Source organism: Andrographis paniculata, unplaced genomic scaffold (genome assembly GCF_009805555.1).
Source record: "Andrographis paniculata isolate CXL003 unplaced genomic scaffold, ASM980555v1 Contig34END, whole genome shotgun sequence".
In the NCBI taxonomy this organism is placed as follows: domain Eukaryota; kingdom Viridiplantae; phylum Streptophyta; class Magnoliopsida; order Lamiales; family Acanthaceae; genus Andrographis; species Andrographis paniculata.
In genome coordinates this window covers 1,541,646-1,607,621 of record NW_026137567.1, presented here as the reverse complement: position 1 = coordinate 1,607,621, position 65,976 = coordinate 1,541,646, and the positions used below count along the sequence as shown (strand labels likewise).

The 65,976-nt window shown below is 30.9% G+C and overlaps 3 protein-coding genes across 5 annotated transcripts; 1 reads left to right on the top strand and 2 right to left on the bottom strand.

Annotated features, from left to right (window-relative positions):
- Positions 1-10,261: 10,261 nt before the first annotated feature.
- LOC127248836 (PWWP domain-containing protein 5-like) lies at positions 10,262-13,283 on the bottom strand. The gene is made up of 2 exons (XM_051271377.1): positions 13,044-13,283; positions 10,262-12,847 (listed from the first exon to the last, which is right to left on the bottom strand). The coding sequence occupies exon 2, from the start codon at positions 12,836-12,838 to the stop codon at positions 10,580-10,582; it is 2,259 nt and encodes a 752-aa protein (XP_051127334.1). The 5' UTR covers positions 12,839-12,847; positions 13,044-13,283; the 3' UTR covers positions 10,262-10,579.
- A 13,785-nt stretch (positions 13,284-27,068) lies between these two features.
- On the top strand, positions 27,069-28,926 carry LOC127248800 (uncharacterized). The gene is made up of 2 exons (XM_051271334.1): positions 27,069-27,337; positions 28,488-28,926. Exons 1-2 carry the CDS (start codon positions 27,193-27,195, stop codon positions 28,754-28,756), a joined length of 414 nt encoding a protein of 137 aa, XP_051127291.1. The 5' UTR covers positions 27,069-27,192; the 3' UTR covers positions 28,757-28,926.
- LOC127248799 (zinc finger CCCH domain-containing protein 11-like) lies at positions 27,196-33,462 on the bottom strand. 3 transcript variants are annotated; one of them, XR_007838147.1, is made up of 10 exons: positions 33,087-33,462; positions 32,864-32,948; positions 32,584-32,724; positions 32,320-32,408; positions 31,142-31,330; positions 30,867-30,997; positions 30,676-30,775; positions 30,445-30,519; positions 29,621-29,944; positions 27,196-27,313 (listed from the first exon to the last, which is right to left on the bottom strand). XR_007838147.1 is itself a non-coding variant. In XM_051271332.1 (9 exons), exons 1-9 carry the CDS (start codon positions 33,255-33,257, stop codon positions 29,729-29,731), a joined length of 1,197 nt encoding a protein of 398 aa, XP_051127289.1. In that variant the 5' UTR covers positions 33,258-33,462; the 3' UTR covers positions 29,356-29,728. The 3 variants fall into 3 exon arrangements, 2 of the variants coding, with proteins under 2 accessions (XP_051127289.1, XP_051127290.1); XM_051271332.1 differs by lacking the exon at positions 27,196-27,313 and having other exon boundaries at positions 29,356-29,944; XM_051271333.1 differs by lacking the exons at positions 27,196-27,313; positions 30,445-30,519 and having other exon boundaries at positions 29,356-29,944.
- Positions 33,463-65,976: the final 32,514 nt, after the last annotated feature.

The following is a 65,976-nucleotide window of genomic DNA, read 5'->3' as shown; positions in this document are numbered from 1 at the left end:
TTTAACTTTAACCTGACCTTTTATTAATCGGATCAACCCGAATTTAATCTACATAACCGGTTTAAATTTAAAGATTCTAAATTTCATACTAAAGTCACAATTTTCACTAACAAAAATTTTGAAATGAATAATATATGATTAAATATATACTAAAAAAAATATTCATATTATGAAAACCGATTTCCGAAAATCTAATTAACAAATACCGTACAAAATACTAACCCAGAAATATTTGTCTCATATTATAAAGTTATAAGGTAATAACAAACCAACAATACAATTTTTTTTTTCTACTATCATCCTTAATTAACAAACACAATTCAGGATCACCACTATCCACCTCAAATTTCAGCATTGGAACTCATTAATTTTCCACATTAATCATCCAATTGATGATCTATTTTTCCTATTAAACACATATAGATACAAATGCAAATAATTAGACTTATATTGATAGAACAAAAAATATTTAATTAATTAGTAATATATAAATTTATTACCTTCTCAAAATGTCCAATCTCGCAGGCAAATAATTGCCTCAACAATAGACGGTTCCAACGAACTTCTAAAACAATCAAGGACTCTTTCGCTAATACTAAATGCCGATTCCGAAGCCACAGTTGATATTGGAATTGCTAATACATCCTTAGCCATTTAAGAAATGATATGATAACGAATTGCAGTAGAATTCCAATATTTCAAAATATTTATATCATTTGTGCGAGATACTAGTGGCTCTTCATAATAAAGTTTCAAATCAGATTTTCCATTTCACCAATATCAGAATTTGAGAAGCTGTTAAAATCCTGAAAATATAATATTAAAATAAAATAATAATTAAAAATATTTCTCATATAAAATATAAAAGAATATAATACAATAAAAAATTATTATATAATTTTATTGTCATAAACTCATCACAGGATGCGTCAGAAGTACTTTTGTCTTAATTGTCCTCATTTTTTAATTGTTCTCATTTTTTAATTGTTCTCATTTTTTAACGGTTCTTGTAATGCAGATGAAAATTGTAATGCACGAGAATCATACAACCACTTCATTTTCTCTTTAAGATTAAAAGCTCAAAGTCATAGTCTTCACCAATCCCATAAATTTTTCTCAAACTGCATTTAACAAATTGCAACTTGAAACGATGATCCAAAATCATAGCAATAGCCATTATTGTGCTAAATTGAGACCAATATTTGTCAAATTTCTTGAACATTCTACTTGACATTGTCTTTATAAAAATGTCCAAGCTGTCCATTTCATGTTTCAAGAGTAATCGAATCTTCAAAATATTAGGAAAATACAAATTGACAGTAGGATATTTGCTTCCAGAAAAAGAAAGGGTGACTTCATAATTTTTTTTTTAAATATTTGAATATTATCTCTACTTTTACCCACTCTTCTGTTGTTGGGCAATGCACATAATTAGTATCAACCTTCTGAAAATGAATTAGAGTTTTTTTTGTAGTACAAGACACTTTCTAATATTAAATATGTCGAATTCCACCTAGTTGGAACATCTTGTTTTAATCCCCTAGAAGATTCAAGTCCAATATGTTCAGCACAACTTAAAAGTCGTTGTTTTCGACTTTGAGAACCTTTACAATACTTCACACTTTCCCTAACCTTACAACACCATCAATCTCTTTCAAACCATCTTGAATTATCAAATTCAATATATGGGCACAACATCGCACATGAAGAAATTCATGATGACTCCAAATATGAGCATATTCTTAGGTTGACAAAAATGTGTATTACTTGAATTTCTGCATAAGAACCATCAAAATAATTCGTAATCGGCATACAATATTGATTTATATCACTAGGCATGATCCAGAATTCGTTGTTGAGACTGTTAACGATCTTTTGCCCTCTTAAGCGGTATTCTGGAGCCAGAAAAGCTAAGGCAGACGCCGCAAGCGACAGCCGCCTTCGCTCGCAAGCGCCCAAGACACACTTTGAAAACACTAAGGCATGAGAGGCAAGCGGCCACCTTCATAGCCGCAAGCGATAGCCTCTCCCGCTTGCAAGCTCCAGTCCAGATGCCCGCCGCTGCAGACTATCACCAAATTTCAACTAAGTACTTCAAATGCAGCGGTACAGCCATTCCAATTCCATCTAGCACAAGCGAGCCGAGCTACGCTGATGCCCTCCTGCTCTCCAGCAAGCGAGGAAGATCTGTGCCCTCAAAGCAAGCGAAGCGGGCACCCTGGGAGTTATGGCCAACAACTGCTTTAACAGAATAACCACCAGCAACCGCCTAACTGCCCAACGGTTGGAACTGCCTAACAACTTCTTGCAACTGTCTCTTTACACCTGCTATAAATGGGGCCAGATATCTTTATGTAGATGGATCGAATTCTTGGACAATTTCAGAATATACACAGCGTTCGTCGTCTTCCTGTTTTCCGAGAGCTCCAACCCTGTAAGGGAGTTCTCCACAGGAAAGGCCAAGGGAGTGGGCGTCTTCCCTCTCCCTTGGCCACATCTTTAATGCTTTCTTAGATTAGATTACTGCTTTCATTTTACAGCTTTGTAGTCTAATCCCTTTAGCGTTTTCGTAGTATATAAGGAAATATCATTCACTTCTTCAAATTAAATTCTTCCACAATTTTCCATACTTATATAAATCAATTTTAGAGAATTTCATATCACTGGTATAGAGCGAGAGACGAGTTGATTAATTAAGCCTTGTGATGCGCCAAAAGCGGTCTCAAGGTAGTTCAACGTAGTTAGGTACGCGGGAGCCTTGTCGACCTACTTAACTACTGTGCTAAATTTGACTCTGATAAAATAGTACCAACATCAGGGGGTAAAGCCACTAATGAGGCAGAAATTGGGAAAATTAACGGGACATAGACGGGGGTCTATTAGGTCGCAGAAATTCCTAGTGACAGTAGGGTTTCTTTCTTATAATGTCTTAATTCTGGGTGTCATTGAAGTCTTGTTGTAAATCCCCCCCAGGCCAAAATACCAGTGTGATGAGTTCTTTATAATCGAGTTTATGTAATTACAACATCTTTCTATCATCATTTTCGTAATATACATATATGCTTCCGATAACACATTTACGTCATTCGCTCGCTGCATCCAGGGAAATCTACCCATTTCGTAACGCACAGTTCAGACACAATGCCCCTCATTCACCCTAATTCGCTCATATACATATACATATAATATGTCGCTCACTCACGCCCCGATCCTCTGGTAACCGCGATTCATCCATACCCTGATCATTTGTTTACCATTGGAACTCTACCTCTCGCTTTCGCTTCGCTCGTCTCCATTCATTTTTACTGCTTTATTTACCGCTTTCAGTAGTAGAAGATTCAAGCCCGCTCAAAGCGGACCTTTTTCGTTTCTTCGTCGCTTCTCCAAGATTTTTACCATTGAATTTCATGACTTTAAATCCTTGTGTTCGACCTGGAAACTCACCAGTAAAAAGAGTATAAATAATTGTGATAACTATCCAGGGTCTACAACCACAAAATTGCTATATCTGATCGTTCTTCTATAAAAACTCTACTCATTGATTTTCGAATAAAATTCCCTGCGAATTGATATACAACCTACAATAACTAACTATCAAATTTTGTTATCAATTCACCATCACAAACCAAGTCAAGTTCACCTCTAAGAACATCAACGAAAACATCATTTGACGATGCATTATCCAAGGTAATAGAAAATTTTTTCTTTGAAATACCCCAATCCTTCAACATAGCACACGCTTGATCACTCAAATGAACTCCTATATGAGGTGGAGGCATAAAACAGAAGTTCAATTTTTTTTTTCTACAAACACCAATCTTTATCAACAAAGTGAGCGGTTAGAGAGATATAGTCATCTGTAGATATAGAAGTCCAACAATATAATGTGAGTGATACCCCCTACCATTAATCAAATTCAATTCCTCATTTAGTCTCTGTTTCTCCATCATAAACATTTTAAGCACATCAAATTTAATTTTATTCTTTGAAATTGACTTTGATTCAGGATTCAAATAATCAAAAAATTATCTAATTCCTTCATATTCAACAAATTGAAATGGAAGATCGTGCTTAACAAGGGTTAATAGTTCACGAAAAACGTCAATACTGAATTTTGGCAACCTGTTTTCTAAACTTGAAGAAGATGTTGACAAAATCATTTGTCCAAGATCTTTATAGGTACTCTTCGGACAAATTTTAAGATGTTGACTAAAGTTTCCTGTGCCCATTATACTTGACCCATTAAAAAGTTTGCCACGTTTCTTTCATTTACATACCAACTTTTCATTTTCATCAGGTTCACCAAGAAAATTGAAATGCACCCAAACTTCAGAAGTAAGTTTACGAACCCGTTTTTTATTTCCAGGAATAACAAGTATATAATTTTTTTTTTTATACTTGTGATTGTACGTAACTTTATTTTTTTTGTTATCACCTTCCTCTTCAGAAGAATCTAAGTGAACATAATCAACACTTTCTTGATGCGTCATTATTGTTTATATACAATTTGAATAAAAATAAATTTGTTGCAAAAAAAATTATAATAAATAAATCTGAAAAAATAATAATAATAATAAAACAAAAATCAACTCATTCACAATAATGAAACAATAGTGCACAGACTTAGCACGCAAACATGCGATCAATTTTTTTTTTTTTTTTTCAATCTATTGAAAGGAAAACAAAAATAAATAAATAGATTCAAAGACTTAATATTACTTTTTTTAGGGATGACAAGATAAAACGATAGTGGCGGAGAAAACAACTTGAGTAGTGGAGAGGAGATGTTTGAAATTAAAATGACCTAATTTTCGCTGGGCTTAAATATTATTATTTTTCTATAAAATGACCCATTAATAATTGAGTTGGAGTGGTAAAATTTTAAAAATATATTTAAATTTAAAGGAATATTCATTAACGGGTTAAACGGGTTATTTTTTAGTTGAAAATTTTAACCCAAACCTAACCAACTTAATTAAATGGGTTTGAACGAATTATTAATTGGGTCAAAAAATTTAACCCGAACCCAACTATTTCAGGTCAGATTCATGTTAGGTTATCAGGTCGGGTCAAATTCTGTCAGCCCTAGGAAATACTATGATGAGACGAATTATAAAAAATATCCATGACCATAACTTGAAAAATGAAAGGATATTAAATACAAACGATTTTAAATGTGTTGCTTGCTCAAAAGAGAAGTTAATGACTAAACCATCACCAGAAAAAATGGGAAATGAATCCCTGCATTTTCAGAACGAATTCAGGGTGATATATGTGGGCCAGTAGATCCATAATGCGGACCACTTAGATATTTTATGGTACTTATCGACGCATCTATTAGATGATCACATGTATGTTTATTATCCACCCGCAATTTGACATTTGTGAGGTTGCTTGCTCAAATAATTAGATTACGAGTACAATTTCCAGATCACCAATAAAGAAAATTCGCGTTGATAATGCTGGTAAATATTCATCCAAAACATATTATAATTATTGCATGTCTATTGGGATTAGGTTGCAATTAGCAAGACCTATGTTAATAAAATTTAAACTTCTCGTATCTTTCTTGGGGACATCCAATTATGCATGCAGCAACAATGATAAAATTAAAACCTACAAGCTATCATAGCTACTCCTAATTACCATTGGTGTACAATGAAAAACTCAATATATCATATTTGTGAACATTTGGGTGCTCAATTTATGTGTCAGTAGCACCGCCCCAACACACAAAAATGGGCCCCCAACGGAGATTGGAGATATATTCGGGTATGAATCACCATCTAATATTAAATATCTTGAACAATTAACCGGTGATTTATTTACAACTTGATTTTTTGACTGTCATTTTGATGAGTCTCATTTCCCGACATTAGGGAGTGAAACTGATCAATTGAAAAAGTAAACTACTTGAAAAGTATCTTTCAATTTTCTTAATCATCGTAATAGCCAAAGTGAAGTAGAAGCACAACGAATTTTACATTTGCAGCGAGATGAAAATCGATTGACTGATGTTTTTTGTGATGCCAGCAGAGTCACCAAATCATATATAGCTGCAAAAAAAATAATGCATCGGCTAAAATCATTGCCTTTAAGGGAAACTACAAAGTGCTAGTGAATCGAATGCAGATCTAAAGCATGGCGGACCTTTAGGTTCCAAAGATAAAAATCCTCGAAAAAAAAATGAACAAATGAAAGAATTATGGATTTGAATATATATTAAATCCTCATGGAACAAGTAGTAACATGAATCAAATTCCTGAAGAAATTCATTCTAATAAACTTCCTGAAGTAGTTGATCGTAATGAACTTTCCAAAGAAGTTGAACCAAATATAATTTCTCCCGAAGAGAATGATGTTATTGAAAATTCGATAAATTATGTTACTATTGGGAAGTATTGGAACCGAAAGGACATAATTATTGATAATGCTTTTGCATATAATGTAGCATATGATTTAATGGAAAATGACGAAGATCCTAAATCTAGATCAGTTAATAAATGCCGGAAAAAAAATATGACCATAATGGAAAGATGTGATCCAGTCTGAATTGAATTCACTAGCAAAACAAAAAGTTTTCGGACTCGTTGTACAAATACCTGAAGATATTAAGTCCGTTGGCTATAAATGAGTATTTATTTAAAAACGAAACGAGAACAATGAAATTGCCAGATATAAAGCAAGACTTGTAGCCCAAGGTATTTCACAAAGACTTGGAATTGATTTTAATTAAACATATTCTCCAGTAATTGATGGAATAACATTTCGATATCTTGTCAGTTTGATAGTACATGAAAATTTGAATATGCGTCTGATGAACGTTGTAATTGTCTATTTATATGGTCATTATATACTGATATCTATATAAAAATCTCTGAAGAATTTAGTATGCTTGAAGCATACAAAATAAATCCAAAATAATGTTATTTTATTAAATTACAAAAAAATTTGTATGAGCTCAAACAATCTGGGCGTACGTTGTATAATTGTCTCAGTGAATCATTATTGAAAGAAGAATATGCCAATGATTTTATTTGCCCACGTGTTTTTATAAAGAAAAATGAGAGAAATTATGTGATAATAGCTATTTATGTGGATGATTTGAATTTAATTGGAACCCCTGAAAAGGTCCAAAAAGCTATTGAATATTTGAAAAGGGAGTTTAAAATTAAAGATTTCGAGAAAATAAAATTTTGTCTTGGTCCACAAATTGAATATTTGAAAAATAGAATTTTGATCTATCAATCTGCATATACCCAAAAGGTACTGAAACGATCTGCAATTGATAAAACACATTCATTAAGTACTCTAATGGTCATTAGAACTTCCGATCCTATTAAGGATCATTTTAGACAAAAAGAGAAGAGCAAAGAAGCACTTGGTTCTAAAGTACCATATTTAAGTATTATTGGCGCACTATCCCAGACATAACATTTTTGTTGTAAATTTATTAGCAAAATTTAGTGCAACGCCAACACAACGATATTGGAAATACATTAAACATATTTTTCGTTATCTCCAAGAAACAATTGATCTCGATTAATTATATTCAAAGAATTCTCGACATGAATTGATTAGATATGCAGATGTTGAGTATTTTCTGACTCGCATAGAGCCAAATCTCATATTAGCTATATATTTACCTGCGGCGGTGCAATGGTATCTTGGAGATTCACTAAAGAAACATTAACCGCAACATCTTCAAATTATACTGAATTAATAGAAATTCATAAGGGTAGTTGAGAATGTGTTTGGTTGAGATCAATGACTCACCATATTTTAAAGAATTTTGGTTTAAGGTCTGAAAATAACAATTCTCGTACTATTTTATATGAAGATAATAATGCAGTTTATATAGTAATTGAAATGAACATATATCAAAGGAGATAAAAAGAAACATGTTTCACCGAAATTTTTCTTTACTCACGATCTTTCAAAAAATAGTGAAATGGATGTGTTGCAAATTCGATCCAGTAATAATTTAGAAGACTTATTGACCAAAATTTTATCGATTGCAATGTTCGAGAAATTAATAAGAACATTAGGATGCGCCGTTTATGAGATTTCAAGTGATATCTACATCAGGGAAAACAAAATTTCAAATGAAATCTACATGGGAGGGAGTATTTTGTTAAATGCATAAATGACGTACTATTTTTCTTTCACTAGAATTTTTATCCCATTAAATTTCTTTTTAGTGAAATACGTGTGAATGTAGGTGTCATTTTGTAGTATTGCTTAGTCATCTATTTTAATGACTAATCTAATTACAAAAGTCTATAAATAGGCATTTCATGTATTAAGTGGTGGAGATTTTTAAGGAATAAGAATACAGGTCTCTCACTCTCTCTATAATATATACTAGATTTATTTGTTTGTTTCGTCTATTGTAAACATAGATTGGCCATAATAGATATATATTTAATATGTATTATTATTATATTTTATAACAATATTCCATTAAAAAAAAAACCTAAAATAAAAAATTTTCAATACTAAAAAAAAAAAGAAAAAGAAGCTAATATATACTTTGAGGTCTTGTCTCTTCAACTCAGACAAAGTATACTTTGTGGTCTTGTCCAATATAAAAAAAAAAGAAAAATTCATTTGAAAATACAAAATGAACACACCATAGGAATACAAAAAATGGCCATTTAACTCAAAACGTATGTAAGTTGATTTTCAAAAGACACTAACAAACAAATTCAATAGAGTAGGAACTATATTATAAGAGAGAGAGTATACAGTTTAAAAAATTATATAAAATTCAAATAATAATAATAATAATAATATTATTATTATTTTTATAAAAGAAAGAAATAGAGAGAAACATAATCAATCTCTATACAAAATATTTCATTAAATTAAAATAAAGCTAAATAAATATACTTTGAGGTGTGGAGGAGAGTGTGTCTTCAACACAAGGAAAATTTTTTTTACTTCGAGATCAAGAGTGTACTAAAAAGCAACAATTTAATTCCAAACCTATTCAGATTCTATTTTCAAAAGGCACTAATTAACAAATTTAAAATACCGAAAACTATATCTTATGAGAAAATATACAGTTTCCGAGAATATGAAATTTAAATAATAATAACTATTATTATTATAAAAGAAAGAGAGAGAAACACACCCAATCTCTATAGAAAATCTCATCAAATAAGCAAAAGTTAAATATACTCTGAGATCTTAGTCTAATATGTCTTCAATAGAAGGCCAAAGAAATGTACTTGGAGATCAAGAGTACTAAGTCGGGACAATTTAACTCAAAACCTATTCAAGTTTATATTCAAAAGGCACTAACTAACAAATTCAATATACCAAAAACTATATTTTATGAGAAAAATTACACACCCTTTTCTGGAAAACATGAAATTTAAATAATAATAATAATAATAATAATCATATGTTTTCTGGAAAACATGAAATTTAAATAATAATAATAATAATAATAATCATATGAGAGAGGGAGAAACACACCCAATCTCTATACAAAATATCCCATCGGATTTAAGAAAATGCTAAATAAATATACTTTGAGGTCTAGTAGAGAGTGTGTATTCAAGGGAAGGTCGAAGAAGAGTACCCAAAAGCAGCAATTTAACTCAAAACCTATGCTGTTGATTTTCAAAAGATACAAACTATCAAATAACTAAAAAATTCAATATACAAGAACTAAATGCTATTCATGGATTCATAACAATGCCAATGACAAAACAAAATCCCACAAACAAGTAGCACATAAAAAGAATATGTCTCCATAAATTATCTAGTACAAAAGAATTCAGTGGCCCTGTCTGTGTTTTGACTTTTGAAAATATAATACGATGTATCATATTACTACAGAGATTCATTCTGGCCCGACAAGATATAACAATTTTGCAAAATGCATGTCAATGGAAAAAGAAAATGGTTTCAGCTCTTCTGGTCATAAAATATGCAAGGGAAACACATGAACGGTAAATAATATTCAACAGCCATTGATACAGTTATCAAGCTGCCTCAAATCATGAAAGGAAGCAATGCAGCAATAAGTGAACCATACCTTAGCTAGGAATAGGATTTCTCAATAACGGAGCAAACACCAGCCAAGAAAAGCAGAACCTGTAACAATTAAACAATCCAACATACACATAAAACTTAAAACAGAAACATTTGAAGAATGCACAGCATGACCTACCATTTTCTTCTCATGCTTAGCTTCTTTTGCAGCATCAAAACAAGCATCCAAGTCTCGCAAACATAGAATGTCTACTAAAGTCAATAATCAACACATTTAAAATGAAATGACAAAACATATCAAGCAGTAGCAAACACGTTGTGTGTCTAGCTTCAAAACAACTATCAGACAAGATGTCTATAGTTACATCCACCACAACTGTAAATCCATATGCAGTTTATATTTAGATAAAACTTATTGAGACTACTCGGTAAACCACACTTAAATTAAACAATAAGTCAGCTGCTAGCCATCTAATCTCTGTAGTCTGTATGCATGCCTTCCAACAATGTTAGAAATAAAAGCTAGATTTTACGAGAAGATAAAGGGTAGATTGTACATCTAGTCCTCTTCAATTCAAGCATCAACTTTCAAGGATTTTCCTTTTTTCCTCAGTTGCTTTGCCTTTGCACGAGACTTTCGAGATGATGGGGTATAATTGAGGCGGTAACTTACAAGCGAAGGCCCAAAAATGCTATATTTTCCAGTACTGCTAAAAGCAGTTTCAGCATCCTCCCTCCTCTTGAATGTCAATTTTGCACGCTTGCTTTTCGTCAATACCTCAGTATCTTCTTCTTGCAGAGGCCCATATCGACGAAATATCTCATTCAGATTTTCTATTGGTGGAATAGACTCCAAAGAAGTAAAGTTAAGGATCAAACCCGTTGGAAAATATTCCTCAGATGCTTCTTTCATTGGGAGGGAAGAGCCTTCTCCATCCAAACCAGTAGAACCAATGTCCCTTTCCTTGATATTATCCACCAAATTCAAAACTGGGTCAGTATTGGCTTCTAATTCAGCAGCCCTCAGATTGTCAGTTAACGGAATCTCCTGATGTTCAGGGTAGCTCTGAATGATTCTGTCAGGCCAGTACGAATCCTCTGAACCATCTACTCCAAAGTTATCTGCAGCTCCCAGATTGGATGGTATTTCCCCCTTGTGTTCTACAGCATCTTGTGTGGTGCATCCTGGGCTAGATTTTTCTAGACAATTTGTATTCCGAAATTCACTAAGAAAGCCCGGTAATGAAAGCCCAGACTTAGAAGCCTCCTTGGGATTTTTAGCAGCAATGGTTAACTCTGAGAGAATCACAGACGGAATGATTTTTCGACTTGTGGGCTTCCTTTCATGAAGTTTGCTTGAGCTTCTTGAGGACATCAAGGCAGATGGTCGTTTTCCTTTTCTCCTTTGTCTCTCTTCATCACTAGAAATGCCTTTGCGCTTCCGAGAGAAGAAATCTTGAGCAATCTTTCTCTTTTTGGAAAGACTATTATTGCTGCTCTCCAAATCAGGCCCTTGAAGTGATTCTTTTACGTCTTTCTTCATAATAACTTCAGAACCATCCTCCAAAAATCTACCACACTCTTCATAAATAGGAAGATCATAGAAACCCTTCCATCTATTGAAGCTCAGCAGTTGAGCTTTTGCAACTGTCAATTGTAATCTATCAGGTCCACAAACAGGGGATTGTGCCAATGATCCCAGGAACTGCATGAGCTCTCCAGGTAGAAATGACGTTGCGCTCAACATATTGTCCCCACCAGCTCTTCTTCTAGATTCTTCTCGAATACCAGCATTTTCTAACACTTGGAACTTTATCATATCATACACCTCCTGGGGCAAGCATGGACATGACAGACTAAGTTCAGTTCTTCGAGAAACCTCTTTCAGCGCAGATTCCACAGCGTGACAAAACCCATCCACATTGCTCAGTTTCTCCATTTGCGAGAACTGCATCTGAAAAGGCTTGATTTTTGATGCATCATTCCATGCAAATGTCTGGTCCCCAAAATATGCTATCAAGTAGGTATTTCTCTTGAAATGTTTTTTCGCTTTATCTGTAGCTGCTGAAGTATTCAATATCTGGCCTGGCCACCAAGGATGGCTACGAACCTTGCCCCACACTAAATCTGACACGTGATACTCCCCTTCCCTTTCAGTTATACATTCTATATGTTCTAAGGGCGCCGTTACGTCATCCTTAGAATCTACTTTCTCAGTTTCCATTCCGCCATCTGGCACCATTTCGAAGGAGGTCAACTTTCGGTTTCCATTTAAACCGTTTGCCTCATCTCTAGATTCAAAATCCAGCTTACTAGAATCTTTCCCAATAAGAGTTTCATTAATGCCAAATTCGTAGTTAGGCATCGACTCTCCAATCATACCTTGCCACCTATTCACATCCAACTCTAGATTCGCAGCCGCCGGCTCTTTTTCTGGAATATTCATTACATCAGCCTCATTATCCATATTTAAGTTTCCACCTAGAACCCTTCCTACCATATCCATAACACCCCATGACTCCCATCCATTATTCCTCCTCAATTTCATATCTGCCACTCCACTTCTACTACCACCGTACAAATCATTGTGTTCTATGCTGCCAGATTCAAAAGCATTCATCCCACTTCCATTAGTTGATGTCACATCCAAAACCTTTGAATCCTCCGGAACCCTACCACCATTTCCCACATCCACCTTATCAATAGGATTCTCCGCAACGGACTTGGATTCTGAACCTTCAACCATTCCAACTCTCAGTCCACCCTTTGAGTCCCCCAAATCCGCCATGAAAATCCCGAAATTCAAGTCACCAACCCCCATTTGTTTAGACATCAATAAACCCTGTAAACAGCAGATACATATATATATATATATATTTAACGTAGCAAAAAACAATCGAATACAAACACATCAAAACGCTCCTAGTTCATACAGCCATGGAAACAAAAACTCACTCAATTTACAAAGCACAGAAATGGATACAAAATTCAATAGAAAACTAAGATTAAACAACTGAATTTGAAAGAGATGGAATCACCTGAGGCGATTGAGATGACTGAGACTTCAAAGGAAGTTCAAATTCCTTCGCGCAAGTGCGAAACAAGCTCCGAAATCGGGAGAATCGCAATTTTTTCTCCCTCCGTTCTTCTTCGTTTTTTCAAAGTTTACGCCTCTCTGCGCTATCGGGAGGTGCCTCCAAAATGAAGCCATATTTTTCATAAAAAGGGTATGTTTGGGCACGTGTCCCCGTCACGTGCTATTGCTCTTGAGATGCTGCGCTGGGGCACAACTACGTGTTCTCTTGAACCGACGTGCATTGTTGTATTTTTATTTATTCCATTTATGGCGGTTTGACGAAAAAAAGAGCTATTTTTAAAAATAAATAAATTACTTCCCAAATTTATTTATTTATTTTTCTAAATAAGTACTATGCACTAACGGTGTGTTTTTATCCGAATTAAGTATGAAAATTTCAAGTTTTCAATTAAATAATAGAGTATTTAATACTTCATATCTCTGAATTAATTATGTGATTTTGTTTAAATATAAAAATTAAAAAATAATAATATTTTAATATAAAAATAAGGTAAGTACAAAAATAAAATTAGAATATAATATAAAATTTGATAAAAATATAATCTAATAAGTAGAAAAATTAATATTAAATGAATTATTATTTGTTATAGTATATGTAATAAAATTATTTATCATAAATAAATTATTCATAAATTTAACCAGCCAAAGAAAAAAATTAATATAATTATAGCACAGATTTGGAGTATTATATTCTTGAATAATTTAAGCAGACAGTAAAAAAAAAAAAAAAACTAATATAATTATAACACGCATTGAGAGTATAATATTCTTTAATAAAATTACTATATTTTATTCAGAAAAACATAAAATTTAAATAGTAAGAAATTAAATAAAAACTTTTATTAAAAGAAAACACTTTAAGTAATATCAGGTGTGTACTAATTTTTATTGCATATGCAATTCTAATTGAACATGCACTGTTACATTTTTATATTTGCATATTTTTTGGTCCATAATAAAAATGGTTATTTTTTATAAATTTATAATACACCTTAATAGGTCAATAAAAGCTTTTGAAAAAAGAAAAAACACTTATGTCAAATAGCACAAGATCATTAATTTAATAAAATATTGAAGAATTTTGTATTACCACTCTCAATACTTATAATGTTTAATATCAGTGTTTTTAAATAGACAAAGACTTGTTACTTGACAATTTTTATTTTTTTTAATTTTTTTTAAAAAAAAAAAAAGAAGAAGAAAATTAAGTTTGCCATTAAAATACTACATTGAAAGACTTGTTAGTTGACAAATTAAAAAAAATAAATTATGTCTACTTTCAAAAAACTACATTCATATTGCACAACATTTGATTAGAAGTTCTAATAAGTTGTAATTTGATTAATCAATTCAATTAATTTAGCTTTAAACAAAGCTGTCATTCATTCTAAGAAACAACAACAAAAAATTATAAAAACAATATTGTGTTTTCTGAAAATTTAATTCATATTTTTGTTTTTTTAATTACATTGCTTTATAATTTAACTAAATAGTCATTGCTCTAGTTTTTCAATTGTGTGATAGAACACTATTTCTGATGACAGAGAATATTATACTAACAATATAATTGTGCTTTATGGGAATATAAATGATGTTTTCTGATTCAATCTCCCTCTTACGAGCAACTGTGGTCGTAGCCCTCTGGAAAGTGCCACCGGTGGTATTCCGATGGTTGTCACCCTGTCTATGGTTACTTGCCTCCTGCGGAATGAATAACTAGATGTATACGGACGAAAGATCCCCAATGGGCCCAATAGTAGGATGGCAGAACGGTGGACGATTGGACTAATAGCATCCAAGTTTCCCATGGTCTAGAGGAAATAATGCGGAAGTATTTTCTCCGGATATGACTAATTTTTCAGTCGGATTGTACGGCCAACTTGCATCCAAAGTTGATTGGACAATTTGAGGGGAAACACTAGTGGATGATCCGGCTCCTCATTCTGGAAGAATACTTGTTTCTTTGGGAAGATTATATGGTCAACTTGCTCGTCAAGCGGATTGAGAGGCTTTGAGGTGCCAAATTTGTAGAAGAAATCCGGCGTCCGCAAACGGAGAAATATTCATTAGCAATCCCGTCGACACACCATCTCCCAAGGTTGTCACGGCGCTCTTTTGCCGGCGCATGTGGACGTCATACCGCCATGGCAACAAATGGCGAACACATCGCACATGTATAAAACTTATATATGTTATATTACATGAAATTAATGTATATAATTAATTTTATAGTAACATATCAAGAAAATAAAAAATAATTAACAAGCATACATTAAAAGTTGATTTAAAAATTAAAAATAAATAACTATAAAATAAATAATAAATAATAATATAATGCACTAAATACGAATATTATAATAGTATAAAAATAGCATTAAGCAGATAATACAATAAAAAATATTAACTATTGACTTTTAATCTCTTATTAAATACACAAGATGAAATAGTTATACGTGGTTTGACAAAGGGAGAGAGTAGATGAAAATGGGGGAGAGAGAGGATGACAAGTTAGGTTTGATCGGATTCTAAAGGTTGATGTCGATGCAGTTTGAGGGCCTGGGCTCAGACGGAGATTTACGACTACCCAGTGCCATGGCATCGCCATGGCGGCACCATCCACAACATCGCTAAGGCCAACCTAAGCCATTTCCTTTAGTATGGCGAGGCGAAGAGTCCCGACGCTCCCCAAAAAGTCCCAGGACGCCACGACGACGCAATGACAAAGGACGCCACGACGACGCAATGACAAAGTGCCATCTCCATATTGTAGCTAATTTGCCATAGAAAGAAAAACTTGGCTTCGAATTTGATAAAATCGAAGTAAGACATGCGGTGTCCCACTACGCGTGCCAATTTGTTGTATATGAAATTCTACTTCCTAACAACCAGTGTTTTTTAAGCTTCTTTGAAAGCTTAAAAATATGGATTTTCCAATAGATTCAAGAAAGTCTTTGGGCTAGTCTCATGTAAAATGATATATGAATAAAAAAAAAAAAAAAGTAAAATCAAGTAGGACAAACAAGAAAAAGTTGGCGGAATTCAATATAAATTAGAGGAAACTAAGATTGATTTCTTAGAATAAAGAAACAAAGGAAATACATTGCAACAAAAACATAAGAAATGAAAAAGAGAAAAGAAAATACAAACAAATGATAGTTTTTGGAATGTGTTGGCTTGTTTCCATCTTCTTCCTCAAATCTCCGATTCTATATCTTCTATACAAGCCTTCTTCAATGCTTTTAAGAGGTTAACTTACTTCTTCGTTAATATTCAATTATCATATCCTTGAGTAAGCGTTATTCATGTACCCTTCAGTTGCTTTATGCTACCCTCCTATTTGATTGTGTACTGCATTTATCTCCCGAGTAATGGCCGAGTAATCTCACCCATCAACGTGCATCTAATTCTTTAATTGCATGTAAATTTTAAGTAACTTGTATCACTACTCTTTCTCCATCAAGCCTTCCATGTAACTTACCTTTTTAATGCCTCATTATAAAACTTCTTTAACACGTCATTAAGTTTTATCATCATGGATTCATCAATTTTTATCATAAATCCCCCGCATTAAAGCCAATTAAGACTTTGTTTATTGATGGTCCTTCATAAATTCGTCCCTTTTTTTCATAAATTCACCCATATTTTATAAATTCGTCCATGTTTTTATCCTCTTCTAGGTCATTCTTGAGCTTTCTTCTAAAGCTTTTTTGGCTTTTTTTGGACATTTTCTCCATAGCCTTGGGCTTTCTTTTTGCTTCCTTGGGCTTGGCTTTCATAAATTTGCCTAACTTCTAATGATTTAGTATTTCTATCAACCTTCCAATGTTTTAATATTTCTGTCAACCTTCTAATGATCTAGAATTTGATTCATCTGACCTTAATTCCTCCACAATTCCTCCGATATCAAACAAATTCCTTTTGTATAAGATTAATACATTATAAAAATCAAGTAAACTTGTATTAATAAAAGATTTCATAAATGATGCTCTAGGGCTATTAACTAAAGAAGTACATCGATTGAATAATTGAATATTCTATTATATTTTTCTAACAAATATTTTTATATTTATGAAGTTAACATAAAAAAAGAAAAAATGCTTATTTTAAGTTATAATTAAACTTTCACTTACAAAGAAAACTATGATATTAAAGTTAGAATTTTGAAAGAATCCACCTAAATCTTTTATTATTTTTCTTCTTCTTCTCTATATTTTTTTTCTCTTTTTTGTTGTAGATTATATAATTATATTATCTTAAAAGTAATATATAATAATATTAATAAAATATTCAAATACTTATCTTTATTAATATTTATTTATTTAAAAAATTGAATTATATTTAATTTGAAAGATCTTAATAAAAGTTATACAACAATATTAATTTATATTTTATTAAAATCATTCGATCACTTTTTCATATAATAATACTATTTGAGATACTTAAAATTTAGAGTATAACATTCTTAGAATCATTCTTCTGACTTTTTTCATAAAAGTTTAAATGATCTTGTCTTTACTTAATTCCCAACAAATAGAGATAACAATATTGATTGCAATCATTGCTAAAAAATTTATAAACTAATGAAATACCTTTTTTCTCATCTTGTCTGCATGAATCTTAAATTCCAAACATAGGTACATTAAGAAGTTTGTTTTATTGACGTTATTGCAACCAAAACTTCACATTTTTATCACCTTAATAACCTATCTCCTTTATTAAATTCAAGCTTATGCATCTATATTTATACTAACATGCCATAAATTGGAAAATCACTCAAGTATAAAGAAGACTTATCTTTATTTTCTTATTTAATGACTTGTTGCACAAATATTTTTAGATTAAAGAGTCCATTTATGAGATAACATGTATCAATGAATTATATATATAGTTATAATAAAATTTGATGTAAATACAATCGAAAAAAAAAAAAAGAAAAAAGAAAACACATTTTACAAGTAACGAATCCAAAACAAAAATTCTCGGGGATGTTTGCTGGCATGTAACACTTCCTGTAGGCCGATGCGTCCTTGCTAGACAGGTAGGTCTTGTAGTTAAGATTCCTTCTTCCTTTACACTTGATGGTCAATCTCTATCTGGCCTAAGGAAAACTTTTACGCCTACGTTAACTTTTGAGAGGCCGATTGCCCAAACCCAAGGCCACCTATTTATAGAGAGATACTTTTGGCTAAGTTGGTTTGACAACCAACGTGGGACAAAAGGAAATGAATTTGAGAAGTCAATGTGGGACAAAGCCACATAGAAAATCTCTATCTTAGCATGTATATTAACAAAATAGTGAACTTACTCCACATTTTCAAAAAAAGCCTCATCGAGCCAAATCACCAACACTAAATTCCAATCTAACTCAAGCATTGCTTGAACTTAAAGATTGCAAGAGACTTTGTAAATATATTAGTAAGATTCTCATTTGTATCAAATTTTGAACACAAATATTTTCATCGGAAATGATATCTTGGATGAAGTGATACTTCACATCAATGTGTTTCGTTTCCTCATGATGTCTCTAATCTTTAGTTAAGTTATTGCACTTTGACTGTCACAATGAATAAAAATATTACTTTATTATAAACTAAGCTCGTCTAAAAGACTTTTAAACCATAAAGCTTCTTTAATTGATTCCGCCACAACCATATATTTGTTGAGATATGAAGCCCATTATATCCTAAAATCTAGGGATATGATTTGGATATTATACCCTAGATTTAGAGATATGATTTATATATTACTGGCATAGGCTTAGGCTATAAAGAGCGACGTATTCTCACTTTAATATGTGTCTGCGTACTTTATAGTAAAATTTCTTGCTTAACAGCACCGCCAAATGTAGATAATCCTAATCGAACTGGGTTACCAAATTTTTGTGTCCTTGTACTTTGTTCGTCTTTTCTTGATTTCTTGAGTTTTTCTATAACAAGTGGTATCAAAGCCTTAGGTTCATTTGTGGGAGTCAGGATGGGTGATCGTTGTACTGTCAAGGTATTCGATGGAATGAATTTTAGTTTCTAAAATATATAGATAGAAGATTACCTGTATGGTAAAGATCTAGAGGCCGCGTTGAAGGAGAAACCTGAAGATTTGGATGAAGCCAAATACAAGAAGATCGAAAGAAAGACAATTAGTACGGTTTGACTAACCCTTTCATAGAATGTATCGACTAATTTTGGATCTGGATATGCCCTTAGTGCCGAAAATAGAGGTAGATCTCAAGCGAAAAGAAAGGATCAAGATCAAGAATGGTCAAAGTCAAAGCCAAAGAACAAAAATAAGAAAGATGCAAGTCATGTGGTATGTTGGAACTACAAGAGGCATTTGAAACGACAGTGCGAGACGCCGGAAAATGATCAAGGTTTGGCAAACGCACAGAAGAGATATCCGATGCGCTGATTTTGAGCGTCAGCAGTTCAATAGAGTTATGGATCTTGGACTCGTTAGTGTCATTCCACTCATGCAGTGATTCGAGAATCATGGAATCCTATACCGCAGGTAATTTTGATGTTGTCTATCTTGCAAACGATGAGACACAACAAATTGTAGGTAAGGGGATGGTTCGAATCAGAACTTCGAATGGAGGGGAGTGGAGACTGAATGCCGTGAGACATATCCCGAATCTGAAATGGAATTTGATTTCCGTGGGAAAATTGGAGGATGCAGGTCACTCGATATTTTTTCAAACTAGGTCGTGGAAGGTAACTAAGGAATCCACTATGGTGGCCCAAGGGAGAAGAGATGGAACTCTCTACAACATCGGGTATTAGTTGTGGTTATGGGAATCCCTCGTGACCTGCGGAGATTCCTTGTGTTGAAAGTCTCTTAGCGGTGTTGGGTTGGTCCCGATGGTTGTGGTAGGTCAGACAGCGGGTTCCTTTGTGATAGGCGGTGCAATGTGGATAGACTATGATAAGGGTTTCGGAAAACGCAACGGAAGAGATATCCAATGTGCTGATTCTGAGGTCAGCAATCCAATGGATTCATGGATCTTGGACTCAAAAACGTCATTTCACTCATGCAGTGATTTGGGAATCATGGAATCATATACCGCAGGTAATTTTGGTGTTGTCTATCTTGAGATGATAAGACACTAAATATTGTAGGTTAGGGGATGGTTAAAATCAGAACTCCAAATGGTGGAGGGGACTAGAGACTGAATTACATGAGACTTGTCCCGGGTTTGAAATGGAATCTAATTTTCGTGGGACAATTGGATGAGGCAGGTACTCAACAGTTTTTTAAACTAAGTCGTGGAAGGCAACCAAGAGATCCATTGTGGTGGCTCAAGGGAGAAGAGATGAAACTCTCTACATGACGAAAGACATGCAAGACGGAATCGGTTCCGTGGCCATAAATGATGACACAGATTTATGGCATTCTCGTCTTGGACATATGAACGAGAAGGGGATGAGGAAGCTCATTTCAAATAGAAGATTGCCAGGTCTCAAGTCCGTCGATATTGGAGTATGCAAGGACTGGTTCTTTGGGAAGTAGCAAAAGGTGGCGTTCTCAAAGGGTGGGAGAGACTTGGAAAAGGAAAAGTTGAAATTGGTCTAAATGAACTTGTGGGGACCAGCTTCTGTATCGACTCTTGGGGGCTTACAGTACTACACCTCGTTCATTGACGATACTACAAGGGAAGTATGGGTTATTTCCTTAAGCGTAAATATGATACTTTTAAGAGGTGAAAAACACGTGCAGTGGGAGTAGTGAGCCGATTTATGAGCAATCCTGGAAGAAAGTATAAGGTGGTTACATTAGATGAATTGAAGTTGTGTTCAATCTCAATTCACCTCGATAAGTGAAGAAGGAGGCTTGACGCCGTCGTTGTCGATGAAGTAAAATATTGAAGTGAAAAATACAATAAGTCTTCAAGTGGAAGATTGTTGGGATATGAAGCCTGATTATATCCTAAAATCTAGGGATATGCTTTAGATATTATAACTAGAATTAGAGATACGATTTAAATATTATTGGCATAGGCTTAGGCTATAAATATCCGTGTATTCTCACATTAACATGTGTCTGCGTACTTTATAGTAAAATTTTTGGTTTGGAAGTGCCCTAGATGTAGATCATCCTGATCGAATTGGGTTACCAAATTCTTTATGTTATTGTGTCCTTGTTTGTCTCTTCTTGATTTCCTGAGTTTTTCTATAACAATATTCTCTTTATGTAGTAGACAATGCCACAACTTGTTGTAAATATGCTTTTTAGCTAACTTCACAATCGCCATGGCAGTATACATAGCCAGAGATAGATCTTCTTCTGTTAAGATCACCAACATAATTAGCGTTTACATATCCACTTCATAGTCTGCCAATGTGCTTTTTCGGAACAAGATATATCTACTAAAAACGCTATTGTTTGCGAAATATTTGGATGAGTGCATAACATTGCATACATAAGATTTTGAACTGCATTCGAAAAGAAATTTTTATCATTTATTCTTTCTCTTTAATTGACTGTGGTGATTGAGTCGTTGATCATCGAAAGTGATTAGCAAAAGAGACATTTACTGGTTTGACATTATTCATGCCAAAATGCTTCAAAACCTTCTTAACATAAATTTTTTAAGTTAAGATCAGTCTTCTCCGTACAAAATCACGTTGGATATCCATGCCAATTTTTTTTTTTTTTTACTGCTCCCAAATTCTTCATTTCAAATTCACTACTAAGATATAACTTTAGAGAGTGAAACTATGACATATTCTTTGCAGCAATAAGTATATCATCAATATACAATAATAAATTGATTCGAGTACCATCAACTAGCTTTCAGAAGTAAACACAATATCATAAGTATTTCTCAACTATCCATTACGTAACATAAAAGAGTTAAAACTCTTATACAATTATCTTGCAAACTACTTCAATATATATAAGTATTTCTTCAAAAAAATAAACATGGTATTTCTTTCTTTGGACTTCGAATCCTTGAGATTTTATTATATAAATATCTTCTTAAAATTTTTCATGTAGAAAAGATATCTTAATATTCATTTTATCTAACTCCAAATCCTCCACGGCAATCAAACAAGTAGAACATGAATAGAGGTATGTTCAACAACATGTGAGCAAACATCATTGAAATCAACATCTTTTAAGTGACTATAGCGCTTTGGAACCAATCGTACGTCATAATTTACTTCCTTAGTTCCTAAAATTCCTTTTTTTTTCTTAAAGACCATTTGTTTCCAATAGTTCTTTTATTTGAAGGCGGCTTCATAAAAAAAAAAACCCAAATATTGTTCTTATTGAGGTATTCAATTTCTTCATTCATCGTTGTTATCCATTGAACATAATCATCACATTGAATTACGTTTGAATATGTGGAAGACTCACTGTCTCCACCTATTTTTTCTGTAATAGACAATGCATATGCAACAAAATCTTCATATTGTTGTGGAGGTTGAATATGTATATGTAGTCTTCCAGTGGCTATAAAATGTCTCTTCTTTTATACTTTCAATAGTAGCAGATATTGGAACATTAACTAATGTTCTTTCACTCCAGAAGCACAACCAAGAAAAATGTATTTCTTTGCCCGAGACTTTAATTTTCATCATTTACATGCATATATGATGAACACCAAAAAATTTTCAAATTAGAATAATCAACGGAGATACCTAACCAAACTTCTTCAGAAGTTTTGAAGTTAAGAGCAATATTTGGAGAGCGGTTGGCAATATAAGCAACCATGTTCGTCTCTTCTGCCTAAAAATCTTTAATTAGCCCTGCATTGAAGATCATGCTTCTTGCTCTTTCGAGGACTGTTTGATTCTTCTGTCTAGCCACGCCATAGTTTTGAGGTGTCATCTTGACTATGCGATCCCGAAAAATTTCTTCTTTCTTGCAAAGTTCATGAACTCTCCTCCACAGAATTCCAAGCCAGTATTGGTTCTCAACTACTTAATCTATTCATTTAATTTTTACTTAAATTACAAACATATTATTACACATATAATTACTTTATACATATAATCAAAGGTAAAAAATGTCAAAAACTCTTATATATTTTCATTAATTAATAAAATAATATTATTTTCTATTACAAAATCCAAAAGACCCTATTGAATTGAGACGGGAGAGTACAACGTTTTACCTTTAAAAAAAAATCTATTTTAAATTTTTTCTTATTATGAAAAATAAAAAACAAAAACAAAAAAAAAATTACACACCTCGTTAACTGGCTAAACTAAATGAGCCTATTATTTTAAGGGGCACTTGGGTTTAAATTTCCCTGAGCTTAAAAATATTTAAATTCAGTCCCTCCTCGTTCTGTACTAGCACTACACTCTTACTTTTTATTTTTAATTACACTTGACTCTCTAATACTCATATTACCATATAATATGACGAATATTGTGTGTACTTCCGTTATTTTTATATAAACATACATTATCTAATTATGTACTTCAAAATTATCCCGTTATACTAAGAAAATGTCAGAGTCATGTGCTTGAAATTTTTGTTTATGTATTAAAATCAGTTACAAAAATTTAAACTAAAAAATAAGACAAAACTCTAATAGAACCCATTATCTGAAGTCATTGATGTTATATTTAGGAATCTCCGCGGAGCCTCCCAGAAAATACCCAAAACATAAGCTGTTGACGTTTAGGGGCAGCGAGCGAGGGGAATGGTTTGAAATAAATATAACATCAATGACTTCAGATAATGGGTTCACGTAGAGTTTTGTCTTATTTTTTAGTTGAAATTTTTGTAACTGATTTTAATACATAAATAAAAACTCTAATATAACCCATTATCTGAAGTCGTTGATGTTATATTTAGGAATCTCTGCCGAGCCTCCCAGAAAATACCCAAAACATAAGCTGTCGACATTTAGGGACAGCGTGCGAGGGAATGGTTTGAAATAAATATAACATCAACGACTTCAGGGTTCTATTAGAGTTTTGTCTTATTTTTTAGTTTAAATTTCTGTTAACTTATTTTAATACATAAATAAAAACTCTAATAGAACCCATTATCTGAAAGCTCTACAACTTATGCTATTTGGGTATTTTCTAGAGTGTCCGAAAAAGAAACTACATTGGCATCGGTTGTGGGTGATTATGCATATGTTTGAAATCGAGTCTCAGTCATTTAGAATTGGCTATGAAATGGAAATAAATTTTTCTGCTGAAAAATTATTTATAGTTCTTAGATTACACTCGACATGTATGTGTCTGAGAATGTTATTATACGATGTGAATTCTCGTATGAAGTGACCTTTTAAGTACTGATGGTGTTTGTTAATATCTTTTATCATATTATTGGTTGTTCATGTGTCTATTTTGTCATGATCCACAATATGATATATTGTGTCAAATCTATCTTACGTAACATTCTCATCCACCCTTGAATACATAAACAAATGATCTCAATAATTGTTTCAGTAGTATTGATTAATAAACAAACACCAATATTCGATGAAATAACAATGATCTATTCAACCTATAACCGTCTCATCTAGTCATAATCAATGAAACATTTTCGATAATCGCTTAAATACCGATATTTATCAAATTGATACCCATATAGCAATATAAATATTTCTATAAGCAACGATAAAGCTTGTTTATTAAATAAGTATACATTGGGTTACACTCAATATACCTCAGGCACATAACTTCATACTCTTAAAACAATTGTAAGAACTTCGTATAAAAGTTTAAATACCTATATTAATCAATGTAATTTTTGTTAATATAAATTTAGGTAAACAAATGCAATATTATATAGGCCATGTAATCAATAACTATCGTTTACATATACGCATGAGTAACGCATCAATGATTAATATGTTCCTTAAATTGTAGAAAGATCGAATATGACTCATGTGTAACATTTACTCAATATACCTTATAACACTTTTCTTTTGCTTGGAAATTCCTCATACTTTAAAAAATGCTTGTAAAACAACCACAATACATAGAACATCATATGTCATCAGTTATGCACTAACTCTAAAATATCTATTACCACGGCTCACTACATGATATGCTATGTCATATATATTCTAAGTGATATTCTTATCCACCCTTGAATACATGGGTAAATGATCTCATAAGTTGTTTAAGAAGTATCCGTTGATGCACGTTAACTTCCAACAAGAAATGTGTGATGTAATCAACTCGTAGTTGTTTGATCCATTAACAATCAATAACAAAATATGGATCCTTAAGAACCCTTGTTTACAATAACTTGCAACGTAATTTCGGTATGAATTCATATACTGTTAATTTTACTTTGAAAGAATTAATATAGACTAATACGTACCCCAATATAATAGTTGTGTACATCCAGTAACGTATAGTTTAGACTAATTTCCAAATAATTCTATAGTGGTCTTGTACACAGACCTAAATTCAATGTACAATCTTCCAAATAGAAAAAGAAAATTACAGTTACGAGAAACACACCAGCAATACCTACAATAAAGTCTCATTACAACTTCGTCGATTGTGTCCTAGACAACCATAACGATGCTTGTTCATCAAAGACATCACTTGTTGCCAGATGAAATCAAGAATCTAGAAAAAAAAGAAAAAAACAATGACCTTGTTGAACGCATCCAATTATTCCACGACTCGACTATATTGTTACTATTATCCTACAATGAGTCCATTAGAATAGAAAATTCGCCTGATACTAGAGCTGCGATTGTGTAATGAAATTTGAGAGAAGTGGCATAGCCTCTGCAACAGATGTTATATGCTGCTCAAAATTCTTCTGTAGGTGGACATAACCGATTTTGTTGAAAATGAACATCCATAATTTCTTGTTGTGCATTGGATATTTTCATAGTACCTATACGAATGATAATTATGTTGTTGTACATGTTATAATAAATGAAAAATATATTCTACACATACCCAAGTGCGAAAGTTGACCACTAAGTACTGAGGAAAGTATCTATGATGGACTTTGAGAAATAAGACAGAGATGGATTTTAGAAGTCCTGAATATCTATCCAAAAAAATGTATTTTTTTCAATTTTAAACAATCAACCTGAAGAACAAATCTTAACTTCCAGCAAAATTATTCTGAAATTTTATCATTTTTGGTAGACATCGTTGCATAGAAACACGGTTTTAACGTTATCCAATATACAAGTACATAAAATAAATACAAAGGTTCATATATGAGTAGTCATAGTATATATATCAATAAAACCAGCACATTTTCAAACAAATACAACTTAGAATATCAGACAACAAGGGTACATGATAAGTAAATATAAGTATACTACACCATAAAAAAATATCTCGAAAAATACCTACGCATACCAGTAGAAAATCGAAACAACCCCCTCTCCCCTGACAAAGCTTTTCTCCTGTACATATTGTATCTACGAAAGGTCATAATGAAACTCATTTAGCAACTACTGCAATCATAATCTCGAATAGGAAAACAATTATCAAAACAATAGTTAAATATTTACCTGGTTGCGAGTCCTAACAATACCACCGTATTCAACAAAAAAAATTACATTAAGAGAATATTTAGAATTAAAATTTTCCCTTACCAACGTCTTTTTGCGTGAAATAAACTTGAAGATTAGAAATTGGATTCGGAATGGAAACTTCCCCTTACCCGTGTCTTCGGCATCACAGATTCTCCATCAATCATACGCGAATGAACCTGCAAGTTAGACAGAAATACTACATCGCGAAAAAAACCTAACATAGAGAGATATATTATAACTGATAAAATAAATTTTAGGGATGAACAAGGGCAATTTTGAAATTCACATTAGAGGATGAAGCTAATGCCAGTATTTTTGTAAAAGTGGAGAGTGCAGTGTGGATAAGAGAGTAGAGACTGAACTTTTAAATTAAATTTTCGTTATTTTAATGATAAAGAGAGTATATAGATTTATCTTATGTAACAAAAATACAAAATATAAAAGGGCAGTGATTAATAAAATCGCTATTCCGTAAAATGCGAGTGTCAGCTCCAGTTCCAGGTTTCAAAGCAAATAAGCGGATGAATTTGCGGCTGATATTTCAAATTCGAAGAAGGAGATATATATTATTATTATTATTGTTATTGTTATTATTGATATTATACCTATGGATATTCGACTTCGAATAATCGGAAGGCTTTATACTCCTCGTACTTTATGGACTACGGTAAATCCGAAATTTCTGAATCCGTGCTGTGCCAAAAGGCCGCCGCCCAACCAGAATGGCACTGAAAGCAGTAATAACAGTGAAGGTATGTGTGAGTAATTATTATTATAATTATATATTTCCAGATCGAAATAATGCCTATCAAATTCGATTGTAGGCGAAAATAATTCGTGAATTGTCATTTTGAGGTTCGAATGAGAAATCATTAATGCTTGGTCTGGTTAAGTATTTGTGGTTTTGTTGATCTTCTTCGCTATTAATCAAATCTAGGTTTTACCACTAGTTTCTGAATGAAGAAGAGAATAGCATTGGAATGGTAACTGAGATTTTCGTGAGAATATCATATATCATATCATCATTCAGTGGCTGGCTGAGAGTGAGTTCTTAAAATTGCCTGTCGTGAGTATTAATTAATTATTAATCACAGTTAGGGGATTGGTTAGGCAAGCAGTTCAGTTCATATGGTTGTTTTGTCAATTTGGACAACCCAACCCAACCTTGTCGGTATGAGGAGCTCACTGGATGAGTTAGTTGCATTTACATACTGAAAATGTATATGTATAACCCAAGAAATTAGCGCTATGCCAAGATTTGACCCTCTAATAATGAATGGATACTTGTGTTTTGATTTGTTTTAGATTTTGGATTTAAATTATATTTGATGATGAGATGATAAATGTATTTTTTTGGGAAAACTAAATAGTAAAATTTGAGGAAAAAAAATTCCAAAGACACACTTAAATTCTCTAAGTGCAAGTGTTGAGATTGTTTTTTAGATTAGGAATCAAAACCTTAGAAATCTTAAATCTTGATATCTTGATTATGCTAGCATTGGAATGACCTGTGTATAGAAATGCCACTAACTTCAGTTTTATCTATGGGCATTTTAGTAATGCTGTCATACTTTGAAATTTCAAGTCGATTATATGGGAGATGTTATTGTACTTATTGGGGGATCAACATGGAGCTAATTTTTCCAATCAGCACTTCATAAATAGGCAAAAAAACACACTCTTATTTGTATTATATTAATACATATGATTGTGTTACTAGTTGTTATATAATTGTTGTTGGTACTATCCTGAATTTAAAGATTCACTAGAGTAATATATATATAACAAAGGGTGAATAATTGAATACTATGTCTGTATTAACACAGACAAGTCTGCTTAACTTAACACAATTGCAGTTGCGACACTTATTAGACTACAATACTTGCCTTGTTATATTTGTAGACGAAAAATCCTCGACAGATTGGGATAAGGCTTGGTCCCGGTTCAAGAAGGAAGGGAAGAAGGGTTTGTTTTCAGATTTCTCACCAAATAAGTATGTTAGCTGGAATCCGAGGCGTTCGGAATTCCCATTGTCAGAGGAAGTTGATCCCATCAAAAGAACAGAGAGGTCTAATCTCATGTTGTGGACCAGCCCTAAGTTCACTCTCTTTGGTGCAATTATTATAGTTGTCTTTCTTTTAGTATATGTGTTATCAGTACCCAACAAATGACCCCTAACTCCCCAAGAATTGATATGTGATCACACTTGAAAACATATTATTGTTGCATTGAATAGATTCAATATAATATTTCATGTTAAATAAGCATATCTTCTAAGCCTCAATATGTAATACAATCTAAGCCTCGAATTCTTTGAAGTAAATATACCATGTCTTTATCATGGGGATGGTTACGGTGCTGATTTTAAAAAATCAGTATCATGTTGATTTTTCACATCAGCACACGTTATATATACAAACAACAAACATTAGTATTACACGCAACCATGCTATCTGTAATAAAGGTATGTACTGTTTTTTAATAATAACAAGTGTGTTGTATACAAGTATGTCATGTGTTAAAATCAACTGTTGTGTGTGTTGTATGAGACTATATTGTTAGTTCATGTCCTGTATTTGTATTATATTAACAATATACATGTGTTGTCTGTAGTAATACTGTGTGTTGTCTGTAATAATATTGTGTGTTGTCTGTAGTAATACTGTGTGCTGTTGAGACTATAGCATGTATGTTTTGTTCATATGTTATATTTGTATTATATTAACATATACAGTGTGTCGTTTGTAGTACATAGCCGCCCTTTATCATATATACCACTGACAACATTTATTTATTACCCACAGGAGATAATAAATATGAGACAACAGAGATTCCCAAATAATCAATCATCTGTTATGTGACCTAACCTAATAGAATTTGTATCAAGTTATATGGAGTATAATATAATATAAGCTCCTACTGGCACTGCAGCTCGAAGCTAAACCTAAATCCTCAATGATATAGAACACACTCACCTTGACTCGACTCGACTAGATACATACAAGTAGTGGATGATATAGGGAAGAAACACTAACTTGTCCCTTGTCAACAACTTCCGAGTCATGGCTGTAGTTGACTTGACTTCACTGGATCGGTATCCTCAGGCGCAAGCAAAATAATGTAATTGTTTAACCCAGGCTGGCTCAAGCTGTGTTGCCTGGCTCGTTGATTGTCAATGTTGTTCTGGTCAGGCTAGCTTCCAATTCATTCAACTCATCAATGTCAAGATCGTCGTTGTCATCCAGATCGTCAACATTGTCATCGGCATCATTTTCTGCACCACGTGTAGTAGATGCAGAAGAGCTTGGCCTAGTGGATGCAGATGAAGCTGGCCTATCAACAAGGAGATCTTTGTTGACCTGAATGGAAAAATAACATCAGCATAGCTCTCAGGGATGGAATAACATAGTACAATATATATATATATATGGATATATGTTTATTATACATATATTCCTTTTTGTCTGTCCACAAACGATATGTACTTTCCATATAGAACAAAAATTCTTTCACATTTATATCTTTCAACATTACAATTATATACAAATATGTTATAACATATATATACACACTCAATTTATCAAAAATATTCAAAATGAGCAAAAATTTTGTGGGCGGAAAGCGTATTATATAACAAATAACAAATTTAAACTGTGTTTTAACTAACTTATAATTTTTTATAAGAAGAGGAAATAAGTAATCAAGTTGTGAACTACAAAATTTTGAGACAACAATGCAAGATGGGTTAGAATGTAGAAAGCAAGCACAAACTAAGCTTGCCCATAAATGGTTACGTCACTTGAAAATTTTCAAGCCACAGAATAGAAAACAAGAATGGTGAATTGGCAGCAACACTAACATGAAGTGAGATACTCCCATCCCATAGATTCTGCCCAGCACAGACTAAATACAAACGGAGTCTACTGCAAGTATACTGCGTCAAAACATGTTTAGTTGTTTAGATTTCTTAGATCAGGACAAGATCTATTTTCATCATAATTCCAGCCAAATATGTTATATATCCACTAAATTCATTAAATTCCAAAGTTCAAATAAGATTATAAGGATAAAGGAAACAATGAACCAATACCTTCTCATTGGAAAAAGGTTCCTCTTCTCTTAGGTATTTATCATAGGCTCCAACATCATCAACAAATATGCTAGAGTCCGAAAGGAACAACTCTCGACCACTGAGAAAATGAAAATTGAATAAATACTTCTTTCCAACAGGTATGCAAGTGTATTAAATATCAATGCATGGATTTTCTTAAGAAGACTTGCCTCATGCGGTCATTCTTAGCTCTATCCGCACTCTGTGCCGCCAACCGTTCTTCTCTGTCCTCAACTTTTTTCTTCTTCCATTGCATAAATAGCTCCGGAGTCATGGGAGTTGCAGTACTTATTTTTGCACGCTGGAAAACAGGTTAGAATTACTAGCTTCAAAAATATATATGGGTCTGAAGAGGTCGCAGAAATCTAATGTAACAGACGAAACTGCGACAAAGACAATACAGAAGAACAGAAGCACTAGCTATAGCTTCAGTTTTAAGTAATACCTGGTTTTCTATCTCTTCCTCTATCGGTATTTTTTCACTTTCCTCCTCTAAAAGAGCCTTCATCTGCGATTTTAAGAGATATCCAGGAGGAAGTGCATGTCTATAATGACAATCTTTACCACCATTTGGGCAGACCCAAAACCAACCATACTGCTTTTTCTCCACTGCTTCCAGAAAGTATTTACAAACCTGTCAAAATAACATGATCAAATACCTGTTCAACTGTGATGTTTATAATAGCAACACAGCAAAACCCCAACCACCCAATAACGTTTCAGAAGGGAAATTAGCAAATGAAAACGGCTGGTAAAATAGCACAAACGCAGTATGTTTTATGCTCTACTGAAGTTAACTTTCTTCCGCCAACATCAGTAATGTTTACTCAAGTTTCACTAACCAAATGAGAGAACTTCATTTATTTGATATTACCTCCACCTTGCTTGGATTTTCCACTTGTTTGCGCACAACCAAACCCACCCATCCACTCATGCACGAAAATATATGTGTATATCCATGCAATAGAAATAAAGTTAAGCCTATGAATATAAACAACTCGTCCACTGTAAAGCCTCTGAGAAGGTATCCGGCATATTAGACCAGTGAATAAATGGAATAAATTGATGCACAGCTATTCGTAAGAGCAGCTGTGAACCTACGACTTAAGTTGGCTAGGACATTTTGGATTTGAAAAATGAACTTAAATTACTAAGAATGAATTCAAATCTAATGCAATTAAGAAGATCCAAAGCATAATAAAGCTGTGGGTTTGATATCCCTCCTTTCAAATCCTTAGGTTGGTCCCACGTTTATTATCGGTTCCATGAACATCTAAACCAACCGCATTCGTTGGTGACAGTTAAAAGTAAAGAAGAACCAAAATTTGACCTAACGTAAGCACTCGCTAATGGCAAATGACTTTACCAATAAGGGAATACAATCTATCTTCACTGAACTAGAATCAGACAAATTTGCATTTTATGTCACTTCAACAAATATCAGCTCAGTTCAAGTATTCCTTCACCTCATGCATCTCATGTGTATCTGAGGATATCTCACTTGAGAAACACTAAGATTCAACATTTAACAAATAATTCAACAAAGCAGGGGTCAAGACTCTCAACACAAATAACTCTACAAAATAGTTTAATAATTCGGCCACATAATCAAAGACTACTTACTATATCAGTAGGCTTATTCTTGTTATACTCCTTGCTTTTGGATTCAACGACCTTCTCCAGCATCTCTTGATCCCAGTCCTCCATTGTTTCTTTTTCGTTTTCGTTTTGATCCGATGCAAAAGACCAGAAAGCACAAAACAATCAGAAAAAAATAACACCTTAGCCAATATATATATATGTGTGTGTGTGTGTGTGTGCGCGTCTGTGTGTGTGTGTGTGTGTGTGTGTGGGAAACGAATCACTTCATAGCAAGTTGATAATAACCTTGATCGCGCTTATCAGTATAGATATCTATCTTCTCTCCTTTCCTCTGTACATTCAAGTCGTGAGAGAATTTGCATTTAAACCCTTTTGCACATTGCCCCACCTTAAAATGTTCACACACAATCGACTTGGGATCAACACCTGAAAGAAGAACGCTATAATATTAGTCCTTTTGGAAATTCAGCTGTAATATTGATAATCAACAGTTTCACCATGCATAGAATCCTTTTAACAATTCTTCCCAGAAACCACATGAAATAAATAGTAAAAAAGAAATTACCAACAGGAACTTTAGGCTGTTTAACAGCAACTTTGAAAAGCTCATTGAGCTCCCTCTCTTTAGCCTTCTCTTCCTCTATCTTTTTCTGCTCACCCAAAAATAATTAAAATCATCAATCGAAAGTATAAAATATAAAACAACGAATTATCAATACGTAAACGCAAATCCTCACAAAAAAATGAAAAAATAAAATAAAAATCAATGTAACAGATTAGTGTAGCACCTTTGCGTCAACTTTCTTCGGGTCAGGTTTGGGCTGAACAGACTGTTTGAGAGACTGCACATATTTCTGAACATTCTTCGACTTATTTTTGTTCTTCAATCCAAATGTCTTGTCCTCGATTATCTTCTGCTTCTTAGCCAAATCCGCCTTCGATTGCTGCTTCGGAGGCATGATGATCAACTTTCAATATGCAATATATCGTTCTTCGATGATCGATAAATTAATAGAATTCGACTGAAATAAGCGCCACGCCGGTGAAATTGGTGTCGCCGGGGGAGCAGGAACGGTGACGAGCTCTGTCTTGGTTGTGACCTCTTGTGACCGACGAGATGGTGGTTCTGGTTCGCGGCTTCGAGAAGCAACTTTTGAGGTGAAATTCCAATCTTACCCTGAGTACGTGCGTTTTAATATATAGAGAAGTAACGGGGATTCGGCCACAGTCCGCGAGCCGGTCCAAAGGGGACAGCCAAAATTTTAATTGGTTAAACTAAACTTGTCCATTCGGTTCCGAACATGCGGTTTTCGAACCGGGCCGCAAACTGAACCCAAAAAGAAATTCCAGCGATTCGGTTTTCGAGCCTCTGCAGCCCTCCAATTTAGATGGCTTTTCTTTTAGCAAAGAGGCCGCCAACATTCAATTTTGATCATTTATAAAAATTAAAATCGAAATCAAATCAAAATTTTTTAAAATCAAATTAATCTAGGTAAACTAGTTCAATTTAGTTCGATTTAAAATCAAAGAAATCAAATTTTTATTTATTAGTATACTTATTTCCGTTCAACTAGAAAATATATATTTTTTTATTTTGAGACGTAAAAAATAAATATTTTATTAAATAATACTCTTACTTTTACACTAAAAAAAATAAGAATAAAAATATCATTATATTACTTTTAATTCACGCCAAAAGTAAATGTTTATATTGTAGGTGGATGGAGGGAGTATATTTTTAATATACAATCAAATATAAATACTCAAAATTATAATATGTATAAGATTTATTAATATATAATTTATTATTATTATTAAAAGTTCGGTTTTCTCGGTTAACCAAAATTTAAAATTAAAAACCATAACCAAATCGAAACTGAAATTTATAAATTCGATTTTGGATCGAACGAAACCAATTAACCAAAAAATACAAACCAAACGGTCCGAAGCTGAAAAAAAATTCGATTTTTTCGATTTGAACCGACTAATGCTCACACCTAGAGGCTCTTCTATTCCCCACAAAAAAAATACTTCTTCGGTGCGCCTAAATTTATTATCACTTTCTCATTACTAATTTTGGTAAAGTGAACAAATAACATTTAATTATTACCCACCATTCAACAATTATTTACTACAAATCATATTAACTTTATTACATTTCTTCTCTTCATTTATTTTAATTTCTAACTAAATTTTCAAAAATACCTCAAACTATCTATTATATTTTTATTTTTTCAATAAAATATTCATATTTTTAAATCTCTAAAATGTGCTAATTTTAATGGACGGGGGAATAGAAAAATTAATACACAATGGTTTATATTTACTACTTCATCCATCCTAATACAATCGTCTTTGTTTACCATTTTTGTTCGTCCCAAAACAATAATCTCATTTCCATAAGTACTCATATCACCATAAAATTTACCATATTTTTTCGTTATTATTATACAAATACTGCTATTTTTTACACTAATACACTCACAACTGAAAAAAAAAAAAATTACTCATATTTTTTACCGACTATCAATATAATATCATTATTCTTTAAATCGTGTGTCTAATACAAATAGGACTATAGTTCTGAAACGGAAGAAGTATTTAAAATCTGGTGCTCCAACAAAGCCCAGTGAAACAGAGGCAACACGAGGCAACTTTTTTTCTCTTTTTTTTCCTTCTGATCTTTCTTCGCTATTTGATTATATTTTGAGACGGGTGACAAAATAAACTAGCAATGAACTTCAACAATAAACAAAACAGATCAAATAGCTTCGGGCTCTGTCGGTTTTCTCCCGGGAACCGGCGGCTGCTCGGGCTCCATCAATCTACACCGAAATAGCTGCAAGTGCATCGATCGTCACCGGACCAATTTCATTATTGTGCAATACATAAAATTAAAAGCTACCAAAAATCTTTGCTTGGACGCATAAGCGACATAATGTATATGAGGTTTTATTTTAAACGGTTTATTGCATATGTTCTTAGTTCCAATTTTTACAGAACTTGTCCATTTATGGTTCAAACAACTGAGTATTTATTTAAACTATTATTTATTTATTTTGATAACGTGAGAATCCGCAATCGCTACCGAAAGTGAACACTGGGTAAACTCCCGGCCGGTGCTTCGAGGTTCGAAAAGATTAACACACAAGTGACTGTTCGAACCGAAACCGTTGGAAGTTCGAACATTCTGTAAGAGCGGATTCTTTTTATTATTATAATCTATATTAATTTTAATTTTAATTATTAACTACTTAAATTATAATATACAAATTAATTCTAATTCTAATTTTAATTCTTAACTAATAGATTGATAAAAAATTTATGTTAGAGATTTTAAATATTATTTATATATTTTCTTGTCTCAACTCAATAAATAATATTCTCCTTGTTCCACTCAAATATATCAATTTGGAGTTTTAATTAAATAATAGAAATGTGTGAGAAATTTTAACATTTTATTTTATGTATAGAGTAATTGTATCTGTATATTATGTTTGAAATTTAATAAAAAATTAATGGTATTTTTGTATTAGTGTATGATTATTTTTACTAAAATACAAAATGCATACTTCGAAGTGACGAAAATGGTAAAAATGTACTTTGACTTAGGACGAATAGAACAATATTTTATTAAATAATTTTGACATTTTCGCCCTTTGTACTTTATATGTAAATTAATTATATGTGTAATGATATATTTATAATTTAAGTAAAAATTAAAAAATATTTTGCTATTAATATAAGATTACTTTTACCATATTTGAAAAATTATACTTTTGAGCTATGAACGGAAATAATAAAAGAAATATTTTAAATTGAGATAAATGAAGTATATATTTTATAATAATAAAAAAATTTAACGAATTAAAATCAGAATCAAAATTAATCATAAAAATAAAAAAAAAAGAAAAAGAAAAAGAAAAAGGAAATCAGTAGTTCAAAACCATAATCGAAAGTCCGCCAAAATCTTAATTGGGATTTGAAAAATTCAACATCAGTTCAACTTTTTGGCAAATTGAAACTGACGGTTTCAAATTGTAACCGCAAGTTTAGGCTAAACCCAATCCATTGGTAAATGACGACGATCATTAGACTAACCTAAGGATTTTTTTAGTAATATTACAAGATATAATTTTTTTTATTTATTTTTTTTATAATCAATATATAACTAAAAATTAAAACAAATATATCATATAATTTAAATAATTATTATTCTAAAATTAACAAATAGTGCATAAAATAATTTAAAAGTCTAAATACCAATCAGTGTTTTAAAAAAAATTATAATAGCAATTAATCAACTAACAGAAAAATATTCAATTGTCGCAGATATATTTTTTTCGAAAAGTATATAATTCTGCGAAAAATTTAATAAATTGTTACGGAAATTTTGCGAAATTAGTTCCGCGCTAGATTCTCCGTGAGAATGGATATTGCCGTGGAGAGTTGTAACAAATTGTTGCAACCTTCTAGGGCAACGCTAAAATGCATTAATGATATTTTATCGCAAAAGATTGCAACAAATTATTGCAAACAAAAACAAATTATGGCCGAGACAATTTAAATAGTAAAATTAAATATTTTTTTAAATAGTAAAGAAATTTTAAAATAAAATATTCACATAAATATATTTAAATAGTAAAATGAAAAAAATACATTCAAATCAATTTTAATGTCAAATGAATATATTACTAAGGAAAAAAAATATTATACAAAAATTTTAATAATATTGAATAGGGGAATAGTTTCGTCATCGTCGTTTTCATATTCATCATCCTCCTCGTTCCGATAATACTATCCACTTCACTCGCTTCACCGGTACGACTTTCACTTTCCTCTCGACGCATTTGATAAGGATCAAATGGACTAGCCATTCGGGGATAATATTACTCTGGTTTGTGAGGAATAGAATTATTGAAAATTGTTATATATTTTGGCCCGTGATTATTGAGGCCTAGAATGCACGCAACCGATCCGCCCAAATTAAAGCCCAGACCCGGCAACCCACTACCCGACTCAATCTCTGAGAGACCCGTCGGTTTATGGCTCTGAACCGGGTCCGCTACATATATATATATATATAGCAGTCCTTAAACCGATCCAGCAAGGAATTCATTCATTCAGAGAACAATACAGAACAGAACCTTTTCGCGATTCTCTCAAGCCCTAGTTCCGACGCGTTCCGATCGACCTCTGCCTGCCTTCTCCGGTGAATCTGTCCGGCGATTTGGGAGTTTCTTCTTCCCCGTTGAGGCGCGTCTCTTCCCTCGGTGTTTCTACGGTTTGGTTTGCTCGATTTATGCCTTATTGTTGTTCGCGGTGTAACTTGTCTGCGATGTGGGTTTAGGCTTAATTTCGGCAATGTTTCCTTAGATTGGTTCGGTTTAGCGTGTTTGTTGCGTTTCCGTGGCGTGTCGTTTGTGGTTGGGTCTTGAATGTGTGTTTGATGTCGGTTGGTTTGATATTAGGGTAAATTGAGTTCGAACTGTTGCTTCTGTAATAAATCGAAGTTTTCTTTAAGTTTTCTTCGATGTTGATTTGATTTCGAGTGAATATAGCCTATTGGATCTTGGATTAGTAATAACAAAAATTTTAAAGTGCATACGAAGGAATTTCGTCACCTACAAAAAAAAAAAAAATTAAAAATTAGAATTAAAGTTTAAAATAAAATCTATCAATAATATTAAAACAAAAAAAAAAAGAAAAAAAAAGAAAGAAGAAGACAAATCTGATCTAATATTTGAATCGTCGCTCGCAACTCTTTCTTAATATTCAAATGTCCATCCATTGATATACTTGAAAAAGATGCAGATGCAACATATTGTGAACAGGAAGGTCGAAGTTGAACCTTTGGTATCTTTCCCCTAGAACCAAGTCCCGGGACACGACCTTTTGTGTTGAAACCACCAAAGGAACTAACAAGTTTTTCTAGATCCAATTCAAAAGTAGAGCTACATTCATAAAACTTTTGTAGCTCCGACTAAGAATTAAAAATTTTGAAACCATTATATTCTATTACTCAATATAAAAAAACATATATTCTAAATAAATTATACTTCGAGAGTTGCAACATCTTGAGTAGGTACTTTATTTTTTTTACTAAAACATTGACGATAAAGTTCTATTTCTGTTGGTGTGCGTCCTAATTCGCTACTCTTGTAAAATAAATATCATTAAATATATATACATATATCTATATATATAATACAAAAATTTATATTTACAAACTATAATAAATTGAATATTACCATAATCTTTCGAACACGACAAACAGATCGAGCGCCCTCACGGTATTGATTTGCAACTGCTGTCGGAATTTTTTTTCTATTATCTTTATTTTATTCAACTATATCATGAAATTCTTTAGAACTCCGTTGCTCCTTCATTTTATCCTATTTTTCAAGAGAAATCCATTTCAGACATACATTATTTTTTCGAACATAGCCTAAATTTCTCCTTAATAACTCGCTAACTTTAATTAAAAATAAATTACGAATGTCATATTCATACTGAGGTTCCCACCTATAAAAATGCTCTTGAAATTTAATAGTTAAAATCAACTCAATAATAATATAGTTTATAAAACAAACTCAATACTAATATACCTTAAATATTTCAAACCATTTGTCTATTTGGCTATCACGTACTTGTTTCATAAAAATCCATCGTTCAGAAAAATTTGATATAAATATATTTCCTATATGTCCAATCAAACCTGAAATTGAACTATTAAAAGAAAAAATTGCATTTTATTAAAATCCATATTTTAAATGTATAATAAAAAACTTAAATAATATCACTAAAGATTCAACATTATTTAAAAACTCATTCAAAAGTACTCATTGTAATCCATGTCCTATTCTCCATCACCATTTTGATTTTCTTCACGATTATTACTAGTCATTCCACCTCCGACTAATGATATCGGAAATAGGGGTGGTTGACTGCAGTACAAAAATAAAAAATAATTATACTAAAATATAAAACAAATAAAAAAATTCATAACATAAAATATAGTATATTTAAATCCAACACAAGTGCTTAAACAAACTTATTATAACATACTCCCTCCGTCCCGGTCAACATGACTCATTTGGTTAAGGACACGGTATTTTAGGTAGTGTAGATTAGTAATTTATTAATAATAAGTTATGATATTATTTTATTATATATGAGTAGCGTTGTTGGCATTTTAAATATTTTTAGCATTATATATCAATAAAATATATACAATATGGATATCATTTTGAAGAGAATAAAATTTTATATAATACAAATAAAAAAAAATAATTTATTTATTTATAATTAACTTAAAACTAATTTTATTAAAAATAAGAAGTTTTAAATATAGATAAAAATATTTATTTATTGAGGAGATAGATAGAAATAAAAGGGGTTTTGAGTGGGTCCTATGCATAAGAAGTTAGAAATTTAATTAGATTGATTTATATTTGTTAAATATGTTTAAAATGAATAAATTTACTAAAAATAAAAAATGGTCATCTTTAATGGGATGGACAAAAAAGGAAAATGGGTCATCTGCCGCGGGACGGAGGGAGTATTACATATATATTATATATATATATATATATAAGTTTCTCAATTTTATAATTCAATCCAAGCATAAAAAAAGCACATTCTTAATTTTCCAAATTTTTAGAAAAAAAAAACAGTGAAAAAATATTAAAATTATTTAATGTAAACCTCTAGAAAAAATAATAAAACAAATAATATTTCTAGAAAAGAAATGCACATATGTGAAAATTTTTTCCAATTAAATATATATAATGTTTACATTAAAACAATACATTCAAAACTTATTTCTTATTCAAAATTTTTCTAATCCATAACACCCCGTAATACAAACAAACACACCCTAGTTTATAAAATAATTAATAAGCGAAAAGAATCAATTCTAATTTTTTGTGGACATAATATTTCAAAATGAATATCTTTTATTATGGCTCAATCACGTTCATTGGTTTATTATGGCTTCCAACTTGTTTTAGACTTCAACAATTACTTCAACTCTCCAATATTTAGCAATAGCATCAAACTTAAGTATTTTTGGTTCAAATATAACTTTAGCTAACTAAGGTTCAATATTGTTATAGTGACAACTAAATGCTAAAATATTGTATCATTGAAAACTTCAAAGCATATATTCCATATAAGTCCCACCAAGAACAAATTGAAATTCTGGCATCTTTGCAGAATAATTTAGGGCATAGGTATAGAGATCATCAACAACGATATGATTTTGGCTATTCCCCAATTGCCAAACAACAAATGACTTAAAAAGTATTCAAGCAGTCAAAAGCACACACACATTCTCTAGTTCATTACTTTTAGCAATGACATGAATCAATTTCTATTCTAGCACAATTCATCAAACAAAGGTTAATGGTAAGCATATCACATAACTAATTTAGAAAATTAAATATTTTAAAACATACCGAAAGATGAGTGAATGTACGGTTGAAGAGAAAGAAGAATCCGTTGCGGCGGCGATTGTAGAGCAACCACCAGCTGCTGAAGAGGAAGACATGTTGCGGTTTTGGTGTCGATTAGGTGCGAATGGAGAAGTGGTAGAGGCGGTGGCAGTTTACAGGGTTATGCGTCAAGAGGAAAACCGTTGGTGAAAGTGTTGGATGGGTTGAGATGGAGAAGAGTGAGCGGCGTCAATTGCGAAGAAGAGCGGGAGATCGCACAATGACTTTTACAAGGGGTGAGATAAAATCTTCAATTCAGATTTGAAGGCGGAATTTCAAGTGCAGATTAGGGTTTACATATTCTCAAATTCTTCGTTTATAGTGGAAGCCTCAGGTGGATCATTTCTCAAACTTTGAAGGCCCTGCATCATTATGAGGTTGATTGTGTATACTTCTTCCAAAATCTTCAGTAGATGGAACTTCGTTATCGACTACAACCAGTGGAATTTGTAGAATTTCGCTATGAAAAACCCATGTTTGATAGTTTCGGGTGAAACCCCTCATAAACAGATCAACTGTTACTTCATCTGGTAATTAATATTTACCGTTTTTACATCTGCTACATGGACACAATATTTCGTCACCCTTCATCCACTCTTTTTGTTGTGAAGCTCATTCAACAAATTGTAGAACTCCAACTTCAAATTCTTGACGCAATCCATGCGTATTTGGGTCAAATCTTTCGTACATCCAAGCTTGATGATTTTGCAAATACATAATAAATATTTTAATTATGTATAAACTAAAATATAAAAAGGAAAATAGAGAGAAAATAAAGAACTAAAAAAAAAAAGAATGTTTGTATGAATAATTAAAATAACAAAATCAACTCAATTTATAGAGTTGGAACCACATTAATTTATGTAAAATCATAAATAATATTGTTGAAAATTGTAACTATTAACTAATATGAAAATTTTAAATCTTTTAACAAATTGAAACTTGAAATATTTGAACAATTGAAAATTGTTAGATTAGCATTGAAAATTGTTTCAATCAATAAATTTATCTATTATCAAATATTTTCTCATAATATATTTTAATTATTTGAAATGTATCAATTTGTTTATTATAAAAACTTAGTTATAAATTTTGTTAATTATTACTATGAATATAAAAACTAAAATAATTTTAAGTTAATATTATTTAGAATATATTATTAACAACAATTATGGTATATATATAGATATATAATATATTGAATATATTTTATAGTGGAAAAAATATATTAATATATGTAAAGTTAAATACTACTATATATATTATTTAAAATTGTAGCCAGAAGTAAAATTAAAATAAATTTTTCTGGAAAATATAAAAATATTGGTGACTTAAATTTTTATTGATATTTTCAAAAAATTAGAATAACAATCACATAAATTTAAATAAATTATTTAAAATATACTATATTTTCAATGACTAAGTTTATGCACTATAATTATTAAAAAAATATTAATATTTATTTTTAAGATTATATCAAGATGATAAATTTATAATTTTTTATTTTGTAATTTAATATCTAAATGATAATACTTAAATATGATTAAATAATTTATTTTAAAAATAACTATATTAAACGTTAAAAATTTGTTGCGAGCATCCGCAAAAAGTTGAAGGCAGAGTGACTTTGGGTTTTTGCTACTGAAATAATTGTGAGCTCATGTGTTTCTAAGTTGTAGACACGTGATAAAGTTTAGATGAGATGTTCTAATATTGAAAGTCAATAACATATTTGTTAAAAAAAAAAAAAAATTATAAAAAATATATAAAATTTAAAAAATTATTAATAATATTCATTTCAAAAATAAAAAAAAAATATATTATTTTTTTAATATATATTTTTTTATATAATATTTTATTCAAAAAATTCATGCTAACTAAAATGAAATTAAAGATATTGTCGCGACCGCTACAAATTAAAATTATAAATAAACCATTGTCGCGGAAAACTGCAACAATATGTAAGACATTTTATTAAAATTATTGTCGCGAAATATTGCAATAAAATTGGAAACAATAAATTTATTCATTGTTTGCCGCTGCTAATCGCAACAATGTATTGTAAAAAGTATAAAAATAATTTTTTATTTAAAATTATTATCGCGGAAAGTTGCAACAAATTTGAAAACAATAATTTTTTTTTGTTTGTTGCGCCGTTCCGTGTCAAATTGGACAAATTAATCATTGTAACAATGATGGTTGCGGAAATCCACGACAATTAATATATATATAATTTTTATTAATTATTTGAAAGAAATTGTGACTATATTATTTCGTGACAAATTTTTTGTAACATTATCATTATTTTAATAATTTAAAAATTAAGTAAAAGTTGAATTTACAAATCTCCAAAGAAATTATAGAAAAAGAAAATTATAAGATAAGAAAAAAAATAAACCTCATACAAAATGATAATAAAAACCAAAACTAAAAAGATACGAGATGTCAACAAAAAAAATAAGTCACATCGAACAAATTGATTAATTGGTTTAACATAATATAAAAATATTTGTTTAATTAAATTTAAAATATTTTAAAAATTATTATGAAAGTATAATATTTAAGATATAATAATAACAATAATATACTTATGGTGTGTGTTTGTAGGGAGGTTTGAGAAAAATTAAGTTTGGGTTTGGATTTGATTTAAATTTTAAGATGAGTTTAAATTTGTATGTTTTTTTTTTTTTTTTTTGTGTATAGATTTGGTTTGAGTTTTGAGTGTTTTGATATGCATTTATTTAATATAACTATAATAATATAATGTGTGTTAAATTTAAATTTTAAAAATTAATAATTGTATGATTTGGTTATGAATTTATATGATATTCATATTTATATTTTTATATTATAAAAAATTTATTTTCTACAAAATGATATATATATTTTATATTTATTTTATTAAACTATAATTATTATTATTATCAAATAATTGGTATGTTGAGTATTTGCATGGCAATGCAAGTTTTTTACGTTTTAATTTTTTCTAAAAAAAAGAAAAAAGACAAATATTAAAAGCTGTATGCTGCAAAAGCTATCGGCTGAGGATGGTCCAGTCCCGGTTCGGCACCATTTTACGGTGCACAGTAAGTCACAGTAAAATTGTCCAAGGGGTTGGAGAAACACACCCTATTTTGCTTTCGGGTCAATCTATTTTTTCGTAGGTTAATCCATCTTCAATACGTGACTTGACCATATAAATTGATTTTTTAAATTTATATTTTAAGGAGTTTATAAATTTACTAATCAACTTTAAAAGTCAGATGAGACGGGCTCATTTACAGGAATCAATTCATTTTTCATGTTTTTTTTTACTTTAAATATAAAATATATGTTTTTAAATTTATTTTTGTTGTACACGTAGCGCATACTTACATAGTACATACAAATGTACTACATGATCAATATGTATATTTTTAATCTCTTCGTAGCGCATTCGTACATAGTACATACAAATGTACTAGGTGGTCGATATGTATATTTTTAATTTCTTCGTATTGAAATATTTGCGTGTATAAATACAAAGGAAGCGAAAACAATCAAGGATATTCCATTTTACTCTACTCATCTTATTTACATTTCTGTCTTCGTTAATTACCATATTCCATATATATATATATACATATTGATTGTGAGTATAAAGCAATACATAAACATATATTAATATATTAACATACATATATTTATATTATTAATACTGTGTAACACACGCATGTTATATATATATTACATTATCTTTTATACAATATATAAATAGTGGTTAGCGGTATTAATTATTTTTATAATAATATTATAGTACGTTATCAACATGATTGTGTATTTTAATTTTCGTAAAGTAATATTTTATATTTTATCTATTTATTATGTCTAACCTTGTCAAATAAGAACTTTTTTATTTTCTCGTTTCTGGCCAAAATTATATGGTCTGAACTCGCGACATCAAAATACATCTAGCATCTATGAGCTTGGAAAATACCATTGTCTGGGATAAAAATACTGCAAGCCAAGATCTTGCACAGGTCATGATCTTTTTGTGTCATCACATCGATGAGGCACTGAAAATGCAATATGTGACGTTAGAATCCCCAGTTGAATTCTAGGAGATATTGAAAGAAAGATACAATCATATAAGACTGACTATGTTGCCAATGGCGCAAAGCGAATAAAAAGCCTGCGGCTTTAGGACTTTAAAATAGTCCAAGATTATAATTATCTCATGTTTAAAATGACATCACAGTTGTGCCACTGCGGCAAAAATATATCTGAATCTGATATGATGAAGAAAACTTTATCCACTTTTCATGACTCTAATATGGTTTTGCAGTAGCAGTATCGCGAAAGAGGCTTCCAAAAATATTCTAAGTTGATCACATGTCTTTTGCTGGCCGAACAAAATAATGACTTGCTGTTGAAAAATTACGAATCTCAGCTGACATATGCAAATCCATTTTTTAAGAGGCAAATGCAATACGACCGGTATATTCGATGCATGGTCGTGAGCAGGTAAAAAATTAACAAATTGATCGCAATCGAAATCAGAATCATGGACGAGGTTGGAAAAACGTATACGGTCACAATAATTATCAGAAGAAGCTCCGATATGTGCCAAATCAACGTTATAACGATAGAAGGTTGTACAGACCTCAACAGAGGTTCAACACCGGGAGAAACAGAAAAAAATGACGAGGAGTGTACCCGGTGTGGAATCAAAAGCTATTGGGTCTATGTTTGTCGCACAACCAGTCACTTGGCTGAACTGTATCAAGTCTCAAAAGAAAGACAGGGAAGAATTGTCTCTGAAACAAATCACGGTGCCATGACATATTTGATGATGTGCTGAATGAAAATATCACGCACCTGGATGCCGATGATCTGTTTGACATAACTGATGATGTTAAATGATGAAATATTGTTGTATCTCTTTTTGTTATTTTAATGTTTTCTATCCCCTTTTTGTAATACCTCATATAATATAAGTCTATTTTGATTATCTTAATAATACACGTATTTTATTTTTTCTACCTTCTTGCAAAGATATAGATGGCAAATATTTTTGAGCATATGACAATATATGCTTTATTGACAGAGCTACGACTCACAATATTATGAAAAACAAAAGTTATTTTTCCCATCTGAATATAAGAAATACCACTATTGTTACTATCAGTGATGCATCGAAAATGATTGAAGGCTCAGGAAAAGCTACTGTATTTCTCCTTAAAGGGACGAAAATGACAATTGAAAATGTCTTATTCTTGAGCAAGCTAGAAGTAATTTACTGAGTTTGAGTGATATTTGAAAAAATTGGTATCACATTGAAACATTGAATGAAATAGAAAATGGGTATCTTCTGATAACTTAGATTGTGAATGGCAAAAGAGTTATGAAAGAAAAATTGCCATCATTTTCTTCGTGCTTGTATTATTCAAAAGTCAGTGTCATTGAAACATATCACTTAGTAGACCATATAGCTACTAGCGAATTTATAACTTGGCACACTCAACTTGGGCATCTTGGAAATGTAATGGTGAGACGAATTGTTGAAAATTCAAATGACCACTCATTGAAAAAGAAAAATATTTTGAGTCCGAATGAATTTGCTTGTTCTGCTTGTTCCCTAGGGAAGTTAATAATCAAGTCATCTCCAACAAAGATTGAAATTGAATCTCCAGCTTTTCTGTAAAGAATTTAGGGTGTTATTTATGGACCCATAGATCCACCGTGTGAACCTTTCAAGTATTTATGGTACTAATTGACGCGTCAATGCGATTGTCACATGTATGTTTGTTATCTACTCGCAATCTAGCCTTGTTTAGACTACTTGCACAAATAATTAATTGTGAGCACAATTTCCAGATCACTCGATAAAGAAAATACGTTTAGATAATGCATGAGAGTATTTATCACATACATTTGATGATTATTGCATGTCAATTGAGATTATTGTAGAATATCATGTTCCTCATGTACATACGTAAAATGACCTGGCTGAACCCTTATCAAAATATTGCAATTAATTGTTAGACCATTGTTAATGAGGTCTAAACTTCTCGTATCATTTTGGGGACATGCTATATTGCATGCAACAACCCTCGTAAAAATAAGACCAACAAGTTATAATGTTACTCCTCCACTCAATTGGTATCTGGAAAAGTACCAAATATATCTCACTTGCGAATTTTTGGGTGTGTTGTTTATGTGCCACTTACGCCACCCCAACACACAAAAATGGAATCTCAAAGAAGGTTGGGTATATATTCGGGTATGAATCATCCTCGATTGCGAAATATCTTGAACCAACAACGGGTGATTTATTTACTACAAAGTTTGCAGACTGTCATTTTGATGAATCTCATTTTCCAACATTAGGGGAAGATAATAATCAACTGAAAAAAGAAATTTCATGGAAAATACCACTTGACTTTGATCCTCGTACGAAACATAGTGAACTTGAAGTTCAAAAAATTGTGCATTTGTATAAAATTTTAAATCAATTGCCTGATATTTTTAATGATGATGTCAGAGTCACGAAATCATATATTGCACAACAAATGCACCAGCGAAAATAAATATCCCAAAATGGAAGGTACCGAGTGCTAATGAGCATACTGCCCGCGTAAAACGTGGAAGACCGTTGGGTTCCAAGGATAAGAATTCACGAAAGAAGAAAATTGTAAATATTAGTGAAGAGATCAATAATGATCAAATACCTGAAAAGATTAATACAACCCTTGAAGAGGTTGATACTAAAAATTCTGATGAAAGTGAGGATGAAGTTATTGAAACTTCTATTAAATATACCACTAGTAGAAAATATTGGAACATAAAGAAAACAAATGTTAATAATGCTTTTGCATATTTTGTAGCACTCAACCTCGATTTCTATGTTTTCTCAGGAGATGATGGTTTTTCAACTATTAAGCATGTGGATCATTTCACCGCCCAACTTGGCAAAATTGGTAACAATCCTTACCATAAGTTGCAGTTGTTCGGTATTTTATTGACAAGAACGGCGTTTCCTTGGTTTGTCAATTTACCATCGAGGCAAATCCAAACTTGAGAAAGTTTGGAAGAAACTTTTCAAACTAGTTTTTTAATCCTATCGCACCTGAGTCCTTAACCGATCTCTTAGAGACAAGGTAGATTGACGCAGAAAACACACCTAAGTTTATATAACTTATTCGGGTGATGAAGGGAAAGTTCTAGACTATAATCGATGAAGAAGAAATGACCAATTTAGTGGTCTGTAACATGCATACCAGGCAAAGAGAAGCTCTGACCACCCACAAAATTCGGGATTTACCCCCAGCTAGTATCCAAAGTGGGTCGTTTAGAAGACTTATTTAAGGAAAAATATCAAAATCACAGACGGGGGAAATGGCCAGTATAGATACAGACGCATATACCTTAATTCTAAATGGCATTGAGGAAATCAAAGCGATGGAAGCCGAAATTATTAAAGAAAAACCATATGTCTGTCCAAAGTTAAAGCCTGCACCCGAAAGGGAGCCGAATAAGGATCAACCAACGTTGACACTTCTAAGGAAGATGATATTTTTGATATCTTACTGGCTGATGGTCAAATCCATACCTAAAGGACAACGGTTGGCTACCAAAGAATAAACTAAATAGAGGTATTATTGTAAATGACACAATTCATTCATTCATAATACGATTCAATGTACTCATTTCCGGAAGGAAATACAAAAGACAATCAGGGAAAGCAGATTAAAGTATGTTATTTTAGGAGTAGAGCAACAATTATTCCCGAAAGTGACCATAGTTATGGTTGAAATTACTAAATGAAAGAAGGCCGAAGAGCTAAAACAAATTCCATCCCGAGTGGCAGAAAAATGGGACAAGTACGAAGGTACGTTTGAGGTGGAAATAAAAGACGAAGTTTCTATACGAAACAGGGCTATGCAAAAGCCCCAAATACGGAAAGATGATAAGTGGAACCACAATCGGAGGCCGTTACTCGTCAACATTGATTCCAGATTCCCAAATATGAAGCACACTCAAATAGAATTGCTAAAAGAAGAGATACAATGATGCATGATAGGCGACCGAAGAGAAACGGACGATGCAACCAAGTCCCTACTAACTCGGGTATGGTATCCGAATAGAATATTATGATACCTAAATGAGTAGAAGAATCTAAGAGTCGGGGGTCTCCTTAGAGAAATGCTCAATCTTTTAGATGCCAATTTTGTCGCCAGATTAATATCGATCCTGAAGTGGAAAATTTCCATGGGCCCGAAGGGATAACATTCGGGACTTTCTCATCGACTGAGATCGAGGATCTTATGTGGCTGAGTCAAATTCCATTAGTTCTGAAAGATCATAATGGCTACAAAAGGAACTGCCATCAAGACACTCACCTATTTTCAATAAAAATGCTAGGAATTCATCCCGTCGAAGAAGAGCCAATCTGGGCCTATATTTTCGATGATAAGATGCCTGAAAAAGAATGGGTGTCACTAGTACCATATGAATCATCCGAATCACCCAAGTGGTATTCCCTCATATACCCGAAGGAGCAACGCCGCACTTGAAGTCCCTCTATGTTGATGCTCACATCTGTTGGAAGCCAATGAGTAAGGTTTTTATTGATAATGGCACAGTTTTTAATGTCATACATCTCAAAACCTTGTATAAGTTGGGAAAAACAGTGGCCGATCTTACGCCGGTAGATATTGAAATGACAAGTGTTAGGGGACAACCAACCAAGACAAAGGGAATGATGGTCGCCCTCATTGACGTGGGTCCGAAAACCATTTCTACAGTTTTTTTGTTGCGGTGGAAGACACCACTTATTATGCTTTGCTGGGACGAGACTAGATACACGTTTCGTATTGTTTGCCTTCGTCACTCCACCATCAGTTGATATTTTGGGAGGGGACAGAAGTTATCTCCATGGAAGCCAGTAGCAATCTTTTCTACCCGTCGGATGTTGTCGAGAAAGTTGTATTCTATTCAGGTAAGTTCCAACTATCTCTCAGATTACCATAGAAAATAAAAATCCATGGAAGAATTGTTATTTATTTATTTATTTTTCTTTCGGAAGAATTGTTAGTTTACCAATCAAGGGTATGTATTCTTATAAAAAAGAACAAAAAGTGTCATCTTCTAATGGCTATGGATAACCAGAACTTTAGCTTCAATATTTTTGTGATGGATTATTAGGGTACTATAGAATATGGAAACATCATTTGTGATTACTAATATAAACAATTGATGTTTAGATTAGAAAATTCTAAGTCAAGGTTTGATATTCAAAACTAAAACGGCCAGTTCAAGTGGCCAGATTTTTTTGAAAAAACATAGCCATCTTTTAGGTCTCAAGATCCTTTAACGGAATTTAATTTGGGGACGGAAGAGATCCCGCGAGCTGTTCGTATCAGCGGATTATTATCGCAACTGAGCAAGAATTATTGGCCAATTTGATTCGAAAACATGTTGATTGTTTGGCTTGGGATTATTCATAAATGCTTGGATTAGATTGGAGCTTAATAGAGCACCGAATTTCTATCAAATAGGGCTTTAAACCTTATAAACAAGCCCCCCGAAGGATTTCGCTGGAATTAATGCCCCGGATCAAGGAAGAGATCGAAAAACTCCTCAAAGTGGGTTTTATTCAGCCGTGTAAATATGTATAATGACTGGCTAACATAGTTCCAGTGACTAAGAAGAATAGAAAGATAAAGATCAATATTGATTTTATAGATCTGAACCTGGTCACCTCCAAAAATGAGTACGTTATGCTTTTAGCCAACATGTTGGTGGATTCGGCCGTGGGTCACCGAATTTTGAGTTTAATGGATGGTTATGCGGGTTATAATCAAATTTTTTTGGCCTAATAAGATGTTCACAAAACAACTTTCAGCCTAGAGCTTTGGGTATTAATGGACGGTCATGCCATTTGATTTGAAAAATGCAGGGACTACCTATCAAAGGGCCATTAATGCTATCTTTCACGACTTGATTGGGCACTCCATGGAGGTGTATATTGCCGATGTTATTTTCAAATCAACCGATTTTGAAATACATCTGTCCGATCTCAAGAAGGCCTTCATTCGAATGAAGAAGTATAATCTCATCTCGAAATGTGCTTTCGGCGTTTCAGTTGGGAATTTTTCGGGATTTTTTTTTCATGAGAGAGAAATTGAAGTTGACGCTAATTTAAGCCTCCAAGAATGGTTAAAGAGGTTCAGAGCATGCTAGGAAAGCTGAATTACTTAATGAGGTTTATAGCAAATGCAGTAGACAAGATGAAACCAATTATCAAGCTCTTGAGGGCTAAGGCATTAATCATCACTTGGGGAGAAGAGCAACATAGGGCACTTGATGCTATTAAGTGAGCACTGACCGAACCACCAGTTTTGGTCCCGCCCCGATATGGCCGACCACTCAAACTCTATTTGGAAAACATGTTTGAGGTGGTGAGTTGTTTATTGGCTCAGGAATGAGATGATGGCAAAGAAAGAGCAATTTATTATCTCAGAAAAATGTTGACTGAGCCCGAACTAAATTATACCATGCCCGAAAAAATGTGTTACTCACTTGTTTATGCTTACACCAAACTGGATAATGCGTTGTGAGCATGTTGAACAACGTTCAAAACGCCGATAAGAATATCTCCATAAAACTAGTCAATGAAAAGTCCTACCACTTACCTTTGGATATAGAGCATTGCGCATATTAGGAAATTCAGTTCTTAAACTTTTATATACTGTTTGAGCAAAAAAAAAAGAAAAGAAATTTTTGATGGATTTGAATCAGTTTTGTTTCTTCGCATATGAAAATACCAAGATTTAGAAAGTGTGAGGTCACTTTTTCATGATAAAATTATTTGCCACAAGCATTTTGAAACAGGGGACAAAGTGTTAAAAATTCCTGCCTTCATTTATTCTCTAAAAAGCTTAAATCACGATGGACTGATCCTTATATTGTAAAGGAAGTCCTAGCTAATAGTGTGGTGTGAATCTATGATCCAAATTCTACAGACGATCGTTATGGTTTTTTGGTAAATGGGATGCGCTTGAAAAGGTTTATTAAAAGATTTTCTATGATTTGTGATCGCCAAGAGTTAACACTGGTCAATGTGAATCGAATAGTTGTTTATGCGAGGACTGGTCCTTCTGTTTTGTCTTAATTCAACAAATTTAAATATTTTATAAATAAAATAATTCACATATAAAAATAATAATTTCAATTAATTTAATATTTTTAAAACAAAATTCGTAACTTACTAATAGGAAATATATTAAAATAAATAATAAATAATGTAATAAAATATATATTAATTCTATGTCTTTAAATGAGAGACTTTAAGAGTAAATAAAGAATAAAAAGAATTAAAACAAAAAAAACTGTAATAAAATGTTAAATATATACGATTGTATAAATTAATTTTTTTAATTCAATTAATTTTTTTAAAATACTAATTTATCAATCACTTAAAAAAAAGAAAAAAAATATTTAATAAGCTAAAAGCTCTTTTAAAAAATTTGTTTCCAAACACCCTCTATATATACATATAAAAGATCCTTATCCAAGCATATTAAAAATGGTAAACTATTTTTTAAATCTCGTATATTGACTCTCTTTATAATTTTATAGCTTTAAATAGACCATATCCGAAAATAATCCCGTAAGTAAAAATATTTTGAAAAAATAGTTCTCCGGTGCCGAACTCGCCGTGTTGGCCCGCCGTTGCTGACATGGCGCTGACGCAGCTCACATGTCATTGTCACGTAGATGCCACATCGGAGGACCATTTTAGCGAAAAAATTTTACTTGTAGGACTTCTGCAGACATAGTCCATTTAAAATTCTAAAAATGATAAATGATGTCATATCATAACTAAAAAATAGTTTACTAAGGCATTTTCTAAAATAAAAAATAAAAAAATTCCACTTGTAGCTAATGGTGCCATCTACGGGGAAATGACATGTCAACTGCGTCAACGTCACGTAAGCAACGACGGGCTAGTGTTGCGAGTCCGGCACCGGATAACTATTTTAGTAAAAAAAATTATTTACAGGACTATTTTCAAACATGATCCATTTAAAATCTTAAAATGATAAAGGAGGTAAGATACAAAACTTGAAAAACAGGTTACCCTATTAAAAATCTTAAAAACTATTCGCATGACATTTTCACAACTAAATAGTTAGGTGAAGCCAAATTTTTTTGTATCGGAATCAAATAAGTTGATGCGGGATTGTCCTATTTCAAGTGAAAGTATTTTTATAATATCCTTAATTATATGAAGTTGACAGAGGCAGCCTCACCATCAAGCTTCTTGGCATGGTTGAGGTTTGGAGTTCGATTCCCGTAAAGTACGTAAGGATATGCGTGTGTGTTGGTAAAAAAAACACAAACAAACAAACAAATCTCCTTGCTCATTGATTTAATAACTTTTAGCTACCTATAGTTCGCCATTCTTGAATTCTATATTAATACTTCCTCTGTGCCTTAACAATCTATTCATTTTTTTATTTTGGTCCGTCTCATAATAAAGTATCAATTTTTTTTTTAGTAATTGTATCATCTACTTAACATTACAAATACCCTTCCAATTTATAATATATTACACAAATTTCATTACCTTTGTATCATACAATACTAATAGCAGTAATTTAGTCTTTTTACCTTCATTTCTACTTTATTCTAATATAATACTAATATTTATAAATGTTCGTGCAAAAAACAAATAGATATATAAATTTGGGACGGAGGGAGTATAATATTACATTTGTAAAAAAATTTTAAGAAAAAACTTATTTTTTCAAAAAACTACATAATTCAAAAATAAAATTTGAGAGATTAAATCCAAAAAAAATACACGATTAACTTTTTACAATTAATCCTTCCGTCCCGACTAAATTTACCATAATACTGGAGATACTAAAATTTAGATAAAATATGACTAGTAAGTAATTAAAAAGTATATTAGAAAAAAATAATATAAATTAAGATTAAGATACTAAATAATTTAATTAAGATTAAAATACTAAATAATTTAATTAAAATTAAAAAAATTATAAATTATGAAATTTCAAATGTGATTAAAGTATATAATCATATTTTTAAAAATAAAAAAGATAAATTATATAGGATATACCGAAATAGAAAACATGAACATTTTTAAAAATCATTAAAATTATCATACTAAATATTTATTTATATCATATTGTTTTAATTCACAAACAATTCCAATCCCAAATTTCATGGTCCATTCCAATTATTATGTTTAGAAATATATATATATTAATTTCAGAATTTAGGATAATATATCAATTATAACACTAATTTTAAACATATCTTTTTAATAATTTCTATAAGTATATCTTGCGATGTTTGGCTAAATTTGTCATATTTTGTGCCAAAATGCTTTGGTAAATGTGTTTCATATCTTTCTTGTGCAAATTGATGTGCGCTAATATTTTGAAGTGTTTCATATGCGAAAAATTATAAAAAATAATGTGTTTTGGGAGGAAGTGAAAGGTTGTGTGTGAAAACAAAGAATGCGAGATAGGCTATTTGATGTCTGGTCTTGATTTGAAAAGTGTTTGAAATGCGAAATTTGGCAAGAAAAGTTGTCTGTCTGAAGGAGGGGGCTGAACTGATAACGATTCACATCTCAATCCGTGTCAAAAGTAATCTTACCTGTTGATTAGAAATTATCATCTGCAGGATTAGACGGTGGGGAGTCAGTTCGCCAACCGTCAATGGTAATAGCCGCTTTCTAGAAGCTTGGTTGACACTTATAAATAGGACCTAACTTAAAGCTCATTTATCAAGATTTTACAATCTAAAATTTACATTTGTTTGAAGAAGAATTCAAAATGTAAAGAGCTCGAGATGTTAGAAGCGGGTGATTGATAACACTCGTGACAACGGTTGCATGCTCGCAACTCATCTCCTTTAATTTTCATACTTAGATAAATTTACAAGTTATGTAGTATAAAATGGACGTTAAGTTTGTAATTAAATTACAATATTAAATTCATATTGTAATCACAACATTCAATTCATTTAATTCTTCAGTAATAAAATATCATGCTTTCTTCATCGCATTTTCACCCATTGATACATACAATTGGGATAAATACTCGCAAAGTAAATGGGTGTGTTTGTTTGGGGGATTTTTCCCTAATTTTATTATTCATTCAATTTTTTTTCTCCAAAAAATATCAAATCAAACACCTATTTTTTATTTTTTATATTATACTAAAAATCAATTTTACATTCAAAACATCACATCAACACATATTTATATCACATCATATAACTATTCACATTCAAAATTTTTACTATTCGAATCTCAATCTAAAATCCAAACCCCCAAACAAACACACCCTAAAAAAATGAGACTAAAAGATACATATAAATCACTTAATCAGATCTAGGTATATGAATCCGATAGAAAATCACGCTACTAAGATATTTGCGAAAGTAGCTCTTTGGACGCAATTTGACTTAAAACCTGTAGCAAAAGGTAGGCAGTGAATTGACCATTTGATTCATCAATCACAAGTGTTGATGAGAATGACTCGTAGACCAGTGAAGTATGAATCTAAAAATATATATCAATTCAATAATTAATGATTAGTTTAGCATTCCAGAGTGTCTATAGACTAAAAAGTTCTAGAATCGCGAGATACATATCTCTTGTGATCACTTTCACGCAATACTTAACGCACGAAGTATGGGCGACTCTTAGTAGGAGCAGAGTGAGCAACTGCTCAGAACCCAAAATTTAAGAGGGCCATATATGAAAATTTTAATCTATTAGATATATTAAATTTTAAAATCTTATTATATATATTTATAATTACTCAATTCAATTTTAATTCTAAAATTAAATTTTAAATCTTAATCAAATATTTTTTCAAACTCTTATATTTCCTTCTTAACTATATCTACCAATCTTTCTAAATTGCAAATCTAATTGTCGTCGACCCACTCATAAATTTTGTAACGAATGATATATTTAGAGTTCATAGTTATTATTATTATTATTATTATTATTAGATTATTATTTTTATAATGATCAATATTTTTTTATTTATTTTCGATTGATGATATAGTTTGTACGTATGGACGTTATTGAATATAAAAGTAAAATAATTTTTATTTTTTCAGATTTATTATTATATTTATTGGTGATATTATTTTAAAAATATATTTATCGTATATTTATAGGATCTACAATTTAGCTTTTGCTCAGGATTCTATAAAAGTTATATACATATATATATTGCATCTACTCTTATTCATTTGGCGGGCATTCCTTCCCCTTTTTGTATCATTAACTAAGTATCAATTCACTAAACATTAAAACGCGTTCCTTCATCTCTCGCAAGTCTTATACCATCATTTTTGCATGCCCTACTTTGTAATACACTTCACTCATATCCCACTCCTCAATCCGCACTTTGATTTTGCATTCGTTATAAATTCAATAACATAGAGTTACATTCAACACATCTTCAATTCAAATCTTGAGTCATATGTTCGCAATCATCTTTAATTAATTTTTTTTTTTTATACTTATACTCTAAGTTCGATCCGGAACTCACTAGTTAACTTTAGAAAATCTATTATCTGATGAAAAACTTTTGGGCTACAACGTGACAATGTATCACATACATTACATCTTTTCATATTATATTCATTACCAAAACCTAATTTTCATTTATCAGGCAACTTAAGACTTTATTTTTGTCTTCTAAGACCGAAAAAAGTCATGTGTGAGGCACATGAGCCTATGTGGCACTACCAGCGCTAAGGTGTACTTGTCGGAGCTGAGCTTGCATGTGATCTAGTCCATCGGCAATGATAATAAGGAAATTCAATTTTTTTTAAAAAAAATATTAAACAAGTAAATTTTTTATTTCGATTTGGTCCAATTGAATCAAATTGCAAATATATAATTTGCAATTTGTCCTGAATATATTTTTCAATCTAGTCCAATCTGGTCAAATTAAAAACAATACAAAACTAACAAGGGAAGCTCATATTTTCTAAATTTCCAATGTCCATACAGCTCATAAATCTTCTAACTACAGAAATAATAATAATAATAATAATAATAATAATAATAATAATAATAATAATAATAATAATAGCAAAAAGGGAGAGGAAAACCAATTAAATACATAAAATTTTTCAGTTCCATCCAATCTTAAATCCATCCGCTCACTCCAAAATCAAATGTAGTTATCAAATGTAGTTATCATTTGAAAAATATTTATAGAGCTTTAGAGTTCATTCACCATTTAAAACGAGTCTTGGAAATAATAGGTTATGTTTGGGGTATTGGACCCTTTTGCCCTATCGAACCATTTCCCCGTATCTGATTGAATCTTAAATTTTGATATTCTTGACAAGAAATTTTTTCATTGCCGTTTTTTCAAGGATTTCAACGGCGGAGTGCTCGGTGTATCTAGAGGGCCAATGAAGGTATTGTGGTGCTTGATGCACTACAAAAAAATAATATATTTGTAACGGAATTTCGTCCCTAAAGCTCACGTAGCTAACTTAATTTTATTCTTAATTCCGTCTCTAATGTCATTAGTAACGGAAAAAGTAGTATCAGAGACAAAAATGTTTTGTTACAAAAATAATTTTTTCTTGTAGTGACGGTGACGATCGTAAAGGAGACCGTGAGCAGCAGTGAGGGCACACTAGACGGTGGGGTTAAATATGAAGGGGGACCATGGCCGAGCTCCATTTGGAGTCGATGAAGGTGTTGAAGACAAAGTGAATAAACACAATGAGCTCCGGCTGCCGCCAACCTATTAATCATGGGCTGGTTTGATTTGATTATGGAGTGTGGGGATAGAGATATAATGAAATTGATTGATTGTGTGTGTTTTAGGCTCCGTATAGATAGTCTCATTTGGCTTCACTCACATTGTTACGTTTGAATAACGAGACAAATTCTCACGCTCACTTCCTAAGTCGGAGACCCTCGTTAATGAGGTGGAACCAATTCAAATAATTGGAATCCATCATTAATAATACCGTCAAAATTAGTTGCACTTTTTTTTATAAACAAATAAAGTGTAACTAATTTTGACGTATCGAGGAAGTATTATATTATACTTCATTCGTCCAGATACCGTAACCGTAGACACGGTATTTTAGGAGGAGTGTAATTAGTACATAATTAGGAATGAATTAGTGAAAATAATTATCCTATAATATAAATAATTATAAATTAAGATTAAAATAACTAATTAGTTTAATTAAAATTAAAAAAAAATTTAAAAATTAAAAATGAGATTAAAGTGTGTAATCATTTTCCAAAAAAGGAAAGTGACATGGTATGTGGACGGACAGAAACGACAACGTGGACATGATATCTGGGACGGAGGGAGTATAAAATATAATTATATAAATATAAATTACATATACCTTATTTTGTTTTGAATTATATTATAGTAATAATAATGTATTATTTTTTTTTTTTTGTGTATTATATAAAATTTTATTTTTTAAAAAAAATAATATACAAATTGTCTATATTTTTATTAATGTATTTATAATATCATTTTTTTTTATCAAATATATTAAATCAATATTTTATTTCAACATCATCAATTATAATATTTATTAAATAATATTACAATTTAAAAACTATCCAAAATATCTCCAAATTTTAGATTTAAACACATTTCAACTCAAATACAACTGTTTTCAATTCAAAAATTTATATGCCCAAATTTTTTAAAAATTTCAAATTCCTCGATCTAAACAAAATCTTAGGGTACGTTTGACAATTAACTTATAGTTGTTAGCTAATTTGATTAGCGGATTTGACTAGTTGAATATATAAATGGTTTGTATTAAAGTGTTTGGTAAAATAGTTTTTAGTTTTAAATTATTTATAATTTAATGACAATTAAAGACATTTTATATCGTATTTTAAAAATATTTAATTGTGTCCTTTCGGTTGGTATGAATTTTAGATATATTATTAATTATTGAAAATTTAAAAAATTTATTAAAATATTTACTTTTGTTATTTTTTAAATATTTATAAAAAAAATAATATATTTTTATTTTAAAACATGAACATCTTTTACCATTAGAAATAATATAAAATGTAAAAAAAAAATTATTCGTATATTTATTTTAATTAAGTTAATTTTTTATTAATTTATTTTTTCAATAAACTTATAATTTAGATAATTCATTCTAATATATTTAATTTTAATAAAAAAAAATTATGTGATAAAAACATATACTCCATCCGTCCCATTACAATAGTCTTGTTTACTATTTTTGTCCGTTCCAAAATAATAGTCTTACTTCTATAAATAATCATATCACCATAAAACTACCCCTACTTTTTTATTTTTATTACACAATTGCTACTACTTTTTACACTAAAATACTCATAAGAGAAAAAAAGTCTTTTATCCATACTTTTTTACCAACTATCAGTATGATATCAATATTCCTTAAACCTCATGTCCAACCCAATTAAAACTATAATTCCGAGACGGAGGAAGTATATGAATTAATAATAGTAATATTTTCAATTTTCATTTATTTTAATAAAATTAAATATTTTACATATAAATAATAATTATTTCGGGTGTGTTCGTTTGCAAGATTTTGCAAAATTCTTACTATTCATCCAATTTTTTCTCCCAAAAAAATCAAATCAAACACCTATTTTTTATTTTTTATATTATACTAAAAATCAATTTTACATTCAAAACATCACATCAACACCTATTTATATCACATCATACAACTATTAAAATTCAAAATTTTTACTATTTAAATCTCAACTCAAAATCCAACCCCCAAACAAACACACCCTTCAATTATTTTAAATTATAAAAATAAATTTATATCTTAATGAATATATTGATATAACTAATAGCTAATATAATAAAAATATATTAATATATAGATGTTTATAAGAGATTAATGTATAAGGATAAATTAAAGAATAAGAAAATATAGAATCAAAACAATATTAGAAAACGCTGGATATCTAGAGTTTTAGAAATTGCCTTTTAAGATTAACAAGCTCTTTTAAAAAATTAATTTGAACACTTAATATAGTTGTCAAGAGCTATTCAATAAACTAAAAACTGCCGAATAAATTAATTATCAAAACATCTTTTTAATTTTTGAATATTTTTTATTTTTAAATATTTTTAATTAATAATTATAATAAACACATCATTTTCGGAATTAGTTTACCTCATCTCTACCTCAGTTCTGGTAAGTACTAGTCCCTTCGTTTATTTTTTAATGTCCTATTTAATATTTATACGCATTTTTAAGTAATTAGGGTTTTTGTTATAAAATAACAAATTTGCCCTTAATATTGTGTATATAAAATGAAATAGTAAATAAAGTAAGGATAAAAGAGTAAATTTAGTGTATAAAAATAAAAAAAAAGACAATAATTATTGAATATTAGTTTGTGGACAGGCTTGTGTGCCTCTGCACGTGATTTTTTTTTTTTTTTCGTGATGATGGAAGACAAAAATAATGTCTTGGTTGACTTATTGTTTTAAGTAGCAAAATTGAAGAAACTATATTAAAAAGTGATAATTGAACAATTTACGATTTTTCCGAAAATTAATAAGGTTTTTAAAATTATTTCAAAAAATGAAAGCGGAGGTCTCTTCTACGGGGTGATAATTTCTGGGTGCAATTCCAACACTGCTTTTAGAAACGTCATTGATGTGATGGTATCATGTACGTAGTGCTGGCAGGCCTCAACCTCAATAATTAATTTCTGTATTGTTTTTATTTGATTTTATTGTATGAGTCGTCAAGTAGGAAGCATCTTGGAAGCTTCCTCGTTCTCCTATCGGGCGTACCTCTCTGTATTCCAATTTAACACGTGTTCGTCCGTTACCTCACTACAAAATTAGGGCTATGGATATCTTATTTATTTACTCTGTTTCGAGTCAATGATGCACTTTGTTAGAAATATAATTCTCCCTTCATCCCATAATAAATATTTATTTATTTTTATTTTAATTCGTTCTATAATAAGATATTTATTTTTATTTTTAAATAATTGTACTGTCTATCTAACATTACAAATATCTTTACAATTTACAATATATTACACAAATATCATTATCTTTATATCATACATATTAATAAGATTTTTTTTGTAATTTCTATTTTATTCGTACTATATTCTAATATAATACTAATATTTCTAAAACTACGTGCAAAAAACAAATGAATATTTACTTATGGAACGGAGGAAATATTTTAATTAGCATAAATTAATATTCCTTCCGTCCCATTAGAAAGGTGACATCCATTTTGCAAGTAAATTTTTTAATATTAGTACTATATTGGATAGTAGTAAAAAAACAAAAATATATCTATTAGTATAGTGTAATACAAAAGTAATGACATTTGTGTAATATATTGTAAGTTGAAATAATATTTATTATGTTAGCTAAGTAGTACAATTACTAAATTACGAAATGATAACTTTGTTTTGGAACGGAGAAAAATAAAAAATAGTAACCTTTCAATGAGATCGAGGGAATATTATTATTAATAAATTATGGTATTATTTTATTATTTTTTATAGGAATAATTACTTAAATATTTTAAATAATTTTAATATTATATTTTAATAAAATATTTACAATATTAATATTATTTTGTAAATAATAAAACTTTATATAATAAAAATAAATAAAAATATATATCTATTAATCATTATCATTATTATTATCATAAATTAATTTTATAAAAAAAATTGAAGTTTTAAAGATAAAAAAATATTTGTTTATTGATAATAGAGATATAAATAAAAAGATTTTAAAAAATACTATGTGTAAGCTATTAGGAATTTAATTAAATTAATTTATAATTTTTCAGTGTTTTAAAATTGATAAATTTATGAGAAATAGAAAATGATTATCTTTCTTAGGACGGACAAAAAAAAAAACATTTGTGACAAAACAAAAGAAAATATTATTTTTATTTTAATACTTTAAATAAAATAATTATTAAATATGATATTTTAAAATAAATTTGAATATTAAGGCAGTGGCGGAGGGAGAGGGTGACTGATTGGTGCTGCCCGCCAACTAATATAGTCTTTTGATATACTTCTTCAGTCCTAATACAATAGTCTTTATTTATTATTTTTGTCTATCTTAAAATAATATTTTTATTTGCATAAATGATCGTATCATCATAAAATTACCCTTACTTTTTCATTTTTATTACACAATTTTTACTATTTTTTACATTAATACACTCACAATGGCAAATGAGTCTTTTATCCATACTTTTTACATACTACCAATATAATATCAATATTTTTTAAATCCCGTATCCAAACCAATTAAGAGTATGTTTATGGAACGGAGGGAGTATAATATATATAAATTTTAAATTTTTAGTAATGATCCCTTACTAATTTAATAAAAAAATTTATTATTATAAATTATTTAAATAAATTGTTTACTTTTGATCAAAATATTTAAAATATATATCTTTACAAAAAAATTATATCAAAAAATTATTTAAATCATAATTTAAATAAAAAAAATCAATCTCAACTAAAAATCAAACAAATATTCCTTATTATTATTTTTTTATTGTTATTACATTACTTTTTTCTAAAATATAATAATACTAATATATATTATATAATAATTTTTTTATTAAAAACGTTTTAAATAATTAACAATTTTTTTATTATTATTATATTACTTCTTTCATAAAATATAATAATATAGTAATAATATATTATATAATAATTTTTTTTATTAAAAACGTTTTAAGAAAATAAAAAAATCCCGTGAGCAGCCCAAATACCTTCTCCAAATTTGACGCATGCGGCCTGTCGCAACATCGTTCTTTTCTTCTCAACGCGAGACGTCCCTGGCAGCCGTAGTTTTTTCATTTAATACTTTCCAGTGAATTATTATTGTATTTTCGCTTTTAGGTGTGTTTGCACTATCCCAGAGTTTAGGGATATTATTCATTGGTTTTCTATTGCAATCTACCATTTGAAACTTCAGCTACAATTTTTAACTTTCAAGGTTTGAAATATACATATACTCTCTCCGTCCCGAAACAAGGGTGGCGTTTGCTTTTTGCACGTAGATTTTTTAATATTAGTATTATAATGAATTGTAGTTAAAATGACGAAAATACCCCTATTAGTATTGTGTAATATAAAAGTAATGTCATTTGTTTAATATAGTATAAGTTGGAAGAGTATTTATTATGTTAGGTAAGTAGTACAATTACTAAATTAGGAAATTGTAACATTATTTTGGGACAAATGGAAATGGAAAATGACAGCGTTTCAATGAGACAGAGGGAGTATATGTTTCAAAATTTGAATGACCAATTTAAACAACAAACCAGTGGTGCAAATCAAAAATTTAGAATTTGCTAAAACTGAAACAAACTTAAACTTTTAAAGATTCAAAATTTGATTTCTGTATGAATTTAAGTAAGTTGGAAAATTGTGCAAATTTAAATTAATTTATTGTTTTTTATATTATATTATGTAAAATTATACAAATGTGTTTATTTTTCATTTGTTTATTCTTATTTGAAACTTTATTTTTTCTGTTCTTGTTGAATGAATTAAGAACCGAAGATAGTGGAATTGAAGAATATTTTATTATTGAATTATTTTTATTAAAAATTTGTGTTATTGTTATTTTCATGTTGCTATTGAATTCACTACAAAAAAATTTTGAAATTTAGCTACAAATAAATTTCATAGCAAAAGGTATAAATTCATAGCAATTTTTTTTTCCCACGAAATTCATTTTGTTGCCTATACCGCGTTAGTAAAGGTCTTTGACGATAAATATGATTTTCGTAACAAAAATTAAGTTTTTTTGCAATGAAACTTAAGAAAAGAGATATAACTACAAAAATATAATTTTGTAGCTAAAGCTCTTTTGCTATAAAATTAAAATTCATTACAAAAGAGTTTTAACAAAAAAAATATGTATGATTCTTTTAGCTAAAACTTTTTGTTATAAAAATGTAATTTTCTAGGAAAAAAATTTTAGCGACGAAATTAATTTTGTAGTACATAATTTATTTTTAACGATAAAATTAATTTTTGTTACTAAATGACATATTTTTAACTACAAAAATATTCGTAGTTAAAAATTTTGTAGCTAATTAAATATTTTTTTGTAGTGACTATGTCAAAAAAATTGAAAGAAAAAACTATAGATTCATTCCTTTTTTAAAAAGAGACAAACTTGTATGGTTGGTATCGAATCAGAGTTGCTACCAAATGAAGAAATTTAGAAGTCAAATGATTTAACTAAGGGAAAAGAACCACTATTAAAGTATGCAAGAGCAGAACATGAAGAATCAAATATTCATGAATTGAAAGAGATGAAGGAGATTAGTCATGATTCTATAATACGTGATCTGGGATTACGTCTTTAGATGTGGGAGTATCCAATTGCAAAGTGAGATGAAATACGAAGAGCTTATATCAATCTTGGACCTTATCAGCCTTTGCTCGATTATCCTCGCACCAGTTCAGAAGGACATCGTCGTAGTTTTCAAATAGTATAGTTCAAGAATTTCCCTTGGCTTGAATACTCTCCATCAAAGGATGTTGCTTATTATCTTCCTTGCTATCTTTTCTCTAAGAAACCACTTGGTAAGGCTGGATTGAATACATTTACAGTAAAGGGATTTAGAAATTAGAAAAATGTGAATTCAGGTAAAGATTGTCATTTCTTGATTCATGGTAGTAAATCTTCTACTTCAACTCACAAGTTTTCTATTAGATGCTCTGATGATTTAGAATATCAGCAATGTCATTTAGAGCAATTAATTGGGAAACAGAATGCTGTACAAGTTGAGAAAAATAGACTGAGGTTGAGAATTTCACTTGAAGCTGTTAAATGGCTTGTATTTCAAGGTTGTGCATTCCAGGATCATGATGAATTTAAGATATCAAGGAAATTTTCTTGAAATGCTTAAACTATTAACATCTTTTAATAATAACAAAATCCAAGAGCTATTTCATACGCAAGACCTATAAGGATGTTGTTTTAGAGAATGCCCATCAAAATGCTAAATAAACATCTCCGGATATTAAGAAAGAAATTTTTGCATATTTTTCTTATGAATGTGCAAACATATAGATATGTGATGAAATTGGTGAATCAAAATTTTGTTTGATTGTTGATGAAGCTCGGGATGAATATAAAAGTGAGCAGATGACTATTGTTGTTAGATTTGTTAATCAAAATGGATATGTCACAGAAAGATTTTTGGAATTGATACATGTCAAAAATACATCAACATTGGCTTTGAAACAAAAAATATATTCTGCAGTATCTCATCATAATCTACACATTCAAGATATTCGTGGTCAAGGATATGACGGAACTAGCAATATGCATGGGGAGTGGAATGGTTTACAAGCTTTATTTTTTAAGGAATGCCCTTATGCATATTACATGCATTGTTTAGCACATCAATTGCAATTGGTTCTTGTTTCATCATCTAAAGATGTCACTAAAGTGCACAAATTTCTCAAGAAGTTGAGTTTTATTGTTAACATAGTTGGTTCTTCTTGCAAGCGTAATGATCAATTGCAAACTGCTCAAATTGCCGAAATGTCATATTTACTTGAAGTTAGGGAGCTTGAAACGGGAAGTGGTGCAAATCAAATTGCAACTCTATGAAGAGCATGTGATACGAGATAGAATTCGCATTTCAAATAAATTTGCAGTTTGATGAAATTATTTGGTCCAACAAAAACAGTATTGGAAGACATTGTTGTTAAAGGATCAAGTCTTCTAAAAAAAGGTGATGTTTCTTTTGCACTTCAACAATTGTTGTCATTTGATTTTATTATTGTTATGCATTTGATGAAATAGTTGATGAGAATTACTGAGAATCACTGTCAAGCACTACACAAAAAATCTCAAGATAGCATAAATGCATTAAGTTTGGTTTTTACTACAAAGGTTTTGATACAGAAATTAAGAAATGAGAAATATGAGAAGATTCTGAATGATTATGTGCTATTTTGTAAGAACTATGACATTGTGGTTCCAAATTTGAGTTCGTCTTATTCTGATTTGATTCGATTTCTTCATAAAAAGGACAGTATAGCTGTGGAATATCACTATAGAGTTGATGTGTTTGTTGGTAC

Coding starts and splice junctions, on each gene's coding strand:
- LOC127248836 (XM_051271377.1), bottom strand. CDS start 12,838: ATGTCTAAACAAATGGGGGTTGGTGACTTGAATTTCGGGATTTTCATG.
- LOC127248799 (XM_051271332.1), bottom strand. CDS start 33,257: ATGCCTCCGAAGCAGCAATCGAAGGCGGATTTGGCTAAGAAGCAGAAG. Junction 32,949..33,086: donor CGAAGAAAGTTGACGCAAAG/GTGCTACACTAA, acceptor TTGGGTGAGCAG/AAAAAGATAGAGGAAGAGAA. Junction 30,520..30,675: donor AACCTTTTTCCAATGAGAAG/GTATTGGTTCAT, acceptor GTTTTGACGCAG/TATACTTGCAGTAGACTCCG.
- LOC127248800 (XM_051271334.1), top strand. CDS start 27,193: ATGGATATTCGACTTCGAATAATCGGAAGGCTTTATACTCCTCGTACT. Junction 27,338..28,487: donor AAGCAGTAATAACAGTGAAG/GTATGTGTGAGT, acceptor TTATATTTGTAG/ACGAAAAATCCTCGACAGAT.